This window comes from Pecten maximus, chromosome 17, assembly GCF_902652985.1.
Source record: "Pecten maximus chromosome 17, xPecMax1.1, whole genome shotgun sequence".
Taxonomy (NCBI): domain Eukaryota; kingdom Metazoa; phylum Mollusca; class Bivalvia; order Pectinida; family Pectinidae; genus Pecten; species Pecten maximus.
Genome location: NC_047031.1, coordinates 1,060,356 through 1,132,444, shown reverse-complemented (window position 1 = coordinate 1,132,444; position 72,089 = coordinate 1,060,356). Strand labels below are relative to the sequence as shown.

General features: G+C 36.0%; 4 protein-coding genes and 1 long non-coding RNA gene across 7 annotated transcripts in view; 3 read left to right on the top strand and 2 right to left on the bottom strand.

The window, feature by feature from the left end:
• LOC117314912 overlaps window positions 1-1,233 on the bottom strand; it is a 2,176-nt gene extending 943 nt beyond the window's left edge. The window contains exon 1 of the long non-coding RNA XR_004529634.1: window positions 617-1,233. This is a non-coding gene — a long non-coding RNA (uncharacterized LOC117314912). The remainder of the gene's footprint in view (window positions 1-616) is intronic.
• Window positions 1,234-23,751: 22,518 nt separating this feature from the next.
• On the top strand, window positions 23,752-45,325 carry LOC117315945 (solute carrier family 23 member 2-like). 2 transcript variants are annotated; one of them, XM_033870377.1, is made up of 13 exons: window positions 23,752-23,841; window positions 27,467-27,584; window positions 33,248-33,405; window positions 34,194-34,288; window positions 34,920-35,005; window positions 35,645-35,826; window positions 36,639-36,771; window positions 37,318-37,474; window positions 38,750-39,003; window positions 39,505-39,634; window positions 40,829-40,972; window positions 42,357-42,452; window positions 44,786-45,325. In XM_033870377.1, exons 2-13 carry the CDS (start codon window positions 27,468-27,470, stop codon window positions 44,974-44,976), a joined length of 1,743 nt encoding a protein of 580 aa, XP_033726268.1. In that variant the 5' UTR covers window positions 23,752-23,841; window position 27,467; the 3' UTR covers window positions 44,977-45,325. The 2 variants fall into 2 exon arrangements, with proteins under 2 accessions (XP_033726268.1, XP_033726270.1); XM_033870379.1 differs by lacking the exon at window positions 33,248-33,405 and having other exon boundaries at window positions 44,786-45,324.
• Window positions 45,326-50,175: 4,850 nt separating this feature from the next.
• Window positions 50,176-54,083, bottom strand: LOC117315011 (5-hydroxytryptamine receptor 1F-like). Its single transcript, XM_033869134.1, has 2 exons — window positions 53,467-54,083; window positions 50,176-52,867 (listed from the first exon to the last, which is right to left on the bottom strand). The coding sequence occupies exon 2, from the start codon at window positions 52,451-52,453 to the stop codon at window positions 50,585-50,587; it is 1,869 nt and encodes a 622-aa protein (XP_033725025.1). The 5' UTR covers window positions 52,454-52,867; window positions 53,467-54,083; the 3' UTR covers window positions 50,176-50,584.
• A 7,529-nt stretch (window positions 54,084-61,612) lies between these two features.
• LOC117315821 (probable serine/threonine-protein kinase pats1) lies at window positions 61,613-64,493 on the top strand. The gene is made up of 5 exons (XM_033870221.1): window positions 61,613-61,679; window positions 61,818-61,921; window positions 62,163-62,512; window positions 63,759-64,439; window positions 64,475-64,493. Exons 1-5 carry the CDS (start codon window positions 61,613-61,615, stop codon window positions 64,491-64,493), a joined length of 1,221 nt encoding a protein of 406 aa, XP_033726112.1.
• Window positions 64,481-66,998, top strand: LOC117316006. Of its 2 annotated transcripts, none has more exons than XM_033870491.1 (4): window positions 64,481-64,635; window positions 64,779-64,806; window positions 65,075-65,378; window positions 66,672-66,998. In XM_033870491.1, the coding sequence occupies exons 3-4, from the start codon at window positions 65,306-65,308 to the stop codon at window positions 66,974-66,976; spliced, it is 378 nt and encodes a 125-aa protein (XP_033726382.1). In that variant the 5' UTR covers window positions 64,481-64,635; window positions 64,779-64,806; window positions 65,075-65,305; the 3' UTR covers window positions 66,977-66,998. The 2 variants fall into 2 exon arrangements, with proteins under 2 accessions (XP_033726382.1, XP_033726383.1); XM_033870492.1 differs by having other exon boundaries at window positions 66,672-66,995.
• Window positions 66,999-72,089: the final 5,091 nt, after the last annotated feature.

Genomic DNA, 72,089 nt, shown 5'->3' with positions numbered 1-72,089 from the left:
CATATACAACAATCAAATATATTCATATAGTTATATATAACACTAATACACACAAAATATATGAAATCTAGCATCAAAATACAAATCATTACTGCCTAATCGATAAACAATGGTCACGGCTGACTGGAGCGCACAGATACCTAGATTGTTTGACTTGGTAATAATCAGGTACAATACAATAATACCCACTAAAATAGAATGTAAATGAAATATAGGCTCCACAGTATACATGAAATTCCATAAACTTGTACACTACTCAAAGTTACACTCCAAGGCTTCCATACATTTTCCACCCGCGCGCGAACACACTATACTTTACACTATGACAGTGGAACTGAGCTTCCATATATTTATAATTGTGTGAAATCCACAATATATACTTAAGAATTTCATATACAACAATCAAATATATTCATATAGTTATATATAACACTAATACACACAAAATATATGAAATCTAGCATCAAAATACAAATCATTACTGCCTAATCGATAAACAATGGTCACGGCTGACTGGAGCGCACAGATACCTAGATTGTTTGACTTGGTAATAATCAGGTACAATACAATAATACCCACTAAAATAGAATGTAAATGAAATATAATGTACACTTACCACAGTCTGTAGTCTGTGCCTGGTTCACATGCCGTTAAATGTCGATAAATCCATACCGGGTACACAGAACAAAGGAACCATGTCTTTCCTTGTAAACAACCCAGCTCGTGCACACTTACCCGTGACGCATTTCCGCCCAAGAGTACCTATTACTTTTAAGGATACTTACCCCGGCTTAAGTTAAAATCAAATATTTACCAAAAAACTATACAACTAATATCAAAATATACATGCTTGCGTGACATTGTATATGACCCTCATTAACACCTATTTGCTAATTGACCAATCAAATTGGGTTCCGTGGGTTTTGGGTTCCGGATGAGAAGGAGATTATCTCAGCAGCACGTGGCTGTTCTGTCCCCCCTTGTTTATGACGTAGAGCTCGCTATTTAATCCAGGCAGTGGTCAGTCTGAGGTTAATAGCCCCTGAACTCTTCCAGCTCTGTAGAGGGATGACCTAATAGCCCCAATTTGATACAAACAGAACAAATTTATTAAGGCTGGACTTTGGTCAGAGTAACTTTGTTATAATATTTGCCTCCTTGTATATTTCCCACCACATGGATTATAGTTGAAGCTAAATCACTGTAACACATATCATAAGTTATGTATTCTTCAGATCCATGTACCCGGTACACCTTACAATATCTCAATAATTCATATAAAACAACCCCAAGAATATTAACGATTAGCACAGAAAATCGATATAATATATATAAAATCGGTATAATATATATAAAATCAATATAATATATATAAAATCGGTATAATATATATAAAATCGATATAATATATATAAAATCGGTATAATATATATAAAATCAATATAATATATATAAAATCGGTAGGACACAACGACATTTAGGTGATCGTGGGAATGTGACACCGAAGTAGTTACAGCGTATAGGTCCTGTATGTATTAATACTTGTATCATCAATTATATTAAATAATCATGTAAATCAGTAGATCACCAATGAACCGTGTCGTAATACTGATCACGTTGATATAAACGAGTATATAAAAGGAATATCTAACACAAATAATTATGATACAACGGCTACTTTTCATGGAACATTTTCCACCACTTCTTTTGGTTTAAAGGAGAAAAGTGAGTAAACTTAAATCATGAATCATTTATGCATGTGTGACAAAGCAAGTTTGTTTGTTTTTAATTTGTTAATAATTTCAGACACAATATGTCAAATGGTCGATGTCACATTAAACGACAAACGTTTTGTGTTGAGTTGAATAACGTTTACACACGAACTTCCCCAGAGCCAAAACGTCAGGTACAACTATCACTCCGATAACCGTGACCAGAATGGCACCAGCTACACCTCCCATGGCTACACTACTGGGTCGGGAGTCATACACGCTGATGAGTTTACGCCTCTGGGAAGATAACCCTGTTTTGTTTACTGCCAATTGGGCTCTTAATATGAGAAGACTCTCATCAAGTTCGTATTTATCAAGTTTTCGTGAATCTAATTCCCGAGAGGAGCAGCATTTACGGCATGTGTGGTTTTCTACTTCAGACGTGACCAGAGCCGCTGTGGTTGATATTGCTGACATTGCAGATGCTATTGGATCATATGACGTCATATCCGCTTCCGTCCTAGATGTCGCAATAGAAATAGCAAATTATGTTTCAGGTTCGGATATGCATGAATGGGTGGATGAATCTGTAGATCTGGTATCATTTACTTCAGGGGTGGATGTCATAGTTAAAAGCGAGGGAGAGGGAGCGTGTTGTTCTGGTTTGCTAAAGGTGATAGATGACGTCACGGATTTAACTTCTGCTAATTCCGTTGATGAATTCGTCGTCTGATCGTGCTTTATTGTTGGGTTAACCATTTCTGAAAAGAACGATTAGTTAGTGTTAATGTCAATTAATACATGTACTTTACTATGGTTTCCACTTTTTTTTTCAATTGTTTCTAGAGTTGTTATCATAATTGTACTCGAAATGTCAAAGTCGGTGGTTTCACTTAATGCGAAAGACCATTTTATCTGTTTATACGACTTTCCATGTTGCAACAATTTTAACTAAATCATCACGAATAATACGTAACGTTCAATACTGATTTACACCAATAACGAGATAACGAGATAGCCATACCTGGAGAATGGGAATACAATTATATTGAATTTTTACAGAGTTACATTATTATGGCACTATAAGTGGTTTGGTTTGTTTTGTTTAACGTCCTACTAACAGCCAGGGTTATTTAAGGACATGCCATGTTTTAGAGGTGGAGGAAAGACGGAGTACCCGGAGAAAAACCACCGGCCTACGGTCAGTACCTGGCAACTGCCCCACGTAGGTTTCGAACTCGCAACCCAGAGGTGGAGGGCTAGTGATAAAGTGTCTGGACACCTTATCCACTCGGCCACCGCGGCCCTATATGAATTAGTTAACACGGGTTTCAGCATGTAAATGATAACAAAACAATTACCTCTTTCACATAGAACTTGATGTGTTTTAGTACACACAGTCGTACGCATCAAATTAAGTTCCAATTTGACACATGGCTGACGAGGGCACCAGTTAGGTTCATTTTTAGTATTTGCCCATCTACCCCAGCCGGTATACATCCATGGAGTATAGGCCTTAGTCTGGTCACACTTAATGGAGTCATTGAATCTCATGCCAATCCAGCAAATGTTATCTTCCCTTTAAGACAATAAAAAAGTCAACATCAACGATACAACTATCTCAGTCAGAACACATGTAATCTTTAATTACTTAGATACTGAAACTGCATCATTGAACTGTGAAAGTCTCGCCTAGATACTGTATAGCTCATTACTCTCGCGGGGATTACATTTTCGTTTATTAACATCCAAAATGATAAAGTGAAATAATCCTAAACAATGATTACAATGTGGTTCCTCTAGCTTTTGTGATGGTCTATCCCTGATACATATAAACATCATGGTACACAGACAATGGATTACAATGTGGTTCCTCTAGTTATTGTGTTGGTCTAACTCTGATACATATACACATCATAGTACATAAACAATGATTGCAATGTCGTTACTCTAGTTATTGTGGTAGTCCAATATTGCAATATGGTCAATGTCCCCCCCCCCCCCCACTAAAAAAAATAAATAAAAAAAATACACACGTTCACACCCTCATACACACCTTTAATGGTCATAATATTTTCTTTGATGAATGATACTTACAAAAGTTTGCCCTTATATTGATCGTGAGCTGTGAAGTAGTTCCACTTTTCCTGACTATCTAGAACGATCAGACGGCCATTCCTTTCCTCACAGTATTCTTCAGCAGATGTCCAATTCATGTTTTCTCCATTGATCAGCAGCTCCGTAAAGAGAGGCATTCCCTCTGTAATTTATAAAGACGATACGACGGATTGATTTAATGTCAATATACACTTACGACAAAAACCCGCCACAATGTCGTATTCTTGCAGTTTATATATATTTTCACCCGGAAAAATCCTGCTTTCTGTTGAACTCAGAAATATATGCCTAAACATATCGATGTGCGATGTAGATTCATAATTGCGACTGTTGACTTCAACATAGCTTCAATTACTGTATGACGTAAAAAAAAATGAAAACAATGAACAAACAACAACAACAACAACAACAACAACAACAACAACAAAACAAAACAAAAAAAAACAAAACAAAAATAGCTGAATGTGATTTTTTTTTTTGCATCGCTAAGTCAAATCAGATGCAATGGAAACATTATAAAAAATATATGATTATAAAATTAGAGATATAGTTATGATATATATAATAGTTTATTTCTGATTATTTCACATGCTACAGATTATTTTAACATATATATATATATATCAATTGCCTACCTCTCAATAAAAATGTCCACATCGTCACCAACATCACAACATCCATTACAGTAACGTCCGAGTATATATGATAACGGTGCGGACGTTGTGGTCTATCTCACTAACACGAGGGAACTCTTGTTTACATGTAGTGAAATCCAGGTCTCTATGATGACAGTGCAGAGCTCCATTCAGTGTACATTATTAACACTGTTATACATTGTTGGTGTATGTATAAATTGTATTCACATGCTGTTAAGTACATTTACCATATATAACTTGTAAACAGAGATTTAATATTCCAGCAGGAATAGTTAATTAGTTAACACGTCATGGTGTACTTTAGACAGAACTAGTTCCTTTTCAGTCCTCGCTTTCTGTCCCTATGACTTTAAGAGTCGGAGAAGTGTCGAAGATTTTATTTAACATCATCCATGTACTGTAAATTAATTTTGATTGTCTATTCTATGTATACTATAGGAATCAGATATGGAATGATGTAACTCGTCATAACATATAGACACCAATAGCGATTCCTCCTAAACTGAAATGTGCGTCATAATTTAAACAGTTTTAGTTTGAGTCTTTACGCTTATGTTACATATTCAACGTTCTTTTGAGAATATCAGATCACTTGACAACATGCAGCATTGGTTTGGTAGTTCGTTTTGTAATAAAAGTGACCACTTTGGTTTCTGGACATAAAGCCGTTATTCATCTAACCTATCATTTATATAAAAATCTTCATTCAACACGGATTCCACGAAATATTCTTCCTTAACTCAAAATTCTGTGCGATTACGTGATAATTGTTTCTGCCGTTAGTTTCTGAGGGGAAAATGAATACAACTTGATCTTCTATTCTTTATTCAACTATCAATATTACTAGCTATTCTGGCCTATATATATCATGTTAACTATAGGCAGTTCGAGTTATCGTTCTTGGTGGTCAAATTGCAGTTAGAGTTATCGCCCTTGGCAAAACTCATGTTTCCGCCTAAGTAGAAAACACGCACATGTTCAACAAAATGTTGTCAACCTTTTCCCGTTATTGTGGCCCATACTGTGTAAGTGCATATGAACAATTTATTGATATGTTTGTATTAGTAAAGCCATGTTTCAATGTTCAATTCAAATTAAGTGTAATTAACACATATTTTGCAATATTATGCTATGTAGCTGTAGCGAGGGCTCTCACCTCGTGTTGTGGTACCTTATATTTCTATTACTGTGTTTTAAAAACATGTTGTCATGTAATATACAGTGTGATACATCTAGTCAGTACCTATACATTATTGTAGGGTTGCTATCTATCCTGTTCTACTCATACAGTTGAATTATAATGGTTGTAATTCTGTCAACATTGTAACACATAAAAAACTAGGTTTTTTAAGGATGCTTACACCGTAATTTTATAGAAAATATATTTTTGTTTTCAAATGTATAGAAAAGTCTAATGCTGTATCCAAATGAGTCAATTAACGATTCTAGTCATGTTTTTGGTACTGTAGATGTCTTGTTATGAAGTTTAAATAGGGTAAAAACATTAACAAACAAACATGTACTTATGTGACCTTTGTTTTAATTTCAGCTTTCACTTTATTTAACCAATAAATCTGAGTAACCTTCAAGCCAGGCTTGTCGTGGTCAGTACACTAGCTTAACAAAATAGATAGTTGTAATGACAATTTTATCTTTTATCATTCAAGAAGTCAGAAATACTTTGCGAGATCAGCATTCTAATTAATGTCAAATCAACCTATGCTTATACGTCATGTCCATAGTCCACTCTCAGATAGCTAATGTATTCCAAGTATACTGATCAGTCATTTCCAAAGACCACTCTCAGACAGCGAAGTTTACTTTTCCACGACAATACCCAGTAGTCCAGCAATTAAAACAAATTATTCACCATAAATCACAATCATTTATTTATTGCAAGTATTTACATACTTTTATTGAATATGACTGAAGCAATGGGAATAGATATCAAACTAAGTTAGAATAAATTAATTAAAAATGAAATTTCGTTTTTATTTATTTTTTAATATTTACGAATCGTCTACAAATCTAATATTACTGAATAATCTAATATTCGTAATACCCGTAATACTGTACCCTACACCATGTATCCTGTACCCTGTACCCGTAATACTGTACCCGACACCATGTCTCCCGTAATATGTACCCGTATCACTGTACCCGACACCAAGTCTCCCGTAATCTGTACCCGTAACACTGTACCCGACACCAAGTCTCCCGTAATATGTACCCGTAACACTGTACCCGACACAATATCTTCCGTACCATGTACCCGTAATACTGTACCCTACACCATGTGTCCCGTACCCTGTACCCGTAACACTGTACCCGACACCAAGTCTCCCGTAATATGTACCCTAAAAAGACACACAACCCTGTAAAATACATGGGTGTAATCCTGACCTTGATGGCAATGATATGATAAAACACATCATCTGAGTTTACCAACTTTTCTATTCCACCAGTAGTACTTAGCTTCTCCTTGTCCATGTTCTGATCCATCCAGTAGATATTTCCGGATAAACTGGAGTTCTGTATCTTTTCCTAACCTGGAGCTGGTTGTCTAGAAGCGCTATATCGAAACTTGATCCATCCGTATGATCTGTCATCTTTATGTCCACTGTCATGTCTACCACAATCAGGATGTGGATAGTCAAGGAAAACCGAGGAAGCCCTATTTACCTGATGACTCCCCGGAGTTTGACTCGCAGAAGGTGGTTGGCCAATACAAATGGCCCTGTCATCTTTAAGCCGACTGTCATGGCTACCACAATCAGGGTGAGGATAACCAAGGAAAACCGGAGTAGCCCTATTTACCTGATGACTACCCGGAGATTGACTCTCAGAAGATATTTTACTGGCATGCATATTCAGGGGACACTCAAGGAAACTGGTAGGCTTATTTTCTTTACCGGCAGAGTTACACACGGAACCAGTCGTGGCACTTTCGCACGGGCGTTGATGGCTAGCAGGAAGACTGTCATGAGTGCCTTGACATGCAAGATAACTGTCATGTTCACCTGGAGGGTGAACAAAGTAACTCGAACCACTCAAGAATGAATTGACCCCTGGCATGAGTGTCGAGTTGATTGTCCATTTAGGAGACTCTATAGGGCTAGAGTCCCCCAACCGGCCTCGCGGATTCGCTAATGTGGCCACATTATTGGTACCTATAATGTACCCCTTATCACCGCAAGTATTACTTCCCGTTAGGGCGGTTACGTCGTCTACTTCCAGTGAGAATTGGCCCCACTGTCTGTCAGCACGCTTACAATAATTGCAGCCTTCACAGGGCAAGTTTTCAGGCTTGATTCCAGCTATGTATGATGGGCATGAAATCAGTTCATCAGGGATTCTGGAAGGCGCGTCCGCATTTCCATGTTTGGTTCCGGGTCTGTGTTTCACAATCATATGGTATTGAGAATGATCTTCCATCCATCGTGCGAGCTGTCCCTGCGACTCCTTAAGTCGTAACAGCCATGTTATACTTGAATGGTCCGTCCCGACGGTAAACTGTCTACCTAAAAGTTAGTATTTAAACTGTCATGTAAATCTCACAATACTAAGCAGTTCCTTCCGAGTGGTGTAGTATCCTGTGTTCGGTTGTAAGAGGGAAACAGCTAAAAACAATGACTCTCTCAACCCTGTCTTGTATTTGATTTAACACCCCTCCAATTGCTACATCCGAGGCATCTCTATCTAAGATGAATGGATCCTTACTTAGTATCGGGCAACGCTAAGATGGGAGGTTCTGTCAGCGCCGCCTTCAGTCTCTCGAAGGCCTGCTGCTGTTCCAAGTCCCAATGAAATTTGTTCTTTCCTGTGAGATTATACAAGGGTTGAGATAACTCGGCGAAATCCGTGTTAAAGGAACGCTACATATCTTTAGAGGACGCTGGTAAAGGGCAATTAGCTACCGTATTGGTGTCTGTGTACGACATCGCTATTTAGTTCTTTCGACCTAAAAACTTGACTTCCGGTTGGAAAAGTAGACACTTTTTTGGTCATGTTGTCTGAAGGTGTGTCCTAATGCTAAGATGTCGTCCAAAAAGAACTGTTTTCCAGGGGAGACCCCATAAGACGAGATTCATTGCACGAGAAAATGGGGCGGGAGCGTCAGTCAGAACAAAACCAATACGAACATGTTCAAATAATCCGTATTTTGTAAGAAACGCCGTTTTCTTTCGGCCCGTGTCCTTAACCTTGATCTGCCAATACACGTTTTTGGCGTCTAGTTTTGAGAACCACGAACTTCCAGCTAGAGTGTCCAAACAATCCTCTACTAGTGGTAATGGAAAGGTGTCCTTAACAGTGACATCATTGAGCAACGCATTGAGCTGTCCTTCTATCTAACAAATACAGGTGCTGACGCCCACTCCGACATGGACTCCTGGATGACACCTGCGTCCAGCATTTTCTTAAGGTGTGCCTCCTCCTCCTCCCCGGCGAATGATGCTGGCGTACGACGCATTCGCAGTTTAACAGGCTTAGCGTCGCTGGTGTCCACTGCATGCTCGATTTTGTCAAAAGTCCCGAGATCAAATTCATTTTTAGCGAAAACGTCCGAATAATGATAGAGAAGTTCGACTAAGTCCTTATTCTGAGAATCTGTCAAATATTTTCTATAATCAACAGCTTATTTCTGGAGATGCTCGGGTACCGTCCCAGTATCAGATGAGGTTTTGGTTTTGTCTGACTCGCCAATGTTGCGACATGTTATCCTCTCATTGGTATGCCTCTCAATAGGTCTGGCGCTTATATCGGAGCGAATAAAATCCGCTGTTTCAGGGTTAAAATAATCCCGAACCTATAAGTTTCCTTTCAGCTGTAACCCTGGCAATTATTGGTCTGTCATCTCTGAATTTCGTGTTTAAGTACACCCTCTCCTCCCCTATCAGAAGAGTATCTGTTTTTATATCATGGATGGTGACCCATTTGTGCAGTAGGTCATGTCCTAATAACATTTCATCGCTGATGGGGGCCACATACATGCTTTCCTTAAACACGCTGGAACCAATTTTCAGACTAATTGGCGCTATCCAAGTGCCGTTCAGAGAAGATTCTGTGTCTGCCAAGTGCATTACAACATCTTTCAACTTCTTAGGTTTTTTCCGTAGTCTGTCAAATACAGATGTTGAGATAATAGTCATGTCTGCTCCGGAATCAATCCTGGCTGTAATAGGTACCTCTCCAACTGCGACCTTAACTAATGAAGAGCTAGCACAAATCCTATTGATATAAACAACCTCAGGTTTAGAGGTGACACAAAACGCATCATCTACTGTACTAAAAGCACCAGTAGAATCTGAGTTAACAGGTTGTGAGATTGGTAAAGAAGAAGAAGAAGTATCTAGCAAAACATTTGCTGGATCGGTTGAAACAACCTTGGGAGTAGTAGGCACGGGGTTAAAAACCTCCATAGAGTCTATATCTAGGCCTAAATCTACAAGTGGCTCAGGGGCTAGGCTCGTAGTTCTGGGCCCTACTAGTTTAAAGAATCGGTAGAGGTCTTTCCCTTCTTGACCTTGTCCGGGTTCTTCTCGCACCACTTTTTGTAGCGGCGGCAGTCTTTTTTCATATGGCCTGCTCCTTTACAAAAGAAGCAGGTTATTTCGCTGGAACCCGACTGTCCTGAGCCTGTAGATTAGTCTTCCCCAGTTTAGCTGCAAGTTTATTTACTTCCTGCTCAATAAGAGCTTTAATGTCATCTTGAGAAGACTTAACTGCATTGACCGAGGTTTCCTCCCTTCCTTTTTTCTTCTTTCCATCCACGGCCTGGCTAACATACTGATATTGTTTCATCAGGTTAAGAGCTCCTTCCATGGATCGTGGTCTGCTCAGGAACACATGTTTTCCTGCGTCTTTGTCATTGATCCCTTGGCAAAATCTGGATATGGCCTAGGCTCGGAACGGGCATGTTTCTCCGGTAGATGACGAAATGCTGGGGTGGCGAGTGTCATTATTCTATCGGCCAGTTCTATTTGTCTGACCTATGACGTTTTATCTATCGATCACGTGACAATGACAAGGGTCATTTGTGATAAACACATGTACATTATTAAGGTTGACAAGCAATAGACATTTACATACAAAAGAGTTAAATGTCTATACGAACACATAATCATAAACAACACGACACACCTTATGAGTCTCACTGAATAAGCCGGATGTTATTTGGCATCTCCTAGTAACCAAAACGGCACACTAATAAATAAGTTGCTGAATAATAAATGGAAGATGGACAGACGTGTTGTTGTTGCCTCTTCACCTAATTCCCCAAGTACTTAACCACAACACCGGGCTCCCCCCCCCCCCCCCTTATGGACGCTACGTCCCTGATGGCTCAAGGTATGTAGGTGACAGCTGGTAGGTAATTTTAGTATGAGTAGCCAGAGATCAAATTCCAGTATCAGGGATTTCAGGCCAAGGTCAAGGTCACTTTTACTGTTTTAAGCGGAGACCGGAAGGGAACACTATTGCTTTAGCAATGCACATCATGCTTATTATGGTCTGTAATAACAAGTTCTATTTCGATATCATACATTTTATTGGACCACGATACTTCCTCGACCACACATATGTAATGTGCCATGTATTGTAACAAAATACACTTCTTGGATGTTTTATCAAGACCCAAAACTACGAGCCTCAATTACTTACACTGTCCGCTATTATAGAATTATGTAAGTATAACTTAAAATCCAAGTTCAGGTTTATCCAATAACTACTACATTGTCTGACAAAAGACTCGAGACAGGAGTTAGATTAGATTTCTATATTTTATTGTACAAGAACATCGCGTTATTGTCAATCAATATGCAAAATAGAAGTATTTCACGTCCGACTCACGTTTAAATTGCTGTTAAATTGTGGTACTTAATTATAATTAACACAATTGACAAATGATTATTACTTCAGTAGAACGTATTAGCTGTACATATAATACGCACATATATCACGGGTAGAAATATAACTAATTGTGTTATACATCACTAAAAAGTGTAGATAACTCTTCATAAACTATCCCACTCTTTAAATGGCGGACTAGGAATGACATCAAGGGCGATAACTCATGCAGCTTAGTCAATCAATCGGAACTCCTCGAGTATAACCACGCAACTTTTGTCTGTATTGCACAGCCGAGGAGTTCCGATTGCTTAGTCAATACTGTTACAAAATGGCTGATCAAAGGGAGAAAACTCTTTTTAATTGATTAGTGAGTAACAACTCAATGCGTCTAAACAAGATGTACAAGCTTATTTAAAGCTTCTCGAGAGACTGTTTTGAGGATTTAAAAATTAGTCGGTTCACTAGCAAAGCCTCTCGTTAAGTTATATGGTGGCTTGATTGAGCTTTACGTATCTAAAAGAAAAATAATGATAAAATAGGGATAGAAACAAAGTAAAACATAACCACTCAACCGTAAGCATTTAGAATGTGACTGTCGGGTAAGAATATATAGATGGAGATATTCTGAGACACACACTTTTTTCCATTTTGCATCATTATGATGACATAATGGTATATGAATAAATATTTTCGAATCATATGAAACCAAACAATTTCAAAATTGTTGCTACCAAATGAAGATCGTAAATATCATACAACAGCCACTGGTTGACAATATAAAATCTTACGTCGTTATTGACAAATAGGTAATCTGTGTAGACATATATGTCTGAGGCTAAATGTAATAAAAATTCTTTACATTTTCCCAGAAGTACAATGTAATGTCATTATCCTAATTAAAACAATCGATATACTCTCAATACTTATAATCTTGAAGATCAAATTTTAAGGCCCAGTAATTAAAAAAAACCCAACATGTTAAGATATCTATTTAGCCTAACACTTTCACTTGATTACCCAATCATATCCTTACACAATCATATCCTTACACAATCATATCTTTACACAATCATATCCTTACACGATCACATCCTAACCTAATAACACCTACCACAAACTTAACTTAACACTTCCACATGATTACCCAATCATATCCTTACACAATCATATCCTTACACAATTATATCCTTACCCAATCATATCCTTACACAATCACACCCTTACCCAATCATATCTTTACACAATCATATCCTTACACAATCACACCCTTACACAATTACAGCGAACATAATCACACCCTTACAAATCACACCCGGCACAACCATACCCTAACACAATCATATCCTTAAATTAACATACCCTAACACAATCATATCCCTACATCAACATACCCTTACACAAATATCTCCTTACATAAAATAGGTAAATACTATTTACATTATAATGATTATCAACAGAATATAGGTACATGTAAATAGTGTATACATTAAAGTCGTCATCAACATGAAATAGTTAAATATTATAAACATTATAAATGTCATCAACAATAAATAGTTTAATCTTATATACATTGTAGTCGTTATCAACAGAAAATAGTCCTGTAGTGTGACTGTAAAACTGTTCCGTTCGTTATCACTATTCAAAGTTCACCGTCATGATAACATAGAAACCTTTAAAACTACATATTATTTATGTGTTAGTAGCGTAGAAACAAATGTATACAAATGAAATGTATTTACGCTGTGTAAACTAGTATACGCAACAACTGTTTACATGTAACATCAAAACAATCATTGAAACAGGTCCAGTTAAGTAGCAGTTATCTAAAACATATCATCCAAATCATTTTACAAAGAATATCATTTTCCAGGTAGCACAGGAACTATTTCAGTAACAGCTATTTAAATATTATTTTGTAAGTAACAATGAAACAATGCAAGTAACATAATATTAAAAAAAAAAAAACCATAAGGATAATAATGATTTTCGTGACGTGACCGTTATTTTTATATCAAGGTGATTTCAAGGTTATGTCCTGAGATAAGAAAAAAAACCCTGTACATTCTTCCACAAGACTGGCCAGACAAGCAGATTATATGCACAACAATTTTTTTAAGTTCCTGTTCTGAGAAAATAACAAGTTCAGCGATGAAACCTGCTTAGATCGTGTACTCGCTGCGTTTTAATGTCAGAATTCGTATTTGGGTCATCTGAGACAAAGTCTCAAGTAACACATTCTATCGTCTCTCGTTCGCTGTGTGTCGTGCGTTAGTAAGCAATTTACATTTTAAACTTCTCCCTGTTTGGCTCCGACCCCCAGCCCCGGGGGGTCAGCCCCACCAATTGTACAATTGTGAATCTCTACCCCAAGGGGATACCACCAAGAGAATATGAGCGATATATATAAGGGGATATTACCAGTCTAATACGTGAGATATCCATCGTTTAGTTTCAGAGGATAAGTCGTTTATATCAATCTAGCAAAACTGGCCCTTTTTGGCCCTGCCCAAAGACACCCAGGGGGTTAGCTCCACCATTTGTACAATTTTGAATTCCCACCCCAAGTAGTTATTACGAGGCAAATACGTGTGATATCCGTTGCTAAGTTTAAGAGGAGAAGCTGTTTATATCAATTTAGTCAAATTGACCCTGTTTGGCCCCGACCCCCAGCCCCGGGGGGTCAGCCCCACCAATTGTACAATTTTGAATCTCTACCCCAAGGGCATACCACCAAGCGAATATGAGCTATTTATATTAATTTAAGCAAATTGACCCTTTCTGGCCCGCCCCTCAGCCCTCAGGGGGTCAGCCCTATCATTTGTACAATTTTGAATCCCTACCCCAAGGGGATATTACCAGTCAAATACGTGAGATATCCATCGCTTAGGTTCAGAGGAGAAGTCGTTTATATCAATCTAGCCAAACTGGCCCTTTTTGGCCCTGCACAAAGACACCGAGGGGGTGAGCTCCACCATTTGTGCCATTTTGAATTCCTATCCCAAGTAGTTACTACGAGGCAAAAACGTGTGATATCCATTGCTTAGTTTAAGAGAAGTTGTTTATATCAATTTAGCCAAATTGACCCTGTTTGGCCCCGACCCCTAGCCCCCGGGGGGTCAGCCCCACTAATTGTACAACTTTGAATCTCTACCCCAAGGGCATACCACCAAGCGAATATGAGCGATATATATATATACCCGTTGCTTTGCTTCAGAGAAGAAGTTGTTTATATTAATTTAGGCAAATTGGCCCCTTCTGGCCCGCCCCTCAGCCCTCAGGGGGTCAGTCCCTATCATTTGTACAATTTTGAATCCCTACCCCAGGGGGATATTACCAGTCAAATACGTGAGATATCCATCGCTTAGTTTCAGAGGAGAAGTCGTTAATATAAATCTAACCAAACTGGCCCTTTTTGGCCCCGCCCAAAGACACCCAGGGGGTTAGCTCCACCATTTGTACAATTTTGAATTCCTACCCCAAGTAGTTACTACGAGACAAATACGTGCGATATCCATTGCTTAGTTTAAGAGAAGTTGTTTATACCAATATAGCCCGATTGACATCATTAGGCCCCGCCCCAGAGGCCCCCAAGGCGTCAGCCCCAATATTTGTACAATTTTGAATTCCCACCACATAGTGATGCTACCAGGCAAATATGAGCGATATCCATTGCTCGGTTTCAGGGAAGAAGTCGTTAATATCAAAATAGCTAAACTGACCCCTTTTGGCCCCGCCCCAGAGGCCCCCAGGGGGTCAGCACCATCATTTGTACAATTTTGAGTCCCCTACCCATATGGATGCTTCTGACCAAATTTGATGAAATTCCGATCAGCGGTTATGAAGAAGAAGTCAAATAAGTCAATTGTTGACTGACGGACGGACGGACGGACGGACGGACGAAGGACGCCACGATATGGCATAAGCTCACCTTGATCCTTCGGACCAGGTGAGCTAACTAGTAGACCTAGAAACCATATACTGGGCATATGGTATGCTGCTGTGAAAGGCTTACACGATTGTTCAAAAAATGATGTTGACCATTTATTAAAAATAACGGGGGTCAAGTATGTTAAAATCGTTAAACGACTTCTCATTAACCAAGAGGACTAGCGACCTGGTATTTGGGGGTAAAGGGCTATACAGTTTGTTTAAATGAATGACATTGACTTTCATTCAAAATCAAGGCGGTCAAATATGCTTAAATCTTTAAATGACTTCTGTTCGTTAATGAAGAGACTAAGAGACCTGATATTTACCCTATATATCATGCTAGGGTAAAGGGCTATCAACGTTGTTTAAATGAATGACATTGACTTTCATTCAAGGTCACAAGGGGCCAAGTTTGCTATGGTCTTTAAACGACTTCTCATTAAGAGACTAAAATACCTGGTATATAGCCTATATCATCCTGGGGTAAAAGGTTATAAAGTTTGTTTCAATGAATAGACATGATCGTGACCTTATTTCAAAGCTACCAGACAAAAATATTCCTTAAATCATTTAAAGCTCTTCTGGATAACAAGCATACTTAGAAAAATGATATTTGGCATTAAGCATGCTGGGGTGAACGCATATACCCTTAATTCAAGGTCACAGGAATCAAATCTGCTAAAATATATCAAAGTTCAGGCGACCATTAAGGCCCCATTGGGATCTTATTGTTATTTGCACGGCATAAATATTTATAAATCTTTTAAAATTGAGAAACCTGAATACATGTATAGCGCAGGACATCTTTATCGTCTTTTCGGTAGCGCATGGGGCCATTGTCTCTCAGAGTTTTCTGTTGAAGGACATCGTCCTACATAACTTGACACACGGACGATGGTGTGGAATGCTGAGACCCCGGAAGATCACGTTGGTCATCTATAATGGGTCAAAATAATGTTAAATATTGAATTCAAAGAGGGCAAACAAAACATGTTTCTGTTAATATTTCTTTATTTACAATTAGCAAATTAGTTTGTAAATTCAAAGTGAAAGTGAATATTCAGGCCAGAAAACGCAGTTATGATGAAAACTCATAGTTCAATTTACAGTATTTTTATTCATTCTTTAATAACTTTTTGATATTGCCTTCACAAAACCTGTTAGTACATAAAATACATATTATAATTCTTCAGTCGATACAAGAGTGTTTCGTAATAAACAAAGGCTAAAATTAAACTAACAATAACATACGCCATTTGGAATGAGTGATCACGGAATACGTGGTCCCAACAGATAGTATTTAGAGTATCGAACAACATAGAAGATACTGAAACGGCTAAACAAAATTAGTCAATTTTTCACAAACATGTTTTACCTTTTTTAATGTGCAGTAGTGCTTCAATAAGGGCACTGGTATTCATTCTACATTCCTGCATCGCTAAGAGAATCGTGTTCACAGTTGGAATTGGCCTAGTCTCTCCAATGAACATTTCTAACATGGCTTCTACCTTTTCGCGACTACTTCTACTACTGTAGTGGTCGTCAAAATCGTCCATCGTTTCTGGCGCGAAGCCAAGTTCCAAGAACAGATTGAAGTATTTCTTAATTTCTATATGTTTAGCGATAAGTGAAGCATCACTTACAGACAGACATGTTTGTATTCAGTCATCTGGAAAGTTGTCGCCTAAAATAACGAAAAAACCGCAGCATTACACTTCACAAACCCATATAACATAATATAAGTATTCTTGAGGTTTTGGAGGTGGAGGAAGGCCAGAGTACACGGAGAAAACAACACCTGACTACGGTCAGTACCTGGTTACTGACCCACGTAGGGTGGAGGCCTAGTGTGGGGTCGGGATACCTTAACCACTCGGCCATCGCGACTCCTTATAATTATAATAATAATAAAAAAACAAGAACAAAAAATAAACAACAACATATATGTATATGAGATTAAATGAATGTAATTAGGGATAGTTCGTAATTATTTTCTTAATATGTTTGTCTTAAATTGTTGTACGTTATCCTAAGGATTAAAATTTCACGAATAAGCACTAAAACTAGACATACGACGTCATTGTATTATAGCATTGCATGAACATCAGAATCTAATATCTATTTTAAGGATAAACAAACGGATGGACAGAACTTTATTAGTCCACCCATCAATTACCAAAATAGAAATAAATAACAAATGAACCAATACCTTTGAAAGTGTTAGGCCTGTTGCAATCCAAGATTGTTTGGAGTACAGACAAGTCCATGCCATGTACTGACATAGCACGGGCCACAGTAGAAAAAGACATATCCTGATGTGTGTTTTGGAGTTGAATCAAGATCTTTGTAATGCAGGATCTGAATGCGAGGTGGCGATTCTCTAACATCCCCTGTTCAAGTGTTTCCATACGGCAGTTTAGTTCAACAAAGAATGTTTGGTATGCTTGACCTATGTATGCAGACACTCGTCCGATTTCTTTTAACGACAAATTTCTATCCGGATTAGCAATTGTCATTTCTGAAACATATGCAATTGATTAAATAGCACACAGCCAATGAATTTTAAGGTGTAGAAAAGACAGGTAAACATAGAAATCCCCTCTAACGTGTCAACGACATTCGCTTACCTGAATGTGTCTTCTCAATCTGTGGTGCCTGCAAAACATAATAAAAATAAACCAAATGTTACATTAGCAGCAATAATACATTGATGGAATATACTTATTACATTGACGCATTGGTATATGTTAACCTAATAAAATTGGTGCATGATGCACAGTGGCGCGTAGTTCGACTCTGTCCTATTTTGTGTTTTTACGTAGAACTGACAGTTATATATTCCGTTGTTGTTATTTATGGTGTATAGATTTCTTACCTTATTATTTGGATCTTTGAACCAGACACTGAGGTCCTTTTTCTCTATCCATGTATAACCATTTGAACCAAACACTTAAAGCGTGTCGTCTGCTCGAGGTCTTCCTTCTTCACCATCTTGTCATTGGTAGCGAACCGGTAGTCGTTGTGGAGGTAGAATTGGTATCCTAAGTGGATTTGATGATTCAGTTCTAGAATGCGCCGGTGAAGAAATTCAAGAATGTACAATAGGTTAACTCCAGTCCCTGTTGGTATGGATGTATCTGTATCCTTCTTGAACATCGTGATCTTCACGGCATTGTCCCTGCAGTTGATGATAATCCACAAACAATCCACCGTCAGACAAGCGAAGCCGCGTTGGATGAACTTTGAACCATCGTGTCCAGGTTCATCTAGTCGTTTTAACCTGTGGAGGCAGGAGGCAACCATCTTGTCCCACACGGCTTGTGGGATGAACGGGTGGTTGAACTTGAGACAAAGAGTGACAGTGGTAACTGTATCAGGATCATTGAGTGCCTGGTAGATCATCTCTTGATCGGCGGTCTGAAGCATACTCGGCACTAGGAAGTAATCAACCTCGACGCTTGGATCGTCTAAGATTGGTTTTGCTAGACGACTTAGGGTCTCCATTACGATGTAAAGTGTTTCCTTATCATCAAGGAACGTGTCTTCCCAAAGTTATTCGAGGAATTCTTTCGGCAAAACACCAGAGTTTTCATATTTTGTCCACTCAAGCATCATATTTGGCGGTATGTTGTCTTTGAACGTTGTTGTCGTAAGTATTGCTTTGAATGCGTCAATGACCCATTGGGGCTAAAGAACTACGAAATGATTTTTAACATAGAGATCGAAGCAAAGAAAAGACCCGATGAATTTCAGGTTTCTGAAAAACATAACATGAATGTATGTGCATTTGAAAATAAGTAAACATAGCAACATATTGGGACAACACACATATTTTTACAGATTGTTTCAAGTAATTGATGAAGAAACGCAGTCGCTGAAATGTCGACATTATAGAGGAATCTTTGCATACACATTGGGACTTGACAAAGCTTTGCCAATTGAGGCTTCTTTTCTAGAGCACGCTATTAAAATTATCTGATGTGCATTATCTTGTAAAATAGATAAACAAGCAGGTGCGTATTCGACTGCTTATATTCAGTTTAAGGTCGCAGCGACCATATTCTGGGTCACAAATTACTGCGAAGTGAGCGTCATGCAAATGCTTTGTTTGAACACACGTCGTATAAATTACTTCGAATGTGGCATAAAATCCAATGTCCCGATTTACCGAGCAGCCGGTCGGCGATGTGTATAAAGATGAGCACGAGCGTTACACGGATGCTTGTGTGATAGAGAATGGTTGTGTTTTTGCTTGGTAAGGGAACATAATTACACATGCTATCGAAACTTCCCTAGTATATTAAAATAAATCTCACGTTCTAGTGTCGCGTGTTGCTCCGGAAGTATAGCAACGTCGATTGTGGAAAACATCCGTCTGTATGACGCTTAATTTATTTTTGATTATCTCACAGCAAACTCAACCAAACTATATTCACACACTAGAACTCGTCCCAATGAAACAATTTATATATACATTTATGGGACGAGATGGACAGAATTACAGACGTAGGTCGAAGGCATCCAATTAACGTCACTCAGTTGACATAAGCGCTGGATAGCAATCAGCGCTGGCAATGATCTGACTACATGTAATTAAATGCACAAAAGAGTCCGTGCATCCCCTGAAAATCACGAAGGTATTAAGAATAACTTTTTGTTAAGAACGATAGTCAAGGAGTGATGTCCTTAAATTAACCAGATTTATCTAGGGACAATAAACATACCTTAGAAAATCCATGACTTCGATTTCAGCCAATGGCACTGGTAAATGGCGGTTGACGTTTAGCAATTCTTCATATGTCAAGATGATTTTTCCTCTGTTCTTCATCCGGACGAGTTCGTGCTCCAATGCCACCCATCTGGCGGTCTGAGCCTTTTGCCACTGGGACTGAAGTGGCGCAACATCAATAATCTTTTCCCACATAGCTTCGTAAACGTCCTTGTTAATTGTAGAGTCATTAAGATCGGCAATAGGGACCATGTCCTGAACATGGTTTTGCATGATCGCACACAAGTGTGGGTTCTCTTGTAGCTTTTCCAGCACTTTTACAAACTCTTCCTCCTGTTTTTCGTTCTGCTTTAAAATAAATTTATGTATGTTTTCGTTTATTTTGGAAACATCAAGGATAGGTGAGTCGTTCGTTTGCATAAATAAACATATTGCATTGATATCTTACCTTTTTATTAAATTACATGATGTTAATATATAAAGGTAAATTATGCCACATCATTAATACATGAATTATCATCCGTCGCCGTTAACATTAAAAATCAAACCGTAGCAAACCGTAGCCTGCCGCTGATCTACTAGGATCCAGACAAATCGCAAAGTCGAATACTAGTAGAAAAACCATGTTGCTTGACATGAAACAATGATGTGTGTTATAGAACACCTGTTCTCCACCGAAATCATAGATTGTGACGTAGCCATTCAATTCCTCGCTACTTTCTTTTACTCTGGTGTGCATTATCTCCCCAATAACCTTTCTTTGTTCAGGAGATAAGTTAGCGAGCTTTGCAAAATATGTACATGTACCATGATTTCGATTATCGTGTTGTTGATATTTCTTCAAAGGAAAATATGTCATTTACATTAAAAAATGTATAATGAGTCTAATAAGTAATAAAGAAGGTATGGTCCAATATAGGAACCGTATCCTAAAGGGACCACAGAACCAAATCAAAAATAGAATGTGGGTTTTCCCCATTTGGGCAGAAGATTTAATAGGAAGGTGAATACATCGGGGCCTACTGATTGGATATTTAGGTGAGAGAAGTTTCCAAAGTTTTGATATGTGGGTTGGGCAATACATGTAGATGTAAAATATATAGAAAAACAGTTACTTTTTTGCTAGCCTGTTTTTGTCAGGGGGAGGTAAGTAAGTGTGTATTTTGTTGTTAATTTAGATGAATTTTTGGTGCTGATTTCAATACAAGATGGCGGCCCCCATATAAAAAAAAGTTCAAAATGGTAAAATTTTTTATAATTCCATTTAGAGGTTTCCGAGATGACACACTTCAAAATTATGGCTACTGGACCAGTGTTGAAAACTCCATTTAAGCAGTACAGTGATAAACGTTAACATTACCGTCTATGGGAAATCATTTGGTTCCGTGGTCCCTATAGGTAGCTACCGGATTTGACATTTTATGCCGTTCAGCGTCCCTGGACACCAGATGACGGGACCCATCTGAACATGTTCGGCTGGGATTTTCATCATGGAGATATTTTGGCAGAATTTAAGCAGGAAATTAGATTCTGAGCTTGTTTATAATGAAAATATGGGCCTGTGTACAGTGTAAAGGGGGCCATAGATCTAGACCTTGTTAATACGAAAATATAGTATTTATTTCAGTGGTAGCTGTATGAAACGTGCTTCGCGGTCCCATGATGTGTCTGGTTGTTCTGTAGTCAGTACCCCGGTTCGATTTTTGGTGTTTTTTTCTGGTTGTACTCTTGTCCCTAGCCCGGTTCGGTGTTCGGTGATGTGATTGGTTATTCTGTTGTCACTAACCCGGTTCGAATTTTAGTGGTTATTTTGGTATTATGTTGTCCCTAGCCCTGCCCACTGCCTATGTCCTATAATGACAGTATACAGGAGGTATGTGTCATATAATGACAGTATACGGGGGTATATGTCCTATAATGACAGTATACAGGGGGTATAAGTCATATAATGACAGTATACAGGGGTGTATGTCCTATAATGACAGTATACGGGCTGTATATGTCCTATAATGACAGTATACAGGGGTATATGTCCTATAATGACAGTATACAGGGGTATATGTCCTATAATGACATTATACAGGGGTGTATGTCCTATAATGACAGTATACATGGGTATATGTCCTATAATGACAGTATACAAGGGTGTATGTCCTATAATGACAGTATATATAGGGTGTATATGTCCTATAATGACAGTATACATGGTGTGTATGTCCTATAATGACAGTATACATGGGTATATGTCCTATAATGACAGTATAGAGGGTGTGTTTGTCCTATAATGACAGTATACATGGTGTGTATGTCCTATAATGACAGTATACATGGTGTATATGTCCTATAATGACAGTATACAGGGTGTGTATGTCCTATAATGACAGTATACATGGTGTGTATGTCCTATAATGACAGTATAGATGGGTATATGTCCTATAATGTCAGTATACAGGGTGTGTATGTCACATAATGACAGTATAGAGGGGTATATGTCCTATAATGACAGTACAGAGGGCGTGTATGTTCTATAATGACAGTATACAGGGGTATATGTCCTATAATGACATTATACAGGGTGTAAACATCCTCCACTGACTGTATAAAATATGTTTCTACCACAATACCCCGTGTTATTCAACTCTCAGACCATCAGTTAATCATTACAGCTGTTGATTAACAATCTGTTTATACCACACGTGGTATAAACTCTGTACGCATTTTGATTGGCTAACACGGTGAACTTTGACCCAAGCTGCAATTGTTATTGACGTCATCAATAATCTAATGACGTCACATCACCGAGTCCCGGACGTCACCGGTACACTATTTGCATACGCGAAATTATGTTTGGCCACGTTTTCCTTTGATTCAAGCCGATATTATTGTGGTAGAAACAGGTCACACGACTCGAAATTGTTGGATATGGAATTTATTTCACACTCGTAAGTTATTTTTTAAAAGTTGCAAAAAACACTCGCTAAAGCTCGTGTCTTTTGTAACTTTTAAAAAATAACTTACTCGTGTGAAATAAATTCCATATCCAACAACCTCTCGTTGTGTAACCTCTATTTCTACCACAATAGCCTGTGTTATTCAACTCTCAGACCATCAGTTAATCATTACAGCTGTTGATTAACAATATGTTTAAACCACACGTGGTATAAACGCTGTCCGCATTTTGATTGGCTAACACGGTGAACTTTGACCCAATCTGCAATTGTTATTGACGTCATCAATAATCTAATGACGTCACATCACCGGGTCCCGGACGTCACCGGTACACTTTATTTGCATACGCGAAATTATACTTGGCCACGTTTCCCTTTGATTCGAACCGATATTATTGTGGTAGAAACAGGTCACACGACTCGAAATTGTTGGATATAGAATTTATTTCACACTCGTAAGTTATTTTTCAAAATAAAGCTCGTGTCTTTTGTAACTTTGAAAAAAAAAAATTTCGTGTGAAATAAATTCCATATCCAACAACCACTCGTTTGTAACCTCTATAATTTTATGTTATACAACAAGAAGATTTGGTGACCATCAAATGAAGATAAACGATTGGGGCTTTGGAAGTTGAGCTTGATGAAATTTGTTATCTAAGAACAAGAAACAAAGACAGAAATTTGTAACTCATTATTCATTATCACATCGTTTTAACATGTATCAGGATACAACAATCTTCCTCAATACATAATTCATGACGGGCATATCTACTACCTGTAAACAGCTCTATTTACATTCTAGATGTACAGTTCGAGGATTAAACACCGTATTTAAGGTGTGTAATACACGTACCTGTGTAGTATTATTACACAGTTTGGGGACTAAACACCGTATTAAGGTCTGTATCACATGTACCTGTGTAGTATTATTACACAGTTTGGGGACTAAACACCATATTTAGGTCTGTATCACATGTACCAGTTTAGTATTATTACACAGTTTGGAGACTAAACACCGTATTTAGGTTTGTATCACATGTACCTGTTTAGTATTATTACACAGCTTCGGGACTAAACACCGTATTAAGGTTTGTATCACATGTACCTGTGTAGTATTATTACACTTTGGGAACTAAACACCATATTTAGGTTTGTATCACATGTACCTGTTTAGTATTATTACACAGTTTGGGGACTAAACACCATATTTAGGTTTGTATCACATGTACCTGTGTAGTATTATTACATACCGTTTGGGGACTAAACACCATATTTAGGTTTGTATCACATATACCTGTGTAGTATTATTACATACCGTTTGGGGACTAAACACCATATTTAGGTTTGTATCACATGTACCTGTGTAGTATTATTACACAGTTTGGGGACAAAACACCATATTTAGGTTTGTATCACATATACCTGTGTAGTATTATTACATACCGTTTGGGGACTAAACACCATATTTAGGTTTGTATCACATGTACCTGTGTAGTATTATTACACAGTTTGGGGACTAAACACCGTATTTAGGTCTGTATCACATGTACCTGTGTAGTATTATTACATACCGTTTGGGGACTAAACACCATATTAAGGTTTGTATCACATGTACCTGTGTATTATTATTTCACAGTTTTGGGACTAAACACCATATTTAGGTCTGTATCACATGTACAGTATTATTACACAGTTTGGGGACTAAACACCGTATTTAGGTTTGTATCACATTTACCTGTGTAGTATTATTACACAGTTTGGGGACTAAACACCGTATATAGGTCTGTATCACATGTACAGTATTATTACACAGTTTGGGGACTAAACACGGTATTTAGGTCTGTATCACATGAACCTGTGTAGTATTATTACACAGTTTGTGGACTAAACACCGTATTTAGGTCTGTATCACATGTACCTGTGTAGTATTATTACACAGTTTGGGGACTAAACACCGTATTAAGGTTTGTATCACATGTACCTGTGTAGTATTATTACACAGTTTGGGGACTAAACACCGTATTTAGGTTTGTATCACATGTACCTGTGTAGTATTATTACACAGTTTGGGGTCTAAACACCATATTTAGGTTTGTATCACATGTACCTGTGTAGTATTATTACACAGTTTGGGGACTAAACACCGTATTTAGGTCTGTATCACATGTACCTGTGTAGTAGTATTATAACACAGTTTGGGGACTAAACACCATATTTAGGTTTGTATCACATGTACCTGTGTAGTATTATTACATACCGTTTGGGGACTAAACACCATATTTAAGGTCTGTATCACATGTACCTGTGTAGTATTATTACACAGTTTGGGGTCTAAACACCTCATTTAAGGTCTGTATCACATGCACCTGTGTAGTATTATAACACAGTTTGGGGACTAAACACGGTATTTAGGTCTGTATCACATGTACCTGTGTAGTATTATTACACAGTTTGGGGACTAAACACCGTATTTAGGTTTGTATCACATGTACCTGTGTAGTAGTATTATAACACAGTTTGGGAACTAAACACCATATTTAGGTTTGTATCACATGTACCTGTGTAGTATTATTACACAGTTTGGGGTCTAAACACCATATTTAGGTTTGTATCACATGTACCTGTGTAGTAGTATTATAACACAGTTTGGGGACTAAACACCATATTTAGGTTTGTATCACATGTACCTGTGTAGTATTATTACACAGTTTGGGGTCTAAACACTATATTTAGGTTTGTATCACATGTACCTGTGTAGTATTATTACACAGTTTGGGGACTAAACACCATATTTAGGTTTGTATCACCTGAACCTGTGTAGTATTATTACACAGTTTTGGGACTAAACACCATATTTAGGTCTGTATCACATGTACCTGTGTAGTAGTATTATAACACAGTTTGGGGACTAAACACCATATTTAGGTTTGTATCACATGTACCTGTGTAGTATTATAACACAGTTTGGGGTCTAAACACTATATTTAGGTTTGTATCACATGTACCTGTGTAGTATTATTACACAGTTTGGGAACTAAACACCATATTTAGGTTTGTATCACATGTACCTGTGTAGTATTATTACACAGTTTGGGGTCTAAACACCATATTTAGGTCTGTATCACATGTACAGTATTATTACACAGTTTGGGGACTAAACACCGTATTAAGGTCTGTATCACATGTACCTGTGTAGTATTATTACACAGTTTGGGGACTAAACGCCGTATTAAGGTCTGTATCACATGTACATGTGTAGTATTATTACACAGTTTTGGGACTAAACACCATATTTTGGTCTGTATCACATGTACCTTCGTAGTATTATTACACAGTTTGGGGACTAAACACCGTATTTAGGTTTGTATCACATGTACCTGTGTAGTATTATTACATAGTTTGGGGACTAAACACCATATTTAGGTTTGTATCACATGTACCTGTGTAGTATTATTACACAGTTTGGGGACTAAACACCGTATTTAGGTTTGTATCACATGTACCTGTGTAGTAGTATTATAACACAGTTTGGGAACTAAACACCATATTTAGGTTTGTATCACATGTACCTGTGTAGTATTATTACACAGTTTGGGGTCTAAACACCATATTTAGGTTTGTATCACATGTACCTGTGTAGTATTATTACACAGTTTGGGGTCTAAACACCATATTTAAGGTCTGTATCACATGTACCTGTGTAGTATTATTACACAGTTTGGGGTCTAAACACCTCATTTAAGGTCTGTATCACATGCACCTGTGTAGTATTATAACACAGTTTGGGGACTAAACACCATATTTAGGTCTGTATCACATGTACCTGTGTAGTATTATTACACAGTTTGGGGACTAAACACCGTATTTAGGTTAGTATCACATGCACCTGTGTAGTATTATTACACAGTTTGGGGACTAAACACCGTATTTAGGTTTGTATCACATGTACCTGTGTAGTATTATTACACAGTTTGGGGACTAAACACCGTATTAAGGTCTGTATCACATGTACCTGTGTAGTATTATTACACAGTTTGGGGACTAAACACCGTATTTAGGTCTGTATCACCTGAACCTGTGCAGTATTTTTATCAATCAATCGACCTTAGTTGCGATGTGTTTCTATCTCTCGCTCTTTCACAATTCTTAGCATTCTTTAATAAGAATATCTCTTGGATTTAAAAGCATATTTAGATTGAATATTTGTGTCATCAATCTATAACCTACAATTGTACTTTATGGTCAAAAACCGACACAATGATTTCGTTTCGATATTTATATAATTCAGCCAATAAATTTCCCTATTGCCTGATAAAGACACGTGAGAGCGGATATAGGTATGATAATTATGTACAACTTAAATATAGCTTCGACGGGCGCAGCATAGGTTCTAAAAACTGCATTTTTCGCACGATTTTCCAATAATGACTAACAGCTAATCATTTGATATTCTAACCAGCCCTCACCTTTTTTACATCCGTATTCTTCATGAGAACAATACTGTATGGCGACAATTTCTTTCAGGATGGAACTACAAGATGAGGTAGCAACAAACGAAACAAAAGCACGTAAAGCACGTGTATTAGAATATGACGTATCTGATTGGCCACCGCTGCCGATATCTCTGGCTGTTGCATTTCAGGTAGGTTAATTAATTTTATTTAATTAGCAGGTGTATTTATATACATATACAATATAATTGCACGAGGGATGATTGGTATGTTTGAGCCTCTTATTGAAGGAGGTACTCAAGGATGTTCTTTTTCAAGTCCTACTATTCTCTGACTATATAGGCCAGGGCTGTCACTCACGATTGTGGCTTTATATTGATTGAGCATCCGCTTTATTTTCCAAATCTTGCTCCATCAGACATTTATCTATTTCCGAAACCGAAAACAGCTACTTCAGGCACCCACTTTCACCTTTCACTCCAATGATGACGTCATACATGCAGTGAATGACTTTCTGAACAGCTAGAAAAGAAGAGTTATATTAAAGTGACATTGGGGAACACCGCTGGCAAAAGTGTATAGATACTGAAGAGAAATATGTTGAAAAATAATACAATATGTCCTGTAGAATTCAAATTCTTCAATAGTAAGCTCACAGCATATAAGTCAGCCCTCGTAAATACTGTTCGCTGAAAAAAGAGACTCATGTCAAAACATATCTGATTTAACGAACACTCGTAACAGATCATATATGTATTGAGAGTTTATCGCTAACATTTGCTGAATCTATTGGGACGAGATCTTTTCTAATTATTTATTCAATAATAATTCTTTGGAAAAATACCATAGCAACTTTGATTTTCAACGAAACCATTAATTATAGTATCATACAAACTATCGGCAGATATAAAATCTCGATACATCATATGTACAATGTAATATAAGGAATCTGACATGTGTGACTGGGGCATACACGATTTATCAATGTAGTTCACTTATTTAATATGTCTCGAGCTCAAACGTGTTACGTATAAAATTATCAAACAGACTGGGTGAGCTTGAATACTCATTTACATAATTTATTCATGACCCGGCCTAGTTCGGGATACCTGTTAGATGATATGCGATGTTAAACAATACATTTTATATTGTGTATTGTTTTTTTTTGTTAAAGCTGTATCATGGAGGTTATACATATATTTTTAAAGAGACAAAAAAAAAAAAAAAAAAAAAAAGGCATCAGGAGAAAAAATTAACACGACATAGAAATGTGACATACTTTTTGTGACATGTGTTAAGCCGATATTGAAAAACATTCAATAATATAAAATATCTCCAATAGTAATGCAGTTTATCTGTGTAATGTTGGGTGATATGGTGAGTTGGGGACATAAAAAGTTTCCCGAACGAAAATCAGCATATATCTTCAATACAAAAACAGTTAATGTAAGGTATACTCACCGAAACTTCAAACTTTTTTTTGTTGTGTTTGATTCTAATGATAAGAAACTCAGCGATTTTTTTTTATCGTTTTCTCGCAAAATAATCGATAGTCTTGCAAATTTAAAACAAAAAATGTAAATAAGTTAACATAAAAAAGGGAAAATAAAACAAAAATAAACGAAAGAAGGATTTAATAATCTGACATTCATACATGTATTACAAAAAAAAAAAAAAAAAAGTAAAACAAAACATTCCCACTTACTAAGCAACAACTGAAAGGTACGTACCGTACATATCACAAGCATGGCGACATAAGCATTCAGGTTTCAAAGAATAAATTGATATAACAAAAAAATAAAAAAGTAAGCATTGCTTCATATTAAAACAAATGAATAAATAAATAGATAAATAAATAATATGAAGACGTGTGAACAGCGAACATACATTTCCCCGGTTTATAGAGAATCCTACATGATTAACTTATTAAATACAATATTTCTTAAACAAGTTCATCTCTCTTCGTTACAAGTCACGAGCAAAGCATGACGAAATTCAAAAATCAGTTAACAAGCGAAAATTAAAACATTTCTTTTACCAAATAATTTATCGTTATGGAAATGAAAATGTTAAAACAAATAGTAATGTGTATGTAATGTAGGCGAATTAGACTTTGGCGTAAGTTAATTAATTTTGTTTGTTTTTCTCTACAATTATAGGTGAGCCGTAATAATGTTATTTTGGTTTCCTGAATTATGGTTGACCTCATAATGATATAGTCAGATTCTGAAGCTGCCAAAATCGGTAGAGGGCAGTAAGATTGATAATGCGCGAGGGCGCAGATATGAAGTCAGTTACTGATTCGCTATAAAATCAGAGAGGGGACTTAGATCTACAGTGGGCGAGGGCGGAGATATGTAATCAGTTACTAGTTCGCTATAAAACCATAGGGGGTGGTAAGATCTATAGTGGGCGAGGGCGGAGATATGTAATCAGTTACTAGTTCGCTATAAAACCATAGGGGGTAGTAAGATCTACACTGGGCGAGGGCGGAGATATGTAATCAGTTACTGGCTCACTATAAAACCATAGGGGGTAGTAAGATCTATAGTGGGCGAGGGCGGAGATATGTAATCAGTTACTGGCTCACTATAAAACCATAGGGGGTAGTAAGGTCTATAGTGGGCGAGGGCGGAGATATGTAATCAGTTACTGGCTCACTATAAAACCATAGGGGGTAGTAAGATCTACACTGGGCGAGGGCGGAGATATGTAATCAGTTACTGGCTCACTATAAAACCATAGGGGGTAGTAAGATCTATAGTGGGCGAGGGGGGTGATATGTAGTCAGTAACCGATTCACTATAAAACCATAGGGGGTAGTAAGATCTATAATGCGCGAGGGCGCAGATATGTAATCAGTAACCGATTCACTATAAAACCATAGGGGGTAGTAAGATCTACAGTGGGCGAGGGCGGAGATATGTAATCAGTTACTGGCTCACTATAAAACCATAGGGGGTAGTAAGATCTATAGTGGGCGAGGGCGGAGATATGTAATCAGTTACTAGTTCGCTATAAATCCATAGAGGGCAATAAGATCTAGACTGGGCGAGGGCGGAGATATGTAATCAGTTACTAGTTCACTATCCATAGGGGGTAGTAAGATCTACAGTGGGCGAGGGCGGAGATATATAATCAGCTACTAGTTCGCTATAAAACCATAGAGGACAGTAGGATTAATAGTGGTGGACACCCATTTTATACTTGTTTTATTAAATATTTACTAAAACACACTAACAATCACTAAAATGTCGACTTTCATGTTGGTCTAGAAGTCACCATGTATATCGTTAGTCAGTGTTGACATCTGAATGACGTAGAAGCTTGATAGGGTAGGACTAAATTCTAAACATCACAGGTGTTCAATAGTTCGCACGTGACCATGCAATATTTATTTTACCCGTGCTATAGCATATAGTAATCCTATGGGTGTTTGGGCACGAGCGAATGTTCGTCGCCAGCTAACAGAACACAAAATATTGACCGGTCAACAGTAGAAAAAACTTAATTCACATTAACAATGATATCATACAATAAAGTGTGAAATTATACAATGAAGTGTGAAATCATACAATCAAGTGTGAAATCATACAATCACGTGTGAAATTATACAATCAAGTGTGAAATTATACAATCAAGCGTGAAATCATACAATCAAGTGTGAAATTATACAATCAATTCAACAATTAAGTGTGAAATCATACAATCAAGTGTGAAATTATACAATCAAGCGTGAAATCATACAATCAAGTGTGAAATTATACAATCAAGTGTGAAATTATACAATCAAGTGTGAAATTATACAATCAAGCGTGAAATCATACAATCAAGTGTGAAATTATACAATCAAGCGTGAAATCATACAATCAGGTGTGGAATTATACAATCAAGCGTGAAATCATACAATCAATTCAACAATTAAGTGTCAAATCATACAATCAAGTGTGAAATTATACAATCAATTTTGAAATTATACAATCAAGCGTGAAATCATACAATCACGTGTGAAATCATACAATTAAGTGTGAAATCATACAATTAAGTGTGAAATTATACAATCAAACGTGAAATCATACAATTAAGTGTGAAATCATACAATGAAGTGTGAAATCATACAATCAAGTGTGAAATTATACAAACAATTTTGAAATCATACAATCAAGTGTGAAATTATACAATCAAGCGTGAAATTATACAATCAAGCGTGAAATCATACAATTAAGTTTGAAATCATACAATCACGTGTGAAATGATACAATCAAATGTGAAATCATTAAATCAAATCAACAATCAAATTTGAAATCATACAATTAAGTGTGAAATTATACAATCAAGCGTGAAATCATACAATCAAGCGTGAAATCATACAATCAAGTGTGAAATCATACAATTAAGTGTGAAATCATACAATTAAGTGTGAAATTATACAATCAAGCGTGAAATCATACAATTAAGTGTGAAATAATACAATCAAGCGTGAAATTATACAATCAAGTGTGAAATCATACAATTAAGTGTGAAATCATACAATTAAGTGTGAAATCATACAATTAAGTGTGAAATCATACAACCAAATGTGAAATCATACAATCGTGAAATCATACAATCAAGCGTGAAATCATACAATTAAGTGTGAAATAATACACTCAAGTGTGAAATGATACAATCAGGCGTGAAATGATACAATCAAGCGTGAACCCATACAATCAAGTGTGAAATCATACAATCAAGCGTGAAATCATACAATCAAGCGTGAAATCATACATTCAAGTGTGAAATCATACAATCACGTGTGAAATCATACAATCACGTGTGAAATCATACATTCAAGTGTGAAATAATACAATCAGGCGTGAAATGATACAATCAGGCGTGAAATGATACAATCAGGCGTGAAATGATACAATCAGGCGTGAAATCATACAATTAAGTGTGAAATCAAACAATCAAATGTATAATCATATAGAGGAAAGTTAGAAAGAGTTTTGTCAAATCCCAATGGATAACATCAATTTGCTGCTTCTGTCCTTAGACGATTTACCAATGTACTATTCGAAAGCAAAATAGAAATATTGAAGAGTTGAGTGTGTAATTTTTTTTATCAACCTGCTGTACAGTCATGTACTAATACATATAAAACCAATATGATATCGCGATGATAAAATACTTAACAGTTGGGATAGGGCGTTAAACTGTAGAATTTTTTACTTTATGTTTTTTCGGCATAGCCGTCTAATTTTGTTTTGTCTGTATCGGGCTGTCGTTATGATGACGTGTGATTTGTTTTACAGCATGTGATAATCTGTATCGGGGCTGCCGTTATGATGACGTGTGATTTGTGTTACAGCATGTGATGATCTGTATCGGGGCTGTCGTTATGATGACTTGTGATTTGTGTTACAGCATGTGATAATCTGTATCGGGGCTGCCGTTATGATGACGTGTGATTTGTGTTACAGCATGTGATAATCTGTATCGGGGCTGCCGTTATGATGACGTGTGATTTGTGTTACAGCATGTGATAATCTGTATCGGGGCTGCCGTTATGATGACGTGTGATTTGTGTTACAGCATGTGATGATCTGTATCGGGGCTGTCGTTACCATGACGTGTGATTTGTGTTACAGCATTTGCTTGTCTGTATCGGGGCTGTCGTTACCATGACGTGTGATTTGTATTACAGCATGTGATGATCTGTATCTGGGCTGTCGTTACCATGACGTGTGATTTGTGTTACAGCATGGGATGATCTGTATCGGGGCTGTCGTTACCATGACGTGTGATTTGTGTTACAGCATTTGATTGTCTGTATCGGGGCTGTCGTTACCATGACGTGTGATTTGTGTTACAGCATTTGATTGTCTGTATCGGGGCTGTCGTTACCATGACGTACATGATTTCCGATGTTGTCTGCATATCGCCTAATGATCCCATTCGTTCGAAAATCTTCTGTTCATCGTTATTTATGGTCGGCATAGCAACAATGACTCAAACTTTGATAGGGATAAGGTGAGTAGCTAAGGACGGGGTTGTTGGAAATAAGGTAGGTTACTTAGGGCGGAATGGTTAGGTATACGATGTTGATGAAGGAAGAGCGTGTTATATACGCATGATACGTCGCTAAGAACTAGGTTGTTAGGTATAAGGTAGAAACAAAATACGGACGGTGATATTTGGTTATTGATAAGTGATTAAGGGCGAGATTTAAAGTATATGGTAATCAATAAATAACGTATTATGGTATATGTGTAGGGTTCTTCGCAATGGAAGGGGGTTGTTATGTATAAGGTATGAAGCTTATCAAGCACTTTGGTGTCGGGTATAAGGTAAGAGACGAAGGGCGGACATGTTGTTTATGTAAGGTACGTAACTCTTGGTTTCGTATGATCTGACGATCAATATTGCGAAATGAAAAAAAATATATAGAATGTGTCCTAACAAGGCCGTATGGATCAATTACAAACAAATTTTCAAATGTTTGTTGAATATATATCTGTGCTCGTATGTAATAACACTAATGATTTCACTATCTACTTAGGTGTATACAGATATAGATACATAAGTATATTCATCTCCGTTTTCCCAAATTCACTTTAAAGGTAAATATCCCAGGACAGGGTATAACAAAAGTTAACAACAGTTGACATCTTTCTAACAATAAAGACATATGCTTATCGGAAACTTTAGTGTCGGTGTTATATAATCCGTCGAACATGTATGTTTCTGAAACAAACACACTGGGTGTTAGGAGTTTAAAATAAAATAAATGCGTTGTAAACATTTGTTTTACTGTTTAGGCTTCCAGTCTTCCAAGGACCATCTTTTACATTTCTTCCTCCACTCCTAGCGATGAAAACCAGTGGAGCGTGGGTATGCCCACCACACAATGCAGGTATTTTGCGAAATAGGTCGTTATCGCGAACTTCGAACAATTCTTTCAAGTTGGTACTAGTATACTGCAGAAGAAAAACAATCATTGATTATCCTAACAATACGAAAAAAATAAGTTCATTAAACATCAACGATGAAAGCAGTGTATGTTTTGTCAATGTAATGTTTTGAACTAAAAATAATCTCGATCAACACGACTCTTGTTGAGACATGCTTTTGGACGGTTATTTAAAGCATCTGGTTGAACGAAATTAAGATTTAGAGTTGACCAAGTGGTAAGAACTGTTTTGGGATTTGCGATTTTTAAATTATTTTATAAACACTGACTAAGATATAATTTCTGCGAGAAAATTCTAACACTTCATTCACTTGAATTTAATGTACCAAACAGAATATCAACAATTATCAATATTAAAGGATGGTAATAGCATGAAGATTGTAATTTTGTTGTTTACAAAAACAGGTTGTACTTGTTTTAAATAATCACACATACTCTTTCTTGGTGGTAAATGATTATTAATTACTATTAAGTATTGATTATCAGGTTGAAATTGTATCGTAAAATTAAAACTTTTCACGTGAAGTCTCATATTGTACTCGGTATTAATCCAAAGTCCTTATTTTATCGACAGAATTGGCTCAAAATATAACGTCGAACATTTCTACAGATCTAATCCACTACGTAGACGAGGAAACGAAATACACCAGGCTCAATGAAGTAAGTTTGTTTTGTGATTCTATAAATAGGTTAATTTTCGCGAAGTATTATATTCCAATCGACTACTTAAACGGAATGATACACCGCTATTTCCACCAACAACATAGAACCAGCGGATTTGGTCATATCCGTGAATGGTGTAATATTCAGTGTGAACGAAATTTATACCTTCTGTTCATTATAAATGATGAAATAAATTAGTTCTTAATTAAATATTGACTGAGTAATTATTTCATTTAGTTTATTATAAATAATTAAATAAATTAGTTCTTAATTAAATATTAACCTGAGTAATTATTTCATTTAGTTTATTATAAATGATAAATAAATTAGTTCTTAATTAAATATTAACCCAGTAATTATTTCATTTAGTTTATTATAAATGAAATAAATTAGTTCTTAATTAACTATTAACTGAGTAATTATTTCATTAATTATTTAATTAATTGATTAATGCATTCATTCATTAATACATTCATTTATTCATTCTTTCATCCATTCATATATTCATTCAATCATTCATTTTTATATTCATTCATTCATTCATTCATTCATTCATTCATTCATACCCTAATTTTGTTGATGTTCTTTCATGCATCTATTAGATTTTATCTCCATTGTTCTTATCATAATATATAGTTACAGGGAAGTTTGCTTTTGGCTTCAAGCGTAGAGGTCCTGTTAGGAGCAACAGGCGCTGTCGGAATACTTCAAAGAGTAATTGGACCAATCACAATCTCCATTACAGTCTTCCTCTTGGGTTACTCCCTATATCCCGTGTCCATATATTACAGCAACAGCTATTGGCCAATTGCAATTATGTAAGTATATATGAAACTTATAATCACAACGTCATTGACATACATTTACATTTTGGTGTCAAAGCCACGATATATAGTAGGTAAAAATATTTGCAGTCTAGGTTAGCATAATTGACACCCAAAACGTGACATCAATCCATACCGCGCTTGGATCTATTCACCCACTGGAACTACTTGTAACTCTACGTAAACAATCATGGCTCTATGAAAAAAGCCTAGGACTACGTCGTTTTTCATGTTAATTAAAAAGTATCAAAAATAAATTTTATACAATATTGTTACAAAAACACTATTAAGAACAGACTGTGTTTTTCGTTTTATTTCAGTGCACTTTTTTTGTTTGCCAATCTGCACATTACAAATGAATTTTGAAAAAATGGGCTGTTCTATTTTTCGAACCCCATTTACGAAGTCAAATGTCAAATGCATATTGGCATTTTTATGCTAACTTCAGTTCAATTTTCAAAAATAATAAAAAAAAAAAAAATTATGTCGAGATTGTAAATATAAGCATTAAACTGTCTTTTTTGTGTCTATGGTCGATATAGATTGCAGAGCTTTGCTAACAATTGTGTCATATTGTGTTAACGAACAATATGACGTTTGTTTGCAAAGCTCTGGCATCTATATCTACCATGGACACACGCAAGACACGTTTATCCTTAAATAACTCATAATCGGAATTTCCCCGGGAACTTGTTATTGCATGAAACACAAAAAAAGTAAGTTATATAAGTAATTTAGCTCGATAGGTCGTAAATTATAGAAAAAACGGAAATATTCGATACTTACTGAATGTGGTTATTTTACAGGAGTGCCATCCTTGTGATGGTGTTTGGTATTTATCTGGCGCACATCAAAGTCACACTACCCAGATGTTTCAGGCGATCTAAGAAAAAGAGGGACACGGCGACCAATGGCTATTCCATATTCAATGTGTTTGCGGTAGTGTTAGATGCTATTTTTAATAATTCTATATTTTACATGATAAAATCAATTTTACATACTTTGCAGTCAGACGGTTATTTAGTCATATTTTTATCTTCTATCAATATAATTTAATGGTAAAATGAAATGATTTTAGGGCCTGGGGTCACAAAACGCTGTCAGTAGATGTAAAAATACGAAAATTAACAAAATAAACAATAATAACAAGCCTTAATTGTCGTCTTTTTTTTACTTTTCGCCCGTAACAGACGAAAATTAGAGTTTGTTAAAAGACAATATTAATAAACCCAAAAAGACGAGAATAAAAGTCGCTAATTTGCGTGCAATTATTTCGTCTTTTCGTGTATGATGTTTCGTTTTTTCGCCCCGAAAAGACAAAATCAAGGTTTGTTAAGTTCTTTTTTGAGGGGAGAAAATTTGAAATAACGAAACGGCACAAAGCAGCAACCATGAACACAGTATTACGTGCATTCTTTATAGCAATGTACCTCTGTTGATTCAATGATTTTTTTAGTTTAAATTGGCGCCTTATTTTAATTACAGATACCAATCAGTATCCTACTGACCTGGACTATGTGCTTTGTGTTAACACGCCTTGAAGTTTTCCCAGTAGATCCAACGGAAGCAGCGTATCGGGCGAGGACAGACACAAGGACCGGCCTTATAAGGTCGACACCCTGGTTTTATTGGCCATACCCCGGTAATACCAGCTTTATCTTTATCTATGGGGTTGGGGAGGCAAACTTGAACAGGAAACATAGTGTATTCTTTAACTAGCTTCCTTACTTAAACGTCTGGGCCAAGTAATATGAAAAGAGGAAGATCTGAATGAATTTTGATTACAACTGGAATTGTTTACATAGGGCAAATGTGACGAAATGTTATATAAAAATAAGATGTATGGTTCTCATTTCGGCCATAAAACAAGAGTTTAAGTCCTATGGGGAAAATAGTGTTTCTCTTTTAAATCACTACTTTTCCTGAACAACTTCATTGGTTTTAACTAATTCGGGTCGGAATAGTTTTGGTCTTAGGTAGCACACCACAGTAAGACAGCCTGACCATGGGCAATTTTTTGTTAAGCAAATAACTCCTGTATTATGAAATGCATCAAAAATGAAAAAAATAAATGTACACTATAATTGGTATATTCAGTATGAAGAAGTAAATACAGGCTTCACATTTATTAAAACAAAATTTAATAAATTGGTTCCGGATTTTAAATATCCGGATTTTCCGAACGTGTGTTTACACAGGAAATTTAGTTTTGCCTACAGCTAAAAAATGGAAGCCCACAGGAAAAGTAAGATAGCGGAAAAAACTTAATTTACAACATATGTCCAAACAAGATTAATTCTGTCTTTGGGATAGAGATGTTTAATTTTAAATAGGTTTCAGAAAAAAAATTGTGTAGAGAATTGTGCCATTTTGGGTCAAATATCATAATATTTTTCAATTTTTGAGAATTTTTTAAGCTGTTACCATGGTATTCACAACTCTAAAACTCATAGAAAATGTCAGTTTACTTATCCTTCAGAGCTCTATTAAAATTGCAAATGTTGTAGAGATTTCAAATATATATACTTTATTAGAGGTTATATGTAAGGATAACTGGCAATGTTAACATATCTAAAACATGTGCCATATTTTTCAGAATTTGGCATTTTTACTGTACACTGCTACCTTAGTAAATTCAATGCACATATGAAGAGTGTTGTTTTCAACGAGGTAGAAATAAGGAAAATATTATTTTTCAAATTTATCATCTTTAAAAATGGCATATTTGGTCAACATTTGGTTTGAACCATTGTAAACAACACAAAAGATAAGACAATATTTACAATATAATGTAACATTGATTGACGTCATGACTCCTCAGAGGAATCCTCAGACATCCTTGGTTCTTCTTATCTTTCGATGCCGACATTAGGTTTTTATATAGAATTGTTTAGGGTATGTTTTATGTATCAAACAGGCCAGTTTGGAGCACCAAAATTCAACATAGGACTTTTTATTGCATTCATTTCGGTGAGCATCGCTTCCGCCATGGAATCCATAGGGGATTATTTAGCTACTGGCAAAACGTGTGACGCACTTCCTGTTCCGGCACACGCAGTAAATCGTGGAATTTTGATTGAAGGATTAATGAGTGTACTTTCGGCAATCTTCGGTACAGGTCATGCCACCACGTCATATACGATAGGAGCTTCCATTGCGGCTCTTACAAAGGTAGGATTTGTTTTGCTGTTGATGTATTTTATATTCAAGTTAATACAGTTATGTTCAATATTACTATCATAACCAAATGCACTTTGCATGTATATCTTTTTAAACTTTACCTAATGGAAACACCTGGCTCTCTTTATCAATAAGGAACACTGGGTTTTCACCATGACTTAAGACACTTACGGGTATCAAGTAAAGCTAAACTATATCATTTTATTATCCTATCGAATGTAAGCATTCCGCGGAATCGAACTACCACTACATATTGATATTTGAATTTGAGCTCCATGAAGCTACAAAATGTAACTCTGAAATGCAAATTATTGTCTATGAAGACACATTTGATATATGTAACGACACAAATAAAATACCGCTTTATTCTACATAGGACTTATTGCTGTAAAGGTACATGTATTTGATGGAAAAAAATGGCACATATATCTAAACGTAAAATCTGAAAAGCTATTGATCATCATTGATCAGAAACATGTTCCTTGTCTTTAGGTAGGCAGTCGATATGCAGTATTTTTATCCGGGGTCATAGCAATCATTCTCGCAGTGTTTGTTAAGTTCGGAGCAGTTATGTCATCGATGCCTGATCCAATCATTGGCGGGATATCTTTAGTTTCCACGGGTAAGTTTTGCCATGTTCAATTATTACTTTATCTATTAATCATTACCGCGGTGGCGGAGTGGTAAAGGAGTCCTGGCACTTTATCACTTACCCTCCACCTCTGGGTTGCGAGTTCGAATCCCACACGGGGCAGTTGCCTGGTACTGACCGTAAGGCCGGTGGGTTTTCTCAGGGTACCCCGGCTTTCCTCCACCTCTAAAACATGGCACGTCCTTAAGTGACCCTGGCTGTCAATTGGACGTCAAACAGAGCAAACAGATAAACTCCAAAGGATACATAACAAAACGACAGATAAATAATATAAAGTAGACAACAGACAAAGTCATGTATGATATCTTTTTTTATATTGATTCTTATTGATTAGTCATATTAAAGCAAAATGCCAACGCAAATATTACTTACTGCGGAAACTAATTAAGGTATAAATATTCAAATATGATCTGACTGTGTGCTATTTACGTAAATGCCTCTCTTTAAGAGCCACACAATCTGGCCACTCCTACTTTCCTTCGGTAAATCACACTAAGAACCATCACCATACAGTTCCGTTCATGTACAATGGCTATTTTATAACGTCTTGCGATTTCAGCTTTTAATCATGTCCTTTACCTCGTCTCAGTCTCTTCTGTTTTCATGTTGATCATGTTTTTCAAAGCATCAGCTCCTTTTTAGTAAACTGTTTACTGTGACCATCCTTTAACATAGGCGTTCTTTATCAATATCATCACCAATACCATCTTTTTCAGATATGGTGATTGGACTATTAATATATGTTTTGTTTTCGGACAATAACTCAAGTTAAAGCGGCACAATCAGAATCCATCTTAAGGAACAGTTTCATTTAATATAATGTTTAGGATTTCTTTTGGGGTCAGAATGTTAATGCAATGAGAGATAAATATTGCTAAGAGAACCATTACTGACTTAGTCGAGATGGTGTATAACAAAGCCATCACTCTCTATTTATCTATTGTTTAGAGAACCATTACTAACTTAGTTGATATGATTGATAACAAAGCTATCACTTTCTTTTTATCTATTGTCAAGAGAACAATTACTGACTTAGTCGAAATGATGTACAAACATAGTTATTATTCTTTGTTTGTATATTTTATGCAAACATGCCACTATTTGTATGTCCATTGTTTGATGAATTTAGTTTCATATATATTAAACATGTTTTATGTGAGCCAGGAATCGTGATGGGATTAGGAATATCTTCTCTACAGACCGTAGACATGGCATCCTCTCGGAATATCTCGGTGGTCGGCATGTCGATTTTCGTACCTATAATTTGTTCCGAAACGCTTCACAGATATCCTGACATGATAAATACGGGTAGGTATACATCCGTGTCAATTCCCCAAGTTATATTTTATACTGACAGTCATTAACATAACCGATATTGTTCCTGTGTAAACTACCATAGTGTAAACTATCATAGTGTAAACTAACATAGTGTAAACTAACATAGTGTAAACTGTCATAGTGTAAACTATCATAGTGTAAACTGTCATAGTGTTAACTATTATAGTGTAAACTACCATAGTGTAAACTATCATATTGTTAACTGCCACAGTGTAAACTGTCATAGTGTAAAATATCATAGTGTAAACTGTCATAGTGTAAACTACCATAGTGTAAACTGTCATAGTGTAAACTACCATAGTGTAAACTACCATAGTGTAAACTGACATAGTGTAAACTGTCATAGTGTAAACTATCATAGTGTAAACTGTCATAGTGTTAACTATTATAGTGTAAACTACCATAGTGTAAAATATCATATTGTTAACTGCCACAGTGTAAACTGTCATAGTGTAAACTAACATAGTGTAAACTAACATAGTGTAAACTGTCATAGTGTAAACTATCATAGTGTAAACTGTCATAGTGTAAACTGTCATAGTGTAAACTATCATAGTGTAAACTGTCATAGTGTAAATTGTCTTAGTGTAAACTCGCATAGTGTAAACTATCATAGTGTAAATTTCTATAGTGTAAACTGTCATAGTGTAAACTGTCATAGTGTAAACTGTCATAGTGTAAACTACCATAGTGTAAACTATCATAGTGTAAACTATTATAGTGTAAACTACCATAGTGTAAACTGTCATAGTGTAAACTACCATAGTGTAAACTGTCATAGTGTAAACTGTCATAGTGTAAATTGTCATAGTGTAAACAGTCATAGTGTAAACTATCATAGTGTAAACTGTCATAGTGTAAATTGTCATAGTGTAAACTACCATAGTGTAAACTGTCATAGTTTAAACTACCATAGTGTAAACTACCATAGTGTAAACTGACATAGTGTAAACTGTCATAGTGTAAACTATCATAGTGTAAACTGTCATAGTGTAAACTACCATAGTGTAAACTGTCATAGTGTAAACTACCATAGTGTAAACTACCATAGTGTAAACTGACATAGTGTAAAATGTCATAGTGTAAACTATCATAGTGTAAACTGTCATAGTGTAAACTATCATAGTGTAAACTGTCATAGTGTAAACTGTCATAGTGTAAACTGACATAGTGTAAACTATCATAGTGTAAACTGTCATAGTGTAAACTGACATAGTGTAAACTACTATAGTGTAAACTACCATAGTGCAAACTACCATAGTGTAAACTACAATAGACTTTGCACCACCTGACTATCACTTTAGTTCATAGCCTTATACAGTGTTATACATTGATTTTAATTTCGTCATTTTAGGCTACTCTGAGGTCGACAAGGTGATAGAAATCGTAATCGGGTTCCCTATGATTTTAGGGACGTTTATTGCTCTTACGATGGACAATACAGTCAAAGGTAGGTAACTCATACTTATGCTTTGTTTACGTTATATCACAATCTCTTCTTTTCTTTACCTTTTTTATTCAATCTTAAAAAGGTGACCTCCAAACACAATTTATCTCCTAGAGTCGATCTCTGTTATACCGTAATGTATTATCCCAGCCGATTGTGGTTGTGTAACACGGCGGCGGTATAACAAGTGTTCAGGTCGAGTCATAATAGGACTACAATGAGTATATATGCATATTTATAATCGAGATGATGTAAACAAATAAGTTATTCTGAGATTATTGTTTGATGAATCATGTTTCAAAACGATTAAACATGTATACATATATGCATCTGAATAAATAGACTGCGTTTCACGCACATCGTTGATTTATATTATCTTAATTTGTTCATGACTATTAGTTATAACTTATGATCATAAATTATATCTGAAACAAAACTATTTTGTAAAATATCTAAAGAGCAGAGCAACGGTACCGCAACTAAAATAAAAAACCTCAGATGTGTCTATAAATATAACAGTGAAGAGTTCCACATTGATAAAAATGGCGGAATATAATCACGCTGAACAGTCTGTTATTGTATCGGGATACTCCAGCGATGATTGGATAAATGATTAGTAATAAATGATTATCTCTTTTGGGAATATTTCGGACTTTGGACTGCTTATACTTCAAATTTACAGTTTCTATCTAATGTAGTTTACTCTGACATATCCTAGTAACAAGTGAGTTGCTGTGTATACCCGGGGTAAGGCTCCCACTTACGGTGACACAATTGTTCAATAGCGTTATTTGAAAAGAGATGACGGATGGCGATGTACAGGGAATGGCGTTATAAACAGGGTTTATATATAGTGAGGGGAAATGTGGGGCGGTATACCGGGGGACGACTGGATCTTTCATCCGACATTGGTTCAAAACAAATCATCTTTTAATATAGTGTTGTAGAACCATATTCGGGGGTGATCTGGGAAGAACATCATATATTAAAGTTGTTACCACCTCAATATTTCATAGGGGAATCTTGAAAATTAAAGAAAATATAATTGCTCAGGTAGTGTAGCGCAATCTGTAATGCATCTAACATTTATAACACATTTTTATTACTAGAACAGATAATGTGTCACATAAGAAGTATATTCATTTCTGTAATAGTTGAGTCAGAAGAATACAACCTTTAAGTAGCAGGCCTAAGATTCCCTTCGCCACTACTTTCGTATGCTACGATCGCAATTCGATTGGGAACAAATATTGCGTATATAACCATACTGCCAGTTAGTCTCGAGATTATTGCGTGTACCAGTGAAAGCATTACCTAATCATATATTTTCATTACAGTATTACCATTGAAATATCGAATATTATTCATTCTATAAAGTTAAATTGTTCACAAGTAAAAAATTTCACCTTTTTTTTTTTTTTTTTTAGATATTTTTAACATGTGTCCATATCGATAGCATATCTGACAATCGCTTAACCTATTTATTTTCAAATCACTCGTAACTTTTTCGGCCACACCCATTAAGACTAACAATGTATACAGCATAACGAACAATGCCTTCAGTAATTCGGGGTGATATTTTGATATGAATAAAAATATTATTCTCGCGTGTGAAAAAATATGTCATTACTGAAGTTACTGTTAGATATTTAGTTGATTACAATTTCAACAATGCATATGCAATAGAAAGAAAAATAACTCGCATACTTTCAATCAAAATCATCATTTGTTTACAAATATTTTTATAATGCATGACGCTGTCAAAGTTTCACTAATGAAAAAAATCACATTTTCTGATTTGACAAATCAAATCTTACAAACGTCAATGGGACAACTTTAATGCTGCCCCGTTAGATTTTGTTATCACATGTAATTAACAGAATATCTAACAGTGCCTTCAGTAATACCAAATATATTTCACACGTGTCGATAACATTTTGATACATATCAGAATATTACCCCCCCTCATGATATATATTTGATATTGTCGAAGGGACTGTTAGATATCCTCTACATATTGTTAGTCTTATTTAGTAGAGATTTGTAAATACATCGATATGAACAACCTCAGAAAAGTTATTTTTGGAGATATATAAGTAAATAGAGATATACGAATTTCAACGTGGCGTATATGGTCACGCGACACTTTGGGATGTTAAAATCAACAGATATTACCACCGAACAATAATACATGTGCAATAGAAACATAAAAAAAAAAAAAAAAAAAATACTTTCTATCATTATAAGTATTTGTTAACAAATAATTTTATTTTTCTATATTGGATGACACTGTCAAAGTATACTGGAATCATAATGTCTATGAATCTATCCAATAGGTACGCGGCATTCTAGAGGTCTGTTAATAGTGACGAGAGACGTCGCCATCGATGTAGATGAAAACGAGGTCAACTCCTCATGTACCGGAAATGACGTAACAAGAAACCATTTGTATGATATACCATATTTGGACATCTTTTGTAAACGCAGATGCAATGCATTTCGACGCCTTCCATTTATTCAGAACTGAGTTCCCTTTGATAAATAGCAATAGTAAGTAACAGAGTATACAAGGCTGTTGATTGACACCTAGCTACATTATCTACGATCTACACAGATTGAGTGAAGCAAGGCGAGTATGGTGGTCATGAGTTCCAATACTGGCGATCATGAGAGAACATCATTATATATTGCTATTAAAACATACACAAAATAGTACCCCAACATAATATTATTATTATATCGTATTATCACCAAGGAAAGAAAACCGACAGAAAGATGCATATTGAATAAAATGTTATATGATTTCTTGTTATTTTGTTATAGATGTAGCAGATTTGAAATTTCTAAAATAACAATTATAACAAAGCACTCAAAATACGATCGGTCGTTTCAAAGCGCTCAAAAAAAAAAAAAAATGTCAACAAAACATAATAAGTATGCTAACCCGTGGATTATGTATCTGAAAAAAAAATGCTAAAACAACGAAATGATAGCAAACTGTTTGCCAAATGATATGCTTGGTCATGAATTGTTATTTATATATTGCATATGTGAACATATAGTTTCTAGTGTACAATTCTTCATTGTTTTTTTTGTTCTGATCAGTGTAGCCATAATGCGTTTACAGAGTTGGAATATACGTGGTGTTATGTATGGAACGCATTATTTATGTAAATCTCTTAATAAATCTGATATTAGCTTTATAGCAGAGCATTGGTTAATGCTCGAACAATTAAATTTCCTTAATAGTATTGACAATAACTTCAAACATATTGGAAGGTCTGATGAGAGACTAGCGACAGAACCTGAAAATAGGAAAGGTCGTCGGTTTGGAGGTGCTGCTATGTTATGGCGTAAAACTCCTAAAGTCACGCCCTTACTACAAGATGGTAACGATAGAATACTAGGGGTATATGTAGATGTTGGAAATATGCCTTATTATATAATAGGTATCCTTATGCCGTCCACTAACTTACCGTTAAATAATTACAAAGATACCATGCAGTGTTTATGTGACATGCATGATTAATATGTAGAGAGTGGAACAGCTATAGTTATGGGCAAATTTAATACCCACTTATCCAAAGAGTTTGGTAGTAAGAACAGTGTTGAAGCTAACGAGAGAGGACGAATTCTCCAACAGTTTATACAAGATCGGTATTTAGTATCGCTTATTCGCAAAACTGGTAAAATGGACCTAATTACATCTCGGGTGATGACGGTAGGGTGTCTATGATTGATCATATATTGATGCTATCTTCTAAACTTGATCTTGTCGAATCTTGTTGTATATGTGATGATCATTTTCTTAACGTATCCGATCATCGACCCATACAACTTACGTTGCACGTTATACGTAGTAAGTGTCGACCTATTACTCCTACTTACTCTGTTAACTGGAAGAATGTCACAGAGTTAGATATAAGTAACTATAAACAAGCAATTGACACAATGATTAAAAATAATTGTTCATGGTCTAATAACGTAGGAACCATAGTTGATTTGCTTTCCACTGCAGCGAAAAGGACACTACCAGTAAAAATATTCAAGCATTACTTAAAACCGTATTGGAACTGTCGTCAGGTCAAATTATTGCATGCTGGGATGAGAAATCTCAGGTTACGATGGATTAGTAAAGGTCGGCCGAGAGGTGATCAATCTCAGGTTACTATGGATAAGTGAAGGTCGGCCGAGAGATGATCAATCTCAGGTTACGATGGATAAGTGAAGGTCGGCCGAGAGATGATCAATTTCAGGTTACTATGGATTAGTAAAGGTCGGCCGAGAGATGATCAATCTCAGGTTACTATGGATAAGTGAAGGTCGGCCGAGAGGTTTTGAGTTCAAATCATATTCGCATTACACATTGGCGAAGAAAAACTTTCGCAATGAATTGAATATAGCTCGCGATGAATACGAGCGTAAACAGTTCGAAGAATTGGAGTCATTGGCAGAAATATACATTGGAACCTTTTATCAAGCCGTTCGAAGAAAGAAATCTATAGGGAAAAAGTCATGTTAATGAAAACTTTAAGATTTATATTGGAAATGGCGTAAGTAACATGGGAACTGAAAGTTTTAATAATTTGGATGGCATATGTGATCGTCTTTTAACTTTACCTGAAGTAAAACGTGCTATTTCTTAAATGAGCTGAGGTTAGACAGGGGGGCATGATGGGTAAGCATTAGAGCATATAAAATATGCCAGTAGCAAAATGATGGAAACAAATGTATGTATGTTTAATAGCGTCAATGAAAACGAAAGCTATCAAGAACACTTTAAATATGTTATTGTCGTTACATTATACATTATATAAGGGTGGAAACCGAGATAGACTATTAATGGATAATTACAGAGATATAACATTAACACCCGTGTTACAGAAAATCTTAGAAAAAGTTTCATTCTTCAGATTAACTCTTTCAGTACCGTTGTCGACTATAATCGACATAAAAATGTGCTCCCTCTTCCCAGTTGTCGACTATAGTCGACAGACTAAGTTGACGTTATTAAAGTGTTGATTTGTTGACAGCATCAACCGATAAATACAATTACCAAATGCAATGCTATATAAAATGTGTTTAAAGCTTTTGAAACTAACACTTTGGTTGATAAATAAGTTTTTATTTCGTTTGTTTTACGTGTTTTTTCGGTAGAGTCATAGTTGATATTTTCTCATTATGTTCTTAATGTAAACAATATGGCTGTTTGCTACATTTGCATTTTAGAAATCAGAGTCTAGGACGTTTCAGGGTGATACATTCTGATCTAGATCTTATTTTGTAAAATATTTCTTAATCATGTACAAAGATTACACTAACCTTTCTGTTTCTATATGAAAATAACAACACACCAAAAATGCACATGTAGTCTGCCATTTTGTTAAGACTTCCGGGGGCGAGCCTAATAACTACTTCCGGTACGGAATCCGGAAAGAACACAAAGTACGGAAAGAGTTAACTGAGAAATGATATTACAGAGATGATACGATGGTATTAGTTTCCCGCATAAATTGCAGCAAGAGTTTAGGTATGTGGTAGTATAACAGCTGCTTTCATTGTTAGAGAATTTATCTCTTTCTATATTGAGAGAAAATCCAAAGTTTATGGAGCTTTTCTTGATAATAAAAAGGCGTTCAACACTGTATGGATTAAAGGATTGCTATATAAAGTGTATAGATTAGGATTTATTGGAAAATTCTTGAGGATCTTTTATGATTCATTTGTTAATATTAAAGCACCAGTGCTCTTTGATGTCAAACTAAGTCCTATGTACTCCATAGATCAAGTTGTCGGTCAAGGCCGATTTCTCTCTGCTTGGTGCTTTCTCGTTATGATTGACGATGTAGCAAATGAATTAGATAGACTAGGTAATGGTCTATTAATTAAAGATATTCGTGTACCATTTGTATTCCTAGCTCCCTACAGCCTAGTATTGTCAGCATCAATAGGACTTCCTCAACGTGATATTGTGTACACGTATTCTACTCATTGGCGTCACAACTATAACTCTGTTAGGGGTCGTTCGTAATATTTCAGTTCAAACGTCAATGTCCACTAATACAAAATGATGTTTTATCAAAATGTAAAATTGGTTCTGATCACAATCTAATAGCCTCACAGAAAACGTAGGCTGAGATCATGTTTACCAGTAACTTACATCCAAGTAGTAGTATTAGTGATGCTTGTGTAAAAGGAAGAACTATTTTAAACTCACTTCTATGTATCGGAATTCACACTAATGGCTTTGATCCCTGTATCAACTTTTAATATTGTTAAAAGTATTGTTTATTCATGTATGTTGTATGGTTGAGAGCTTTGGAACTCTAACACCAAGAAAGCTGTAGAAGAATTAGAACGTACACATAGGTACGCATGTAGACGCTGTATTGGTCTCCCCAAAACTTCCTCGTCAGCAGTAACTGTAACAAAATGGACTTAGAATATGTATAAGTTTAATACATCATTTAAAATAGTAATTATCAGAGAGAGCAGGTCAGAAGTCATGCAATACTCGACTAAGGAAAACAACACCGATGATTGACAGGTTGTGTGTAGAATTTGATACATAGCTCAGGGGTGTAGGCCGCGTGGTTTCCTGAGTGATAGAACAGGAAAAGGATCACTCCAATCTTAGATGGTATTGCTATAGTCAGGATAAGCGATGACAATAGTAGATAGATTACTTGGAGGGGGAGCTAGGATAAGGTACACATGTTTTCGCACATGCAATGTTAATTATATGCAGAGAGGCGGGGTGGAAGGAACGTTGCTAAACTTAAGTACACGGGAGATTAGATATAGAGGGAGAAAGCAAAAGGTGTAAGAGGAGAACAAAAGGAGAACACTGAAAGAGAGGGAGCTCCCCCGGACGGGGAAGGGAGAACTACCTTGGGGAGAGCACGAACGGGAGAGGGAGAAGCACGAACGGGAGAGGGAGAAGAAAGGACACGCGGAGGTGAGGGTGAGAGCAAACCAAGGACATATATGTGATAAACTTTATAACCCAATAGACACAACGTGAAGTACAAATAAAATTAACTATTGTAAACCATATGGTGTTTTGTTACATAACAGTCCAATGCTTAGGATCGTTTGAAATGTCGGGTGAAGTGGAGAGACGGAAATGATTGTTTTTGAATAAATTGTGCTTAGATGGTGTTAAGTTCTTGTGGCAAACTATTTTTATAACTAGGCTTTGTCAGTTGATGTACAGTAGCTCATTAACAATTGTAACAGGATTCCTCCCTGATATATATATCCTAATGGTTAAAATTAATATAGAATCGTTTATTCATGACTATGTCCTGAATATATTCGTACCTCAAAGAACGTGCTGGATGCATTTCATAACTAGATTTTCGTATGATTTTTATTATTAGGATGGAGAGCTAATATTAATACAAGACTTGAATTAAAGAGGTACGCTGATATCCACAGCGAGCCAGGAATAAACTCTATATTACGTTTGAGCACTAACGAAGTTCGAAACCTACGTAGGACAGTTGTCAGTTACTGACCGTAGACGGTGGTTTTCTCTGGATACTCCGGCTTTCATCCGCCTAAAACAGGCACGTCCTTAAATAACCATGGCTGTTAATAGGACGCTAAATAAAGCAAACCTAACTAAACCAAACAAAACCTTATATCTGTCTTTCTGTATATGTCGTTGTCTTTCTATATATCTATAAAATGAAAATCAAATTAATCATTAGTTTCTGGCATGACATTGCTTTAATGAATATCTTAATTTGAATTGACAAATTGGAATAACTTCAGGTCATTGGTCGCCATTGATAACGTCATTGTTATTATAAAGTAATAGCGTTTCGATTTTGATATGCAGTTTTATTAGTTACACAAATACGCAAAGAGCTTGTATTAACCATGTCGGTGGGATATACAATATCGAACATGAAATCAAGGACACTGCAGACTCTTTGATATCGGCCGGTCATATTGATAGTTAATTACAAAGTAACCAACACCACATCACAATCGATACAATATAAATAAAAAGGGCTCTAGAGTATATTCACAAAAATTACCCATGATTAAACTTCAACATGACCGAGTAATCTTGAATCCAGGCCGGTTATGACATTTTATGTTGTTTGTACACAGATATCCATGTACTAATTTATTCTGCGGGTTTTGCAATACCTGCAGAATAATAATTTTCTGAAGGCTTTTCTGAACTCAGGATTAAACACGGTATATATAATGGGATTAAGAAGACAGTTTAGATAGCCAAGCCAAAGAACGAAATTCTGAACAGATTCCGGAACATTGACCTTGCTGTTAATCAATGGTGATATCAAAGCAACGATGAAAAATGGTAGCCAACATATGATGAATGTCCCCGTGATGATTCCGAGAGTTCGTGCAGCTCGTCTCTCCCTCTTCGATTCATGCCTTTTTTTCTCTTCGGATAAGTTTAGAACGTTACCACGACGGACTGAACATATTGTTGAGTTATTTTCTAAATTGTCATCGTTTCCAATAGTAAATATTTGCATACTCTCTTTATCCACCGAATTAGCTCCTCTCCTCACATGCAGTGGGGAGTGGTTTATGGTTTGAGGTTTGTTTTCGTCATCAATTTTAGAGATTTGTTTATTTTTGATTTCCAGTGTTGTTGCTGATTTTCTTGATGATTTACTACTCGATACGAAACTAGAGTTGCTAAAACTAATACAGCGACCGTCAATACTGGCACGGGAATGAATGGTATCAATAACGTGATCAGAGAAACTAGTGTCAGAACAGTCGGCACTCTCCCGATGATTGTAGAAACCAGAACAAGAAAAGCTCGAGTTTTCACGACGATCATTCATGCAAGCGCAACGCCTTTCAGTACTTCGAGGATTGCCAAGCTTAGATGAAGAACAGACAATTTGATCTTCGTAATCGGTGATGTTTTCACTGGTATCTGGCTGATGAACGTCAATGTTTTCACGATTACCATCAACACTAGAATGGCAGTCTGTATATCCACTGTCTGTATCACAACTATCGATACTGCATGGCGATCTTAGACTGTTAGATTTTATCGAAGACGAGGGGATTTTAGAACTGTCTAGACTTGTCCGTGAAAGGCATCTCCGGTTATGAACTTGTGATAAGTCAGAATTTGGAAGATTGGAACGATTTACGTGGACACATGAGCTGACCGTTTCACAAGCACTTGAGTGGGATCGGGAGCTTTCGAAACTTTCATGAGAGCGACCAAAATGATATCGAAAATTGGCGAAACTCGTCCGATGTCGTCTTTTACTGGACTTTCGGAACTCGGGTGCACTACTTCTACGAATTTGTTTATCCTCCTTTATAAGAAGTTTTTTGAAATATGTTTTTCTGATGCTCGATTTAGCAATTTTATAGATATTATAGTAAATGGTAACCATAGCAAAAGCTGGAATGTAAAAAGCAAATATTGTTGAAAATAATGTATAAACGACACTTTGGTCAATCAAACATTGACCTGTGATGCTGGGGTCATATTTAGGGTCAAAAACTCCAACCACAAGTGGGATGGCTATCACCAGACCCACACTCCAGCAAATACCTACCATAACAAAAATCTTACGAGTAGATCTTCTACATCGATAATTGATATTAGTCACTGATCGGTATCGGTCGACAGCGATCACCAGCAGGTGGAATATGGACACGGTACAAAGACTGACATCAAGGATTATCCACACGTGACAGACGAACGGAATAAGAACAATGTTGTGGCTTATCACATTAATGAGACTTAATGGCATAACAAGGACCGATACTAGAAGGTCGGTAACTGCTAGGGACAGTGTCAAATAGTTGGTCGGAGTTTGAAGCCGACGCTCAAGTCGAACGGACGTAATAACAAATATGTTTCCAATAAACGTCATAATAGTCATCATAAGAACGACCGAGAGAAACACAATCTTCCATTCTGAGAATATCCGGTTACCGGAAATGTCCGATGATGGTACGGGTGTATCTCCAGAAATGTTCAGCATGATACACGTTGAGTTGGGCAAATAATGGCACACTCCTGATTAATTGAGAACGTTCCAGATGTCCATCACTTTCCGAAATCGCATCAAATAAGTCTGTATGATCGGTTTGGCCTGTGAATAAATTGGTTGACCTCCTTGTGTAAACCAGCCATAATAGAAAACCAATCCAGGGAGGTGCTCTAGCCGCTCTATATATGCTATTTGTGGAACCTTTGGAGACGTTTGGGAAAATGGCCCCTGGATAGTTGCCTAATTTCCAATTCTAGGAAATCGGAAACCTGACCATAAATCGTCTGTATGTTTGGTCTCCTTGTAGCGGCATAGTAATGAATGATATTCTTGACTTGATTCTTACACTTCGTTGTTTTCGACCAGGTAACTATCGTCTTTCTGAACCTTTGAGCAACGCTGCACCTGGAATTTTGAAAAACAAAATTCAAACTGATTTTTTTAAACCGCACAGCAGTAAAACATCATATTGTGACTGAATCGGGCAAAGAGATGTGATGCAGGTATTCTGATGCATTGCCAGTAATTGTGTATTAACATCCGAGAATTTCTTTTACGTTCGGTAAGCTCCTTAAGTTGTGTACATTGTTGGTACTTTTGAATACTATTGAATCGAATTTTGGGCGTTACAAACTGTGTCTCCGATATAGCGGAAACCATATGTTTTGACACATCATTTCTTATTACGAGCTCGTAGATTGCTATAGACTTTGTTTATGTCAGATAATATTTAATTGTGATTAAGGTGAGTTGAGTGGTAGGATATCCATCATGTAATTACATTGTTTTGTGAGTTTTATATATTGCATGTCTTATTGAAATCGTAACTGGTGTAGATTAGTATTCGAATATCAAGTAGCACATTAGTTATGGTCTAGTTATGCAAAGAGTTATCACCATACTCATATATTAAATTTTTAATATTTTTTTCATTACTACAGTATTTACAATTCGACAGAAAACTGATACTGGTATAAATGTTAAAGTGTATAACAAATTCTCACCTATCTTTTCACAGAATGCTCTCCACCATCTTCTCCAAACATTATGACATGGCGTTATGAATAGCATCCCTCTACAACCACATCTTGATTTGATGATTATGACACACAACTTGACTCAGAACGTAGTGAAACCAAAATACAATGTAATAACACTGTTACATCATACAGATGCAGTTGATTAAAACACGCATGATTAATTTACTTGATCCGCTCTATATCCCAACAGCTGTTTAAACATTACTATACAACAGCAGAATGTGCGTTGAATTATGTTTTATTTAAAATAAATAAACCCGATACAATTTTGTTTTCGTTCACACTGTCATCGAGTTTGACATTTCGAATACCACAATCATAAACATAGTCCTACTATGTAACGAGTTATTTACTGATTTAAATAGTGGCTATTTTAAATGTGAGACTATGTGATACCATGCTTTCAGTTTCTGATTGTGGAACAGACACTTTATACGGCAAGGCCGGTATGGTTGATGACCTCACTGTTTTTTGTGTGTCAATGTTTAAATAAAAAAATAAAGAGAGAGAAAAAAAAAAAAACACTTTTCATCTACTTTGCATTAAAACTGGAGGATCTCGACCCCAAGTCAAATATAACATGTTGACAAACATGAGTCTCGTATTTTGCAGTTTATTTATCGTCCTCAAAGGATTGAGACGATAATATCTCACTCATTATGGTTGACATTTTTTTCTGAAATAGTGCTATCGTTTTGTCATTACGCCATCTTTAGCTAGAAATTTTGACCGGTGGGAGCGAGACCTTTACCAAACGCTCATATTTCGGAAACATGTTGCCTTTTTTCAGTACCTTTTGGTATACTTGCATATAAATAAATTATTTATCATTTGTCCTGTGCTGTTAAACACGTTATACTATCGATGTAAAAGACAATATAGAAGATTATACATGTGTTGTGTTCAGCAGTACCTTTATTTAATACATATTTCGCATATTGCTCTTCAGTTTATTTGAGGCAAGACCTTTGCACGGACATTTGACCTTATGTAAAGTTTGCTATAATATTCATTAAAACTGTTATCATCATCAATGTGAATGTAGAGGATCGTGCAACATCTCACAGGATATTAGCTAGCACCACTCAGAGTGAGACAGGAGAGCCAAAGTGTCCATCTAGGGCTGGTCAAAATGCCTAGGGCGTATGAGGAAACCGATAACATGTAAAAGGTAAAAAGAATGGGTAAGATTTGGATTAGAAGGCGATAATGACCCTTAGTTCAATAGATTTGATATGTTTGCATGGCTTAATTTACAAATGACATTTATAACATGCGTTAAGTCTGAACAGTAACGCAGTTTTGATATGTAAATTGTGTAAATGCATTACCTAATTCACTTCAAGAATAACATTTTGAGAAAAATAGTCGAAACCCATTGTCTCGAACTAAATAGGATCAGGAAAAAAAGTATCCCAAGTTATTTAATGTAACAAATGCTATCCTATCTGTCTCGAGTGAAGCCAGTATTTGCATTATCTGACTCCGAGATAAAGAAAATTGACAGAAAAAAGTCTAATATTAAAATTCGTATGTCGTATTTAACATACACACCGCACATACCCCATGTCAGTAATATTCAATATGAAACAAATGGGCATTGTTTTAGCCTCAGATACAAGGTAATTAAGATATGTAATGCATTAGAAACAACCAAGTCACTTGCCTTATTTGTATGAATGTTACATAACCTTATCAAACAGGTAGCCAGCAATTAGAGTCGCAGACATCTGTTTAAGATATTTTAACTGCTCCTCCTACTTGTATTGTCTGTCATTGAGCTAAAGCCTCGGGGTTGTGTGTAGTTTGTTCTCGTAATAAAGGGCCGCGGTGACCAAGTGGTTAAGGTGTCCCGACACTTTATTACTAGCCCTCCACCTCTGGGTTGTAAGTTCGAAACCTACGTGGGGCAGTTGCCAAGTACTGACTGTAGGCCGGTGGTTTTTCTCCGGGTACTCCGGCTTTCCTCCACCTCCAAAACCTGGCATGTCCTTAAATGACCCTGGCTGTTAATAGGACGTTAAACAAAAACAAACCAAACCAAAGTTCCCGTAATGACACAATATCTGTAGTTGTTTAATCATAAAAGCATCGTCTCTTTCTAAATTGTACAGCGAGGCGATGAACAGTTCGATTAATACTATAGGTAGCATATGTAATATAAGTCTTTACGCGACATTGCACCGAACCTTGATTCATATTCTTGTGTTCAGACATGGTGAGTGTACGCATCCCTGTTAAAGTTGTTCCTCATCCTGTTATATTCAATAGTACATTCATATAAAATATACATTGTTGTACTTTGTTGCAACTTCAACATTCCAATGATGTCACATTGTTTACAGATTCCGCGCAGCATCTGCACTGTCTGACATGAAGAATGCATTTTGTAATTGATAGTGTTTTTGTTAATTTTCGATGCCTGAATGTATGAGATATAATACAGCGGCGTAAAATGATACAGCTATGAATAGAGTTTTACGACAAATGACAAGTTACACATAAGAATCATACCTTCACTCTGTCACCGCATTCGTGAAAAAAAGACATTATCCACTGTCATGGAAACGATGGAGTCCGTGGTGTTAACACAATATTTCATTAACAAACTTGTACGTATAACTGGAAATGTTTTTCATAATACAGTATGTTTAAAAATCATCTGCGAATTATAGATTTAATTAATTTGTATTCGTACAGTGATCTTTGTTCCTGTCTACGACGCCTTTCGACACTAAAAAACACTAAAGTGTTCCTATAATATGATCTAAACATTCACATCGAGTGTAACCTTGTATCCAACATGGACTATATTAAATGAGACTTTTTTTTATAATAAATCCTTTATAGTGGGCAGAGTGTCAGAAGCGAATTTGGGATTCAGTTATTTTTGTTAAATTGATATTTCTTTCTTTTGACATTTTGACGTCGGGATCAATATAACATATCCGCTGCAGAAGCAGGTTGCGGATTCAGTAACATATAAGTGTTATGTTTGATTGAAAATTTGAAAAACGAACCCCCTGTCAACTGCGGGATGGGGATTCAGTTCTTTGTGTTAATTGATATTTCGTATGATTGACATTTGACGTTGGGATTCAAATAATGCATCCGCTGGCAACAGCGGAATGGGAATTACACTTTTTATGTTTGATTCGTATTTATCTTATAAAACATGATAGGGGATTCAAATAGTGCATCCGCTGGCAACAGCGGGTTAAGATTCAGTTTATTATGTTTACTTTTTAATTCGTCATCTGATGGCCACTTCCTTCGTACTTTCGTCTCTGTACACCAAAAGAACACTTTCGTTATTTAAAATCCGAAATCCACTACTTGTACGGGGTTCCTTATTCAAATCCCCAATCCGCTGCTGGATTCATTATTCGAGTTTCCTATCGTGTTTTATGAGAAATATAATAATTGAACATAAGATGATAAATCCCCTATCCTCTCTAGTGGCGGCTGATTCATTATTCGAATCTACTATCGTATTTTATAAGAAAAATACGACTTAAACATAACGAACTGATTCCCCAAATAATATATATTAAGAAAAATACAAATACCTAGCATTTTAGAAAAAGTTCTAAGGGTTTTAATGTTGTTGTATTTACCAGTCACGTGGTGTAGTTAAATGTACAAGTGGCCTAAAAATGCAGGCGTTATACAAAAGAAAATATGTACTTTCATTTTAGATGCCTATTCAGCAAGCACGATGTTGTGAACATTGAAATGCAGACAAGGACAACTTGTTTTGTATTGAACGTTCCTATGTAATGTAGGAACACTTAAACACTCTTGTGTATCGTTAAAACAAAGCGATCGAAAGAACATTGCTCAGCGCCGGAAATAAAACGTCCCATAAACGACATTTAGAAACACGAAAAACGGTGTTCAACAACACGTTATATTGGGTGTTTCAAGTCAAATCGTATCATCTGTAACCTCCTGTTGATCTGTTAGAGAAGGTTCAGTAAATTCGCTTGTTTTATTGTACGTATACCCATAATCAGATACAATGTATTTAGATAACACCACAGTAGCTATGTACGCGAGGAACAATAATGTACTCTCCCCAAGTAACAGTAACACAAACCAAATGTCGGTCAAGTTTTCCATCATATTTCCCATAATAACAGGATTAACTGAAGTCAACGCGGTTATCACAAAGAAAACTACGCCCGCTATTTTGCCAGTTACTGGGGCAACAACCTCCTCGATCCAGGAAAACACACTCGGCAAAATGGCCGACTTTCCAAATCCAAATCCAAGGGCGGCAAAACACACTCCAATGTTTGATAAATGGATTGAGCTGAAGTAAAAGCCGACAAAAGACAGCAATGTAACGAAAGAATGGATACCTTTTTTACAAAAATAAGCAAGGTAAGACACCAAACATTCAGTTTTATATAATCTAATAAATAATATTTGATAAAGTAAACTGATGTAACACCTGTAACCGAGTCGGAAAATATTTTCTGCCGAATAGAGGATTCCATAAATAACAATACTGAAAATTTTCCGATGGGGTGTAATGTCGACATATTGCTGATAAATAACGAATCAGAATGGATCCCACAGGAAGACATGTATCATTTTTAATTATTGAAAAATCCTCGGGAAAATAGAATAAAATGGATGGGCCGTGATTTAAATCTATATTCTGACTCATTTGTTATATAGAACGTATTTTTTTATGTAAAACCTATTGTAGCTTGTTTGCAAAAGTTGTTTCCTTTGGTCTGTTTTCGCCCGTTGAATTGTGTAAACGATCAATGTATTTAACATATAACAATATAAAATACAAAACAATGCAAAATTATCACTGTCCCCTTGTTTGTATCAAATATGATCCGAGTACTTACGTCTTCAGCGTTATTTTAGCACATGTAAATATGAAACTTTGCTGCTGTTTTAATATATTGAGGATTGTTAAAACAAAAATGCAAGTTCTTAGTGGGTACAATACATATTCATTACAATGATTATAATTATAATGAATATGCAGGGATATGAGACTTTCATTAATCTTTTTTATCAAATGCTAAATATTGATTTAATTTTATTTAGGGCAAATACAGAAGCAGCAGCAGGACTATACATACGGAATAGCGGAGACCATGGACAACCCCAGGAATATTACTATTACTGTGGTTGGCCATAAAGGTGTCGGCAAGTCGTGTTTAGTTAAACAAATCAAACAAGAAGCTATACCGAAAGAGGGACCGGGGTCGACGGATAATGCCGACTTTTACGTAAATTATTTAGCATACAACACTCACACCGGATTTCGTAAAAAGCTGGACGAAAATGGCGAAATAGCGGCTAGTCGTCCGCGACTGAAACAGATAGTTGACAAACATCAGAAAGACAAGACTTCTACTAAAGGGACTGTTAATGAATCAGAGCATGGTACCGAAGATAAAAAAAGACCATCGACTCTGGCGGCCTCCGTAGGCCCTCTTCAGCCAACTGCGTCGGCAGTAACAAAAAAGACGGGTAATGTATGGTACACTTTCGGGATGCATGGTATTTATTAGGATTTATTAGGAAACATTATGGACGCAGGCTGAAAGCCTCTATATCCATATCCAGTAAATTACAAAGAAATAATAATTAAATAATATCAGTCCGGTGCAATGTACATGTAGCATTTGGAGATTAGTGTTCTTTATATATAAACCGGTTATTTTTCCAATAATTGTCCAACAGGATTTCAAACTGATAAACAGTTTCTACATTTATGACATGTTGGGGAAGACTGTTCCAGAGATCAACAATTCGATAGCTAAAGAAGTGTTTCTTTGCATCCCGTCGACATCGTTTTTGAAAATTGTGTGGGAGTGACCTCTAGTTCTGTTGTTATTGTCCATTTGGAAAAGTTTTTCGTTACTCGACTATCGTACATATTGTTCATTATTTTAAAAACATTGATGACATCTCCTCTAGTTCTCCGTTGTGAAAGTGTTTGAAGATTTAATCTTTCCAAACGTTCCGAATACGATAGCGTTTTTAAGTTCTGGGATGAGTTTAGTTGCCCTCCTCTGCACATTTCCAATCAGATCAATATCGTTAATTCTGAAAGGGTTCCAGACGCTCGCAGCATATTCAAGATGGGGCCTTACTAGTGCTTTAAATAGTAATGTAAACATTGATTCATCTAAATACACAAATGATCTCCGTATCAATCCAACTATGCTATTTGCTATTGTTATTGTTATAATAAGTTATGTAAAGTATTTACAGCCTGATGTAGTGTGGTTAGTTAGTATAATAACTGCGTAGGTTGATGCTCTAGACAGCATATTATAAACTATATAATTTACAAATTAATTAGTGTCTATTATGATATATAAACTAAAAGCGATGTCAATAGTAATGTCAGCTATGTAGTCCGGTGCTGCTTATAAAAAGTACTTGTCAAGTTAGTGTTAATTTGTGGAACTGAAAAGAAACCTCTCAAACGTACCTGACGGACTCATTTTATTATATATTACTATGAATAGCACACAAACTGGTTTATGGAAACACTGAAGCATACTGCTATTACGACGTAACGAATAAGCATTATCATAATTTGATTTTGAATTGCTGTATTATCATTATGACTAATGATACAGAGGGTTTAGAGAGGGTTTACGACAATAGGTAGCGATGTGATTGCTTCAGAAGTTTCGGTCGGCATAGGCATATTCGATAAAGCATCGTATGTAGGTAAACACAGTTCGAGATATAGGGTCAGTGATTCGATGGCTATGACATAAGTTTACGCCTTTCGAGTTTGCGTCTTCCGTCTTACCTCTTATTATGAATAAATTGTCGGCAATTGTTGTATACTTACTTGTCAATGCGCTGAACTATGTAATCATCACACGTTTATTAAAAAAAAAAAAAAAAAAAAAAAACACGTAGTCTAAAGTTAATAGTACTATGTAGTTCGTGTCTTCAACTGCCATTACCAAAAGGCAGACACCCCGTATGTTCAACGGTGAGAGACAACATCTACTATAACATTGACTTCAAAACAACTACAACTTTTCAGTTTATGATTAAATAGTCAAGGCATGCAGTTAATACCCCAGTATGATAAACATTGTATTGTGGTTGTGGGAACATCGCCGGACCTGTAAAATCATGACTAGAAATGTTCTATATGTATTCATTCTGAAACGAATTTTAATGAATGTCATTTATTTCATTCAGAAATGATGGGTAAGCAAATTATCGGACTGTTTCCAACAATTTCCGGGCGGCACATTTTGTGTCATAGTAACAGAATTGAGACATTAGCAAGTCACATGACATGGTCTTAACGTGTAATCTAAATTAATCTGGTCCTTTAACGATACGGTCCGATGGCAAAATTGACTACTTCGATTTTTAGAACAATCTCAAAATAGCATGTTAGCGAAACAGATGGAATGTAAGGCACATAAAAACGTCATATCATACGAATCTTTGTTATAGAAATATAATTTATATATTGAACAAATCTACCGAGAAACTGTAAATAACATGAGGCATTTTGGCGTATAACTAAAAGTACATAATGCTTGAACATCAGAAAAATATAATCGATTATATGACAAATGTTCAATTAAAGCATGGATACTGAGCCACTAGCCATTATATCGCTGTGTGAGAAGATCGCTTTTATTTTCCGATAGGTAGCTGGTTATTTGAATCTTTTATATATTACAGGCACGATGGACAGACTAAAACAATTCTTATCGAAATTTCCATTCGGAAGGAGGCAAAAAAGTAAGTTGTTCATTATGAAAATAGTATCCCAGTAAATACTATACGGACGTCATGTCAGTGAACAAAATTTAACTGTTTTCTGAAGAAAGATAACATGGAAATATTAGAACGCATTTTTCATTTTTTTTTTCAAAATGGAAGAAATATCACAACTTGATGACTATAACACCGTATATATTTTGCAGAGCTCCCTAAATTAGCTCCTGAACAAAGAAAAGTTATTGGGGAGATAATGCACACCAGGCCAGAAGAAAGTAGTGAGGAATTGAATGGTTACGTCACAATCTATGCTTTTGGCGGAGAAAAGGTGTTCTATAACACACATCATTGTTTCATGTCCAGCAACATGGTTTTCGTAGTAGTGTTCGACGTTGCGATGTGTCTGGATCCGAGCAGATCAGCGACATGCTACGGTATTTCGTTACGACCTGATTTCTGTTTTTAAATTCACCCGAATTTTTTTCCTTTTCCCCCTTTTCCCCAACGTTCTATTGTCTATTTTGCTATTCTATTGTAGCCAATTGCTTGGATGTTGTTATCTATGTTAACAGAAATAACAGAGCATTGGCTGAAAAACATTGCTACCTATGCTATTGACAAAAGAACGCCGCCTATAATCTTGGTCGGCTCCCACCTTGACCAGGTGTCATCAAATGTAAGCATTACAAACTGTATAGCAAATCATGTGATAGTGCAATTTCTAGTATGAACGGCGACGAGTGATAATCTATGTATCAATGATGTGACACAATTTCATTTTACTTTTATATATTAATATCATGTAATGTTATAAACAGGTAATATATCAATACAATGAGTTTATTTATATAATGACTCGCATATCATTGATGTTTCCGAAATAAATCAAAAACTAATATAAACTTATTTTTACACAGAAAGAAAAACAGGAGGAAGAGTTTATAAAAGTGCTGGAAAAGCTACAAGAGAACCCACAGTTGTGTGCGATCATGCAAAACCATGTTCAGGACATGGTCCCTATTGCCGATCTTAATGACTCTACAATTAACAAGGACGTTTACGAAGCAATGTGGGAAACGCTTATTGATGTTGCGCCACTTCAGTCCCAGTGGCAAAAGGCTCAGCCCGCGAGATGGGTGGCATTGGAGCACGAACTCGTCCGGTTAAAGAACAGAGGAAAAATCATCCTGACATATGAAGAATTGCTAAACGTCAACCGACATTTACCGGTGCCATTGGCTGAAATCGAAGTCATGGATTTTCTAAGGTATGTTTACTGTCCCTAGATAAATCTGGTTAATTTAAGGACATCACTCCTTGACTATCGTTCTTAACCAAAAGTTATTGTTAATGCCTTCTTAGGTTTCAGGGGGAGCGCGGACTCTTTAGTGCATTTAATTAGTCAGATCATTGCCAGCGCTGATTGCTATCAAGCGCTTACGTCAACCAAGTGACGTTAATTGGATGCCTTCGACCTACGTCTGTCATTCTGTCAATCTCGTCCCATAAATATATATGTAAATGTTTAATCGGTTAGAGTTCATTGCCGGTCGAGTGTGTGAATATAGTTTGATGTCAGATAATCACGACAAACTTAAGCTACATGCCGGCTGTTGTTATCCTCAATCGACGTTGCTGTACTACTAGAACAACACGTGAGACTAGAACTTGACTCCAATATCGGGCGGACGTGAAATTTCTTTAATTACTTACTAGCGTGGTTTCGATACCATATGTAAATATCTCCTCATTAAACATGGCAGCCGAAACGATCCTTATCCATTACGAAAGAATATGTGTAACTTTCGTGGACACATTATATTCACAAAGTCTGTCGTCTGCTCGATAAAGCGTTGACATTGACTTCAACGCTGCATTCGAAGCGATTTATACAACATACGATCAAATATTGCATTCGTATGGCGCGTTACTGCACAGTTATTTGTTGGTCGAGATACGGTCGCCACGATCTCAGTTTGAATGTGCGCAGTGACAAAACTTTGTCAAGTTTCAAATATGCAATTAGTTACTGTTTTAGGATATATTGGAACATGATGTCGTTAAGTTTGAATAACGTTTCCTGGAAAAGAAACCACAATTAACAAAACTCAAGTTTCAAATATGAATTTATGGATCCAGTCTTCAATAACGACATTTCGCTTGTAAATGAATGTAAACTTTATCTATCTTACAACAATGACAAAACAAGTCACATTAGCTTATATTAATAACGCTTGTTGGTCCGGATGGAATGAGGGGTCTTACTGTGGAAGGAAACCGTAGTACCCGAGGAAAATCCACGTGGTCGGGCAGGTGACACCATACCTTTTTACGTCCGATCAGGGAATCGAACCCCGGCCGCCTAGGTGAAAAGCAGTGGTGTTACCACTAAACCCCCACTGATTTCGCTTTTTCATCCATTTATTGCTAAAATTATATTAAAGATGTATGTTGTACAAATACGTTACTAAAGTTATTTATTTTCATATGAAAATTAATGTTTTGTTTTTCAGGGCCTTAAAATTCGCGGGGTCATTTCTCTGCTTTGATCTCTATAGCAAAAACCCTTTCGCAATTCTTCAGCCCCAGTGGGTCATCGATGCCTTCAAGGCAATCATGACAGCACCAAAGTTCAAAGTCAACCTACCGCCGAAAATGAAACTTGAGTGGACAAAATATGAAAAAACTGGTGTTCTGTCCGTGGAATTCCTCACACAGCTTTGGAAAGACAGGTTCCTTGATGATATGGATACACTCAACATCGTGATGGAAACCCTTAGTCTTCTAGCAAAGCCAGTCTCAGATGATCCTAATGTAGAGGTTGACTACTTTATAGTGCCAAGTATGCTACAAACTGCGGATCCTCAGATGATTCAACAAATACTTGATGATCCTAATACTGTCACCACTGTCACTCTCTGTCTCATGTTCAAACACCCGTTCATCCCACAGGCAGTGTGGGACAAGATGATTGCCTCCTGTATACACAGGTTCCAGCGACTGAAGGAACCCGAGTATGACGGCTCAAAGTTCATCCAGCGCGGCTTTGCTAGTCTGACGGTGGATGCTTTGTGGAACACGGTCATCAACTGCAGGGACAATGCCATGAAGATCACAATGTTCAAGAGAGATACGGATAAACTAACAAAAGGAGCTGGAATAAACTTACTGAAGATACTACACTTTCTCATACAGCGCATTCTTGAACAGAATCGTCAAAGTCATCTAGAATTCTACCTCCACAATGACTATCGGTTCACACCGAATGACATGATGGTGAAGGTAGACGAACTCCAGAACTTCCCACGCCTTCGGTGTCTCGGCTCAAATGGCTATGATTGGATCGACAGAGATGACATATATACGTGGTTTCAAGATCCAAATCAACGGGTATGTATCTTATGTGACTATGTTTTTATGATTCATGTAACGATTTATACTGATTAGCATGCTAAGTTTCTGTAATCATATTAATCACTGCTTGTGATCTTTTATTATTATTATTATTTTTTTTTTTTGCTTTTGTATTACAGGCGAATCGCACTGGAACGCTTGCTTATGGTGAGTCAATTGATTTGTATCAATTTATACTGTTCGCTATTGTCATTCTTTTTCCTGATATTACAAGGTATTATAGCACAAACAGTTGAACTAATATGAAATTGAGTTAGGTTTTACATAATTATGATTCATTATGATATGATATGGTTGTTATCTACTGATGTTCACAAGTCTTGATATAATTTTTGAGAATGTGCCTGGAATTGAATTCGACACCTTCCTAGATTTAATGATCATTATTTACTTTATTGATTCATTCGTGCTTAAGGTTTGAAAGCTACTCTACCGGACAGAAAACTGACATATAAAGAGGTTGGAAGAGTTTCCAAATATATTGGCAGTGCATACCAGATGTTCTTCGTAGAGCTGTCCTATTGCGACGATAGAGCAGGAAAGAGAAGAGAACCGCCATCTCTCTTTTAGGTCTCAGATTACAAAAGTATTCCTTCAACTGCTCAAAGCGAATGCGAATATTAAATTCGTGACTGTAGCCGAGGCAATGTCGAAACACGGGATGGATTTTAAAGAGCTGTCGACGATAATTGACTGTAACAGGGAAACTTTGTTTAAAGGTGAGTAGTCTTTAAGGATTGACAAAGAATTGTTGTTACAGGAAAACTAAGTATGAAGTACTCATGAAGGATGGGCAAAATATTGACTGAAACAGAGACACTATGTTTAAAGGTAAGAAGCCGTGAAGGTTGGACAAACTATTGACTGAAACAAGAAAACTAAGTATGAAGTACTCATGAAGGATTGACAGAATATTGACTGAAACAAGAAAACTAAGTATAAAGTACTCGTGAAGGATTGACAGAATATTGACTGAAACAAGAAAACTAAGTATAAAGTACTCGTGAAGGATTTTACAAAATATTGACTGAAACAGGGACACTTTGTTTAAAGGAAAGAAGCCGTGAAGGATGGATAAATTAACATATGTGACATGGTAACTCTGGTTTAAGGTAATGAATGATGAAGGTTGGACAAAATATTGACTGTTAGAAAGAAACATGTGGTAAGGAGTCGTAGAGAAGAGAAAAACAATTTACAGTAACAGGAGAACAGTAGTGACATATTCGGAAAACAGTTGAGTCCAATAAGGAAACTGAATATAAAAGGTTGAATTTGTGAAGGTATGGGCAGAATATAAAATGTTATCAAACATCTACTTTTGTATTCTTTCTTTAAAACCCGTCACTCTATACTGCCGCTTCATTTGTTAATGATAAGGTATATGCATGTATGTATATATTACTCATGGAGCGCCCTAGTTTTGTGTGAGCAGCTAATATGTTCCATAATATGTATATCATAATTGAACCTTTTCATGAATAAAGAAATGTAGGTACCAGCATGTATTCATACATTCGATATGAACGAGTGAAATAATCATGTTGGCAACTAAGGTTGGATATGTTTCTGTGTCATTTCATTTTGCGGACGCCACATAACCTACAATGCATTCGGTGACACAATTGGAACTACACGAGATCAGAATAATATAATGCATTACAATAGAAAAACATGTGATTTCACAATAGGTAGTTTATTGCTTATTTTTCTTCACTTTTCACAATGGCCTATTGTAGACCATAGATTACCAGAGTGTATGTTACTAAAAGTACTGTTGTTAAAATATGTTATAGTCCTTGGAAAAATATGTAGATCTTAGAGCATATTTTAACCTCTCTCTGGAGCTCGGACTCAAGCCCAAAGGTTTGAAAGAATAATGACTATTTGAGAAAAGAAAGAAAAAATATACATAAAAGTAGTAAATCCTAAATGTATACATGTGGGAAACAGTAAATGAATGGAGAATACATACTCTTTATCACGGGAGCTATATCCCTTTACTTTTGTAGGCGATAGATTACCAGATGGAAGGTTACAGAAAATTCTGTCGCCAAAAGATGTTCCAGTCATTGTGGAATGGTTGGATATTAAAGCTTATTTCAACCTGTTCCTGGAGCTTGGATTGCCGCCGAAAACTATCGATGAGTTTGATGACCAGTACAGAAACAAGTCAACTCGTGACAAGATCAAAGCCTTGCTAAAAGCGTTCATTATTGAGACCAAACCTCGGCCAACACTGAACACAGTTTTGCTGGCGATGCAGGAATTCAACATGGACACGCAGTCCCTAATCACGGCCTTGGAGATCACATAGGTATTGCTATTTGAATGTTTATTGTTTTCCTTTAACTGGCTCTTTTATTTCAAATTGTTTACATGATACTTCATATACATATATTTTGGTTATTATTGTTTATTTCGACATGTGTTTTACATTGTAACCAGCTCATTCTTTACTACAAATATTTAGGAAGGCGGTTTTTAATTCTATAAAAGGATGTCAAATTTCAAAAAAGATGCAGCGTACCAGCTTCGAATCAATTATTAATCAAACATGTTTTTTGTTGATGTAGACAAGCAACGCCATAATGTGCCCCAGTGCGATGATGTCCTACCGTGTCTGTAAGGGCGGACGTGCGAGATGATTGACAGAGCCAATATCAAGTCACGGATAATTATTACGGAACAATGGGTATAAACGGCGTGCAACGAACACATATTTCTGGTCAGAGTACTTGATGATTTTATGATTCCGCACAAAAGAACAGAAAGAAGATCAATTACTGTGTTTAAAAGTACCTTTTAAGGCACATCTACTGGTATATGTCTAACATAAGGATAATTTGTACTGTCCAATCTGTGTGATGGATGTAGATTTATCTTTATGCTTGACTGCGTTGAAGAACGGTTTTGTTCACTGTTCATTTTTTTACACCTGTACAATTTTTCTATAGAGACAATGTGTATACGGTCTGGATATATTATATATGTATATAGTTATATACATGTTGTGTAGAGATTGTGTATATAAAGATAATGCAAACTCATACATTATGGCTATATAGATAAACTGTTCATACATTAAGATTATGTATTGTTTATAGAGACAATGTCTATACATTATGCATACGTTATGTTCACAGAAATCCTGTGTATACATAAATGTATAATATGTATAAATTGTTTTGTTATAGAGATAATTTTTTTTCACACGACTGTCTTTATGTATTCATGTTGTGTTATATGATCCTTTGTTTGCTATATATATCATTTCGCTTTTTAGTAATAATGCGAATACATTGTGTTTAGAAAGTAATTGTTTTTATCACATAATGTGTTGTTTCCTCTAGATGAGGAAAAATAACGTATTCTCTGCTATATCCATGTGGAGACGTTAAAGTACACGGCAATTGCCATGTGACGTACACTAAAACTTTTTTTCTGGACGGTTACGTGTTAAGCGATAATAACGTCAGAGTGCAATGCGGTGTTATGTAGGAACTGCAATGCATTCTCGGAGAAATTGGTTGATATCGGCCCCCTTACGTTGCACAAGAGTGGCGTATAGATTTGCTCCGGCAACTACGGATGAACCTGAAAAACCGCTTGGGGAAGTAGCAGCAAGAGTACAAAATGTAGTATTCAATATTCGGTGCGTATTCATTCATCATATTTGGAGCCGTTGGAAAAACACTTAGTGAAATAAATGACCTCTCATCAGACCTATTTCGGAAGGGCTACGGACATTGTACGCAAGTGCTAGGTACCAAAAAAGGTGAGCTCTGTAGTAAGAAATTAATGGTTTTATTACAGTACGTAATGACCTTTTTTCAAAAACCATTTTGAAAAATTCAACAACATCGATATCGTCAATAGTGACGTTTTTAAGCCAGCCAACCAAGTATTCCATGCAATGTAGAAGAAACTAAAACGAAAACTATCTAGATAATGTCCAAGATACACCATGAGAACAAAGTTTTTGTAAAATGTCCACTAACAATAACACCGGTGATATTACAACGACAGCCAAGGTGGACGGACGTACGAAAAACCTGGAAATCAATCCAAGTGTCCTCTGAAGTCATTTATAAAATATTTGTCACATCTGAACAACATTCTTGAGAATTTCTGGCAGTGACCTGAACCCGTAGCACACAGAGATGTTTGGTATGCAACGCCCCACTTGGAATCAACAGTCTTGGAGAGAAAATGAAGCCACTGTCCCGAGAGGCCGGTTTGTCAACTACATACAAGAACCATTATTTAAGAGCTACATTCATCACACTTCTTGACCAAAGAGGATTTGATGCCAGACATATCATGGCCATATCTGGTCATAGGTCGAACAGTATTCGTTCCTATCCCTGCACTGACGAGACACACATGCGAAAGATGTCATCCGTAGTCAACGTTGTACTTGCAGGTACGATACTGAACATACGTTTTTAACAGAAAGTTGAGTTTGTTATGGGTAAATATAGAAAACTGATTATAAATAAAGAAAGTTTAGCAGCTAGCTAGTATTTGTAGTAAAGTATTCCTTATCGATATTCTAGGCGAGTGTCCAAAGTCATCCACAACTTCAGATTCCTCCACGGTTTATTCAGACGTTGAAGTGCATATTGCAGTGAAGAGACATAAAGTAGATCTTTAAACAACGCTCTTCATGAAAGAATCACCCAAATCACAGACAAAGACCTGGGTAAATATCATGACATTTTTTCATTTTCGTTGTATGATAATGTCTTATCATACACGTACCATATAATGTAAAACATGTACATACATATATATCTTCATTTAAAATTAACAAAACATCGGGATTGTTTGTCATTTCAGACCAAGACCATATATTATGTGATGAATGAGATTTTAACGGCATGGATCTGTTAGAGATGACGAAAAGTCCAGAAGATCGTCTCGTGACGGGGCTTTGCTGTCAAAAAACTGCAAGTCTAAAGCAAACCCAGGTGTTACAGCAGAAAACAGTAAATCTCTTGCAACCACAACCGATATTTAACTTCAATAACTGCGCCAATGTCCATGTCCATTATCAGTGAGTAAACATTGCTAATTTGATGTAAACAAGATAATAAAGTTTTATTTGGAATACAATGCAAATGTGTTATTATGTAATGAAACAAATATGCCATGCCTTCTCGTGCTAGGGTTAAAAATAGTTGTTGACCCGAGGTGCTGGTAGTTGACCCTGCGTTATATTGCACGAGGACGCAGACCAAGTGCAATTTAGCACATGGTCGACTACCAGCACATGTGGATATATTGTTGTTATTTTATAGAGACAATAAGCGTATATGGAAAAAAAATATGTATGCAATATGTTGTTATTTAGATAATTTGTACAATTATGTTTATATAGGTTGAAGTAATGTGTATTTCTTATGTTTAACATGAATTCAAGTGTATGTATTATGACGCCATGAATGTAAACATACATGCTTAATGTGTATAAATTGTGTTGATATAGAAATAACCTTTATAATATTTATACCTTTATATATCCAATTTTTGTGTTGTTTGTTCTTATGTTTGATAGATTTTTTTTCAGAGATAATTCTTATGCATTTTGTTTCTAAAGTGATAATGTGTATTCATTATATCTATAAAAAGCATGTATACATTATGTTACTGTAGGGATAATGTGTATACATTATGTTACTGTGGATATATTATGTATACATTATGTTACTGTAGGGATATTGTGTACCCATGTTACGGTAGGGATATTGTGTATACATTATGTTACTGTAGAGAAATTGTGTATACATTATGTTACTGTAGATATATTGTGTATACATTATGTTACTGTAGGGATATTGTGTATACATTATGTTACTGTAGGGATATTGTGTATACATTATGTTACTGTAGAGATATTGTGTATACATTATGTTACTGTAGAGATATTGTGTATACAATATGTTACTGTAGATATATTGTGTATACATTATGTTACTGTAGGGATATTGTGTATACATTATGTTACTGTGGAGATATTGTGTATACATTATGTTACTGTAGAGATATTGTGTATACATTATGTTACTGTAGGGATATTGTGTATACATTATGTTACTGTACGGATATTGTGTATACATTATGTTACTGTAGAGATATTGTGTATACATTATGTTACTGTAGATATATTGTGTATACATTATGTTACTATAGAGATATTATGTATACATTATGTTACTGTAGAGATATTGTGTATACATTATGTTACTGTAGATATATTGTGTATACATTATGTTACTGTAGGGATATTGTGTATACATTATGTTACTGTAAGGATATTGTGTATACATTATGTTACTTTAGGGTTATTGTGCATACATTATGTTACTGTAGAGATAGTATGTATACATTATGTTACTGTAGGGATATTGTGTATACATTATGTTACTGTAGGTATATTGTGTATACATTATGTTACTGTAGAGATAGTATGTATACATTATGTTACTGTAAGGATATGGTGTATACATTATGTTACTGTAGGGATATTGTGTATACATTATGTTACTGTAGAGATATTGTGTATACATTATGTTACTGTAGGGATAGTGTGTATACATTATGTAACTGTAGGGATAGTGTGTATACATTATGTTACTGTAGGGATAGTGTGTATACATTATGTTACTGTAGAGATATTGTGTATACATTATGTTACTGTAGGGATAGTGTGTATACATTATGTTACTGTAGGTATATTGTGTATACATTATGTTACTGTAGGGATATTGTGTATACATTATGTTACTGTAGGGATATTGTGTATACATGATGTTACTGTAGAGATATTGTGTATACATTATGTTACTGTAGGGATATTGTGTATACATTATGTTACTTTACTGTGGATATATTGTGTATACATTATGTTACTGTAGAGATATTGTGTATACATTATGTTACTGGAGAGATATTGTGTATACATTATGTTACTGTAGAGATATTGTGTATACATTATGTTACTGTAGGGATATTGTGTATACATTATGTTACTGTAGAGATATTGTGTATACATTATGTTACTGTAGAGATATTGTGTATACATTATGTTACTGTAGAGATATTGTGTATACATTATGTTACTGTAGAGATATTGTGTATACATTATGTTACTGTAGAGATATTGTGTATACATTATGTTACTGTAGGGATATTGTGTATACATTATGTTACTGTAGAGATATTGTGTATACATTATGTTACTTTAGGGTTATTGTGCATACATTATGTTACTGTAGAGATAGTATGTATACATTATGTTACTGTAGGGATATTGTGTATACATTATGTTACTGTAGGTATATTGTGTATACATTATGTTACTGTAGAGATAGTATGTATACATTATGTTACTGTAAGGATATGGTGTATACATTATGTTACTGTAG

Excerpts from the sequence above, each read along its gene's own strand:
- LOC117315945 (XM_033870377.1), top strand. The coding sequence starts at position 27,468 with ATGGAACTACAAGATGAGGTAGCAACAAACGAAACAAAAGCACGTAAA. Across the intron at positions 27,585-33,247 it reads CTCTGGCTGTTGCATTTCAG|CATTTGATTGTCTGTATCGG; the intron begins GTAGGTTAATTA and ends TTTGTGTTACAG. Across the intron at positions 40,973-42,356 it reads TCCTGACATGATAAATACGG|GCTACTCTGAGGTCGACAAG; the intron begins GTAGGTATACAT and ends TCGTCATTTTAG.
- LOC117315011 (XM_033869134.1), bottom strand. The coding sequence starts at position 52,453 with ATGCTGAACATTTCTGGAGATACACCCGTACCATCATCGGACATTTCC.
- LOC117315821 (XM_033870221.1), top strand. The coding sequence starts at position 61,613 with ATGGTTTTCGTAGTAGTGTTCGACGTTGCGATGTGTCTGGATCCGAGC. Across the intron at positions 61,680-61,817 it reads CAGATCAGCGACATGCTACG|AAATAACAGAGCATTGGCTG; the intron begins GTATTTCGTTAC and ends CTATGTTAACAG. Across the intron at positions 61,922-62,162 it reads TTGACCAGGTGTCATCAAAT|AAAGAAAAACAGGAGGAAGA; the intron begins GTAAGCATTACA and ends ATTTTTACACAG.
- LOC117316006 (XM_033870491.1), top strand. The coding sequence starts at position 65,306 with ATGTCGAAACACGGGATGGATTTTAAAGAGCTGTCGACGATAATTGAC. Across the intron at positions 65,379-66,671 it reads CAGGGAAACTTTGTTTAAAG|GCGATAGATTACCAGATGGA; the intron begins GTGAGTAGTCTT and ends TTACTTTTGTAG.